This window comes from Cajanus cajan, chromosome 9 (genome assembly GCF_000230855.2).
Source record: "Cajanus cajan strain Asha chromosome 9, NIPB_CcT2T_4, whole genome shotgun sequence".
In the NCBI taxonomy this organism is placed as follows: domain Eukaryota; kingdom Viridiplantae; phylum Streptophyta; class Magnoliopsida; order Fabales; family Fabaceae; genus Cajanus; species Cajanus cajan.
The window spans coordinates 21,195,225-21,267,101 of record NC_138525.1 but is presented as its reverse complement, the minus strand read 5'-3'; the positions used below and the strand labels follow the sequence as shown (position 1 = coordinate 21,267,101).

The 71,877-nt window shown below is 33.8% G+C and overlaps 7 protein-coding genes across 9 annotated transcripts; 6 read left to right on the top strand and 1 right to left on the bottom strand.

The window, feature by feature from the left end:
• Positions 1–15,971: 15,971 nt before the first annotated feature.
• On the top strand, positions 15,972–17,573 carry LOC109790830 (protein LIGHT-DEPENDENT SHORT HYPOCOTYLS 5). The gene has a single exon (XM_020350072.3). The coding sequence runs from the start codon at positions 16,152–16,154 to the stop codon at positions 16,773–16,775; it is 624 nt and encodes a 207-aa protein (XP_020205661.1). The 5' UTR covers positions 15,972–16,151; the 3' UTR covers positions 16,776–17,573.
• A 6,526-nt stretch (positions 17,574–24,099) lies between these two features.
• On the top strand, positions 24,100–40,401 carry LOC109790832 (uncharacterized). Of its 2 annotated transcripts, XM_083063441.1 has the most exons (3): positions 24,100–27,308; positions 27,390–27,468; positions 29,555–40,401. In XM_083063441.1, exon 3 carries the CDS (start codon positions 30,159–30,161, stop codon positions 35,424–35,426), a length of 5,268 nt encoding a protein of 1,755 aa, XP_082919567.1. In that variant the 5' UTR covers positions 24,100–27,308; positions 27,390–27,468; positions 29,555–30,158; the 3' UTR covers positions 35,427–40,401. The 2 variants fall into 2 exon arrangements, with proteins under 2 accessions (XP_082919567.1, XP_020205662.2); XM_020350073.2 differs by having other exon boundaries at positions 24,100–27,468.
• Positions 40,402–44,667: 4,266 nt separating this feature from the next.
• On the bottom strand, positions 44,668–48,070 carry LOC109815669 (APO protein 3, mitochondrial). Its single transcript, XM_020380452.3, has 2 exons — positions 47,418–48,070; positions 44,668–46,380 (listed from the first exon to the last, which is right to left on the bottom strand). Exons 1-2 carry the CDS (start codon positions 48,053–48,055, stop codon positions 45,486–45,488), a joined length of 1,533 nt encoding a protein of 510 aa, XP_020236041.2. The 5' UTR covers positions 48,056–48,070; the 3' UTR covers positions 44,668–45,485.
• A 3,500-nt stretch (positions 48,071–51,570) lies between these two features.
• On the top strand, positions 51,571–53,886 carry LOC109815678 (ferritin-3, chloroplastic). The gene is made up of 8 exons (XM_020380465.3): positions 51,571–52,106; positions 52,415–52,498; positions 52,586–52,646; positions 52,736–52,823; positions 53,005–53,066; positions 53,250–53,315; positions 53,404–53,467; positions 53,539–53,886. The coding sequence occupies exons 1-8, from the start codon at positions 51,796–51,798 to the stop codon at positions 53,586–53,588; spliced, it is 786 nt and encodes a 261-aa protein (XP_020236054.1). The 5' UTR covers positions 51,571–51,795; the 3' UTR covers positions 53,589–53,886.
• A 4,245-nt stretch (positions 53,887–58,131) lies between these two features.
• On the top strand, positions 58,132–61,556 carry LOC109817226 (phenylacetaldehyde reductase). Its single transcript, XM_020382441.3, has 6 exons — positions 58,132–58,338; positions 58,416–58,588; positions 58,671–58,856; positions 58,952–59,114; positions 60,601–60,787; positions 61,226–61,556. The coding sequence occupies exons 1-6, from the start codon at positions 58,230–58,232 to the stop codon at positions 61,368–61,370; spliced, it is 963 nt and encodes a 320-aa protein (XP_020238030.2). The 5' UTR covers positions 58,132–58,229; the 3' UTR covers positions 61,371–61,556.
• Positions 61,557–62,085: 529 nt separating this feature from the next.
• On the top strand, positions 62,086–66,288 carry LOC109795086 (protein FLX-like 1). Its single transcript, XM_020354499.3, has 4 exons — positions 62,086–62,678; positions 64,883–65,049; positions 65,419–65,501; positions 66,027–66,288. Exons 1-4 carry the CDS (start codon positions 62,179–62,181, stop codon positions 66,099–66,101), a joined length of 825 nt encoding a protein of 274 aa, XP_020210088.1. The 5' UTR covers positions 62,086–62,178; the 3' UTR covers positions 66,102–66,288.
• A 2,699-nt stretch (positions 66,289–68,987) lies between these two features.
• LOC109804568 (CCT motif family protein) lies at positions 68,988–70,436 on the top strand. Of its 2 annotated transcripts, none has more exons than XR_014429895.1 (3): positions 68,988–69,607; positions 69,907–70,076; positions 70,173–70,436. XR_014429895.1 is itself a non-coding variant. In XM_020366425.3 (3 exons), the coding sequence occupies exons 1-3, from the start codon at positions 69,128–69,130 to the stop codon at positions 70,194–70,196; spliced, it is 654 nt and encodes a 217-aa protein (XP_020222014.1). In that variant the 5' UTR covers positions 68,997–69,127; the 3' UTR covers positions 70,197–70,436. The 2 variants fall into 2 exon arrangements, 1 of the variants encoding a protein (XP_020222014.1); XM_020366425.3 differs by having other exon boundaries at positions 68,997–69,607; positions 69,927–70,076.
• Positions 70,437–71,877: the final 1,441 nt, after the last annotated feature.

Genomic DNA, 71,877 nt, shown 5'->3' with positions numbered 1-71,877 from the left:
ATGTTCTAATTCAATACATTATTTTTATCTAATCGCTTTTTTACTTTATACTTAATACTTACTTTGGCCAATGCATTATTTTATAATTTTAATTGAGGTTGAAAAATTATTTTAGAATCACAATTTAGATAAAATATTGATAACACTTATTCCTAGGAATAGAGGTAAGCTTTATCAATCAATTTTTAGATCCTTGACCATAATATAGGTTGGTTAACGAAAATTACCAATAATTTTAAATTTTTCTTAAACAATTTAGAGTTTCTTATCTAAAAAATTAGAGTTTAAATATATTTGAGGACTATTGAATTAATTGTATAATTTCTAATATTGAATAAAAGTTGAGAAAGATTTACATTAAAAAAGAATCAAATAAATGTCTAACTATTCTTATTATTATGTAAAATTCAAATTCTTATTAATACCAAAATTACATTAAACAATTATAACTTAAATCTTTATCGATTCGATAATTTGAACTTTTGTCTAATTTATTATTCATGACAATTGATATAATTACCAAATATTTATCAACCTTAAATCACAACTTTTGCTAAACTGAGCATAAGTCAAACTCACCTAAAGTGTTCCTAAATTTGCAATAAGTTGCAAATCATCAGGTAGACCATTAGGGTATGTATATTTTAATGTTGAATAGAGAGAAGATAGAAAGTGAGTTTTGGATGTAAGCATATAATGATATAATGCTTGTAAACAAGCGATGGGGTGTGGGATTTCGTAAGGTGGAATTTGCTATATATTGAGTCCGTGAATATGGTGAAGACTAAATGACGACAAACTAAACACTGCAAATACAGCTAGAATTCACCACTACATGGTCATGTGACGCAGCTTCTTAAGAAAAACAAAAATGGAGTGTTAACGTTGTCAATCTACAAACCTATATATAATTATTTTAACAAACTTTTCGTTGTAGATACGATCGAGTATCCAACAAGATAAAGGGCAAACACTTTTTCAGGCTAGTGAGTAGTGAACCTCCTAGTCCTAGTATCAAAATGTTTGGTTATAGGCTTAGAGGTAAAATAACTTGGGCGTAATTTATTGGAAAAAACTCAATTTTCACATCAATTAGAAATTAGACAATTAAATAGTATATAAGTGAAAAACAATCTTTTCCTTATAAGCCAGTTTTCTAGGATTGAGTTAGGCTTAATTTACTATTCTAAGATGGTATCATAGCCATCTAGATTCATTATAAATGGGTCACCTACCATTGATATATGCACCAAAGGCGTGAGGGGGTATATTGAGAAAAAAAAACTCAAGTCCTGTCAATCCTAGATCATTAAAAAGGGTCACCTATCATTTATCCACGTACCAAGTCTCACATTGACGAAAGATTAGGCAATTAAATAGTATATAAGTGGAAAACAACTCTCACCTTATAAGCCGGTTGAGTTAGGCTTAATCTATTATTCTAAGATAATTACTTTTTTTTTGTTTTATTATGATTAATGTGTGATTTTGATTCTTTAATATATACGTATGTTTTTTTTTTTTCCTTTCAACTTTTGCATTGATGTCCCCCTGTTAGCATGAATTAAAAACCATCAATTTTTATATTTAAATAACCTGGGGTTTATTACAAATTTAGAATTTGAAATGATTTGAATGATTCATAATTTGAAATTTTGATACAAAAATGAGGTTATTTGATCAAAGAGGAAGAAAGGATAGGATTTTGTTATTTTTGATAAAATTTAATGTTTCGATTTCTAGGAACATGAAAAGATTTAAATTAAATCAATATAATTAATTTATTTTATGCAAATTTAAATTATAAATGAATCCATATAGATAAATAAAAGCTAATTAATAAAATGATTTAGTTGTAATAATAATTATTTTTTAAATAAATTTAACTGGGAACTTTTTTCGAGAGATAAAAATCTCTCATTAACCATATATATTAATTAAAGTGACCAAAATATAATTACTTAAATTAGATAGGTAATTTTTGTTGTTGTTGACGAATAGTTAGGTAAGTTTAAATTAGCAATAGAAATCTATTCCATAAAAAAAAAAAAAAAGAATTAGCAATAAAGTGTAGAAATCATTTTAGTGAGAAAGATGAACACCCATGTTTCACATTGATTAAAGAGTTGGTAAAGAACATATACACGTGAATTCGTTTCTGTCAGTGTAAAATTTTTGTTAATGATCAATGAATAATTTAAAAGTATCTTTATAAGTGATCTTAATATTGATGAACGCATACAGTTTCAAATAGATAACTATATCATGTAAAAAAAATAATTAATATGCATATATATATAAGCTTGTGTCATTTTTTAAAGTCCTACTCATAAGTGTCTTTAATTTAAAGACTTAAAAGGTAAAAAGTTTTCTGCTTAAAAATGTATGGTGAGAATGAGTTGGAAATATATATATTTTTTCATTTTTTATTTTTTACCCTAGACCTAAATTACTTGTTTGTATTTTTTATAGTTTAATGTCCTTAGTGCATCACAAAATGTGTTGAAGAGAAGCAACTTTCTTTATATGAAAAGCATGTATTTTTTTCAGTGAATTACTAATGGTTGGCCTTTCAGAATTATAAACTGAATAATAGAAAAAGTTACATTTCATAATACCATTTTCCATTTAGTATGAAATTCTACCTTTTGGTAGTATTCCACCAACTAATATTCACTACAATTGCCTGTGCTCATGAAGCTTCATCATAGTCAGCCATATTAGCACTGTTTTAACTTTCCATCAAATGTATATATTAATATATGTGAGAAAGTCAAGACTCAACATATTACCCATTGGTAAAGATTAAGGGTAGCGACAGAGTGTGATGATGTTTATTACTTCCTAAAAACAAATAGATAAATTAAAATACTTAAAAACTTTAACTTGATTTTTTTGAAAAACCTGCATCGATCAAATTAAATTTCCATGGAAAAACAAAGCATGCTCGAGTTGAGTAAAATATAAGTAAAAATACTCTCTCTTTCTCTAAATATTTAATAGCTAAAAATTTAAGATTTTAATTAATAAATTAAGTTAAAAGTAATCTTTTATTATTTTTTTTATCATATGGATCTATTGGTATGAGTTGTTCCAATTTAACTAGTAATATCGAGTTCAAATCCTAAATATATGTTTGAACTTTATTCAACTACATGTTTTGTAATTTTTAACAAATTTTTTATGTAAACATAAAGAGTTCTTACTAGAATTTGTAGGTGCACTGATTATGGAAATGATGTCCTATATGCTCCAATATCAACAATGGTGAGGGCACTTATAAAGACGCTCCAACATTCAAGTTAGAGTGAAGTCTTGGGTTAGTGCAAAATTAGGGTTAGAGGCATACATGGTACCTAATATATAGGTAATTGATATTATCTATAAACTTATAAATAATGTTACATGATTTTAGGAGATATTTTTCTTGATAAGCAAAGATATTATTTTTTATAAGTGAAATTATTGTTCTTAATAAGTGAAGATATTGTTCTTGATATTGTGATCCTAAATTCTAGGAGATATGTGGCACGGAGATACTCCCATAGCTGTTGTAGATGAACCACTTAGGATTTCACTTTATGGCACTGATGGACTAGGGGGCCCAATATAGGAGAGTTTGTGCCCAACTCTACTACATGAGTTGAGCATGAGGTCAACTTGGCTTGATCAAGCTAGACGGTATATAAGCTCCCAAGCTCCAAGCTCATTTGAACATAGGAGTTATGAATGAAGTCACCCATTTTTGCACTAGAGATGCAGAGGTTAGATCACGTTTTGACTATCTTTGTGGTTAGATACCAAATGATATGAACCTAGAGGGATGGATTCATTTTACGGATCTATCTAACCTGGATGCTCATAATTAAGAAATTAAAAGAAAAAAATATGGATTGAGGTAAGAAATGGAAGAACAACGCTACAATCCCTAAAGATTGATAAGTTGAGGAAGATTCGCCACTTTGAATTAGGAAATTCAAGGATAAGAATCAAAAGTAGTTCCTAAGAACCTAGAAAGAGAGAATCCTCTCAATTGAAAAAAATATCCAAATTCTGAATAATTCATTCTCTGTCAATTTTTTTTTACAAAAGATTCCTATTTATAAGCTTAGATGAACAAGATGACATAAATTCTCACTAACACTTAATATGCACTAGAATTGACTCCTTACTAGTCCACTAACTAATTAAATTCTACAAAGAAGCCTAAAATACTAAATGCTAGCCTAGGTAATTGGAAAAACATCTGACTTATTTAATAAAATTAATAAAACAAAAATTACATTAAAAAAAAATAATGGACTTATTTAATTATTCAGCCCCAAATTACTTAAATTTCAGTCCATCAATCCTTCTTCTTTATCATATGACTTTGGGCTTGTTAGTTTTCAATTTTACCCGGTTAGATTCACATCACCTTGTGTCATGATGGAATGCGGGGCCCAATATAAATGAGCTCGTGTCCAACTCGACTCATTCGAGTTGAGCATAAGGTGAGCTCAACTTGATTAAATTGAACGATATATAAAGAGATTTTTAATTTTCAAATATATAAATATAAAAACTAAAAAATTAAAATATATGGTAAATAAACTCATTTAATGATATTAAATATACAATGATGAATATTACGGTGCATGTGAAATATTTAACATCTTATTGAGAAAAAAAAAAGTTATTTGACATAGACTAAACAAGTATTCTCTATCCGATCGAATTAGTGTTATTTGAGCTAAGAAATATTATTATAGACATCAAAACTAGTACAATCTCATGTCAAAGTTACTTGAGAATTTAACATAACAATATGATTATATTGAATAATCTATCAAGTCATTAAAGGAATTACTTTACAACATAAGATACATAACATAATTCTTTAATAAAACAAATCCATCTACCTTTTGTGCAAATCCAAATACTAATTTGTTATCATTCCATTACAAGAAAATTATTATATAGTAATATACACCTTATAGTGACATAATATGTGTTACTAAAAATTACTTTTACATACACAATAAATATAATATATGTTGGTATATTTTTAAAAGATGTAAGTATAAGCTATAGTGACACACAAAATATATTGTTAAATCTCATTCAAAATCTAATACTAAAATTGTGTGTAGCTATATGTCAAATATATATATACCTACATATATTATATTTATAGTGACACTTTTTGTATGTCAGTATATGTAATATTTATTGTAGTGTTCTACGTTAATATTTAAAACAAAGGAAAAGAAAAAAAGCTTGTGTTTAGAATTTTGATTTCTGCAGCTATTGTTGAGATTCTATAGCTGCGAAGTAGGGCGCTTTCTATTATTTCCTTTTTCGTGTGTGTTGCAATGTATCTTGAAAAACTGCAGATACATGCATGAGCTTCTATGAATAATTAATTTCTGTGATAAAGTTTGACTTTGTGCTAGAGGATCAAGTCACTTGTGAATTTGATCACAAATTTTCCTTTTCAAAAGTACCCTAACTAATTGGTTAAGCAAACACGAGGTAAAGATGGATATATTATCATGTTTGGTTGTGGAATCTTTTAGGGATTACGTACTTCCCTCACTAGTACTTTGATTCCAAATAAGATTTGATATAAAATGTTCCATTGATTTTATTCTAGACAATGCTTCACGGGATGGGGAATCAAAGGTAAACTTAGGGTAAATATTTTATAATAAAGTGTAATAAAACAACAGTGCGATTTAAGAAGTTATTGCCAATAATACAAGCTGCAAAATTATATTGCCTCTCGAGCAAATAGGCACCAACCAATTAATGAATAATAGACTAAACCTCAGGATCCAAATCGGATAAATTTCTTTATAAATATTTGTAGACAAAAAATAATAAATAAATAAAAAAATTTATTGATTAAAATTGACTTAACTTATAAACTAATTTGTAGAAATTGAGTGTGTTTAAAAAACTATGAAAATTAAATTATTTTAATAATTAATTATATATATAATTGATTATACTCGGAATAAATTTTTGTTTAGGTAAATTTAATGAAAAGAAATTCTGAGATATTTAATTTCATTGGGATACAATAAATAAATAATTTTTATGGAGTAAATCAGTTTAAAATGATAAAAAAAAACTTTAAAAAAAAATCATAAAATTCAAACTTTTTGGCTTCATAAAAACAACTTATTTTTCAAAAAAAAAAAACTGCTTGCAAATTTAACCTGTTGTCTCAAACATACAACTTAATTTATAAATAGTTTTTTTTTCTAAAAAAAAAAAACTGTTCCCAAATATGCTCGTATCTTATATTTGTTTCTAAAAAACCTTATTTTTGACTTATGTAAAATTTAAGTTTAGTTTATAGCTAAAAAATTAATTTTCTTTCATTTTTGTTTTTCTTAATTATAAGTGTTTATTATTATTTTTTTATTCAAATTGACTCTATAACTTGGTTAATGTAAAAGCAAGGACAATAATTATAAGTGAGATCTAAATAAAGTAAATTTTGTAAAATTATGTTTTTCTATAAATAAAAAGTATACATGTTAAGTATGTTTTAACATGTGAAATCTTTTTGTCAAATATATGTTACTTTTTCATTTTTTAAAAACTAATAATAAATAATTTTTTATTGATACAACTAGAGCTGAAATGTTAATAGCTTTTACCCTTATACGGAAACTGTGTAGAAGATTAAAATATGATATGATCTAATGCTAGCTGGCATGAGTTAGATATTAAGAAATTAATCCTTTGATACATCATTAGATGGATGTTCACACGTTCAAATTTAGATCAAATGCTTTCTATATTGTATAGACTCAGATTTGCCAAATCTTGGAATGTATTCTGATTAGTTATTGTTAACCCATTTGGGATATATCTTGTGTTTCAGGTCGATGGAAGATGATAAGTAGAAATTATAGCATTTGAGATCCGTTTTGTGACTTTTCAATCTCTTTCAAGATCATATAATAATTTTTTTTCTTCTTTGTCGTGTGTCCACGGGACATTACCAACTAAATTATCAATTATTAAAATTGTCTTTTTATCCTAATTAATTAATTCCATCTAATAAGTAATAAAATATAAAATATAATATATTGAATCGATTGAAAAAGAAGAACACAATACACAATATTTTATAAGTGTCCGTTTACTAGAATAAAAATTTGGTTGTTTAGTTTAAGAAAAATATTAAAGAAATGAAAAAGAAGTAATGTTATATATTTATAGTAAAATAGAACTAAATAAATAAGAAATAAAGTATATAAACATGAAGAAGAGATAAATAAGTAAATAAATAAATTAGAAAAAGTAAATAAGAATTAATTTTAATTTTAATCGATATAAGTTTGAAAAGACAAAATATATATTATAACAAGATACAAGAGCAAAAGCACAAGAGTTGCGAGTTTCTCCATGGAAAGCATAATGATTAATGAAGAATGAAGAACCCAACCCTTCCAAATACCACTACTCCCAAACAACCTCCACACTTATAAAGCACCAAACTTGTTTTCACCATTTGATTATTCACTTCTTTACTTTCATTTCTTTTCCTATTTCTATCATACCAAATAAAATATGATTCTTTTTACAAAGAAGAATATACCTAAACCTTTAATCAAAATAGTCTCAGTTTTAAAAACCAAACCAATTAATCGGTCTGATTTGACCATAAACCAATACTAAATTTATTTGGTTGATCCAGAAAATTATTCTACATCAATATGATTAGAATTGGCCCGGTTAAAAAAATATTTTTTAAATTTAATTTAAAATATTTTAACAAAAATTATAAATTAAAAAAAATATTTTTAATACTTGTTTCATGAATATAATTTAATCATTTATTTTAATTTACAATTTTTATTATTTTTAATTTTTTATAGTTTATATTATATTAATTTGATATTTTTTATTCTAGATGTAAAATTATTATTATTAATAAGTATTATTATATTTTATTAAAATTTAAATATAAATATAATATTATATATAATTTAAAATTTTATATATATGTTAAGAATGTATGTTAAAAATGTGTAAATAATATTTTATTTTAATTTTTAGTATTATAAAATTATAATATTATATTTATTTAATATTAATTTTGTATTGATTATAATAATAATAATTATTTTATTAATTATCAATTTTATCATAATTGAATCATTAAATCTTAAATTAATATCTATTATAGATTGAATGTTAAAAACAGTGCTCTCAATCCATTGCAGACAAACATTTAACTTTTCCTTTGTAAATATATAGAAACAAATGTCACACGTAGCATACCTTTGTTACATTTTTGTTAATTATTGAATACTGAATAGAATGTTGTGTGGATAGGAAACGTTTAATAGTTAAGAAAGTGTGGGGCTAGGATTAAGAACAAAGTGACAGTTTAGTTAAATTATATGTTGCAGAACTTTATGGTTCAGTAGGAAGGTTCCACGTTTAAGTAAAGTCAGGAGTTCGAATTTTATCTTGTATATGCAGTTGCGTTAAATTTTGGAGCTAGCTATCTCACCTTTTGAAGTGCTTTAACATAGTGAGAAGATTAGTTACTGTTATCAGTGGTGAATATAAAAAAAAAAAAAAAAAATATATATATATATATATATATATATATATATATATATATATATGTTGCAAAAAAGGACAAGTAAAGGAAGAAAATTGATACCTGTGACGTCTATGGAAGCAAGGGCCACCTCTACCTGATTAAGTACCTGCAAAGGACAGTTAGCTGCAGTATAAAGCGTTCTTCTATGTCTACCTTTCACACCCATTCTTTTAAAGAATTTTATTTAAATACATTTACAACATATAATGAATCGTTACCCAAAAATTATATTTTTACTTAGAAGATTTTATTTTACAAAAAATGATGATTATAAGTAAAATATAAAGGATTTTTATTTATAAATATTTAGTGTAAATAAAACTTAAATACTTATATGTAATTACAATAGTTTGTTATAAATAAAATTTACAAAGTCAATATTATATAAATTATATAGTAGAAAGATAAATTATTCGTAATTGAATATAAAATAGATATTTTACTTACAAATTTTTAATTTTTAATGAGAATTTACATTCATCACAACATTTTTTATAATAAATTCAGGGCTGCAGTGATAGATCTATGCTCTACAGTTACAACCATGAACCAAGACTGCAGTCCTAAATATATAAATTTTATTTTTATGGCTTCCACTTTCATTTCTCACCTATTCTCATCAACTTCTCTTTCTAAATATTATTTACAACTTATTTTCACTATTAGATTCATACATATAGCTTAAAAATTTCATAAAATATCACATGCATCGATCAAAACATTAAGATCATCCATTTTTATCCAATTCAATCAAGAACATCTACAACTCCAAATGACACGCAACCTATTTAACTCAACCAACTTAGTCACGAATCACATTTTTGATGATGATCCAATCACATGTAACTTAAAATACAATAATGATTCACATTCTAGCTTCCCTTACCTCTTCAAAGAACCAAAATTTCCCGGTAAGGGAAGAGAAGAGGAAGAAATTTCCCTCGATCCATACAATTCCAAAGACAAGCCATAACTCAACAATTCAGACTCCTCTACTGCTCTAGCTAACTTTATTCTGAGTTGATCCTAAGAGAAAAAGAAGGAACTGCTTCAAGCTTTCTAGTTCCGTACTAAACTCTAAATAAAAAAGGGGGGAAATTCTCTCATTCTCCAAAACACCTCTTCGATGGACAAAGTATTACAATTTTCACAAAAATCATAGCATAATTAATGTCTGAGTGAAATGAATTCTTCAACCAATAAAGCAGCCTAGTACTACGGTGTTTTTACATAGACCATACAAATGATCTACTGTAAAAAGTTAATTTAACTTTACATTAACCAAGCGAGAATGAACTTGGCACTTTTGCTAAAGTTGCGGCTTTACACACATTTTAGGAGGTTAATGTTTGGCATAAACTCGACCATCAAAATTTTACAACAGTAAAAAATTTAATGTCAAAAAATAATTAATATTATTTTTAATAAAAATAATTAATATTAATTTTAATGAAAATAATAACATCTTATTCTAAACATAATGTAAATTCTTCTATAGTGTCTATCATAAGAGATACAGTCTATAAATAGAATCTATTATAAAAAAAAGTTTAAATAACACTACTAAAAAAGTGTCATTTTTTTGCAAATTTTCCTGCAAAAAAATATTCGTAGAATTTTTTTGCGAATTTTCTTGCAAAAAAATATTCGTAAATTTTTTTTGCGAATTTTCTTGCAAAAAAACTTTTGCGAATTTATTTGCGAAAAATAATTTATAGATATTTCTTATAAATTTTGCTACAATTTTAATAATCATAGAAATTTTTTTCCATGGTAAAAATTTGCATAAAATATTGTAAGAATTTTATTTTTTTTCTTGTAGATTTTATTGCAAAAATAAATTCGCAAGTAATGTTTACTAAATGGTAGAAAAATTTTGCAGGTAACTTTTCCTGCAAATTTTCCAGCAAATTTTAATCCGTAGGAAAAATAAAAAAAATATTTAAATTTATAAGTTTAATATTTTAAAAAAATTTCAAGTCCCACATCGATTGAAAATAAAGTAATTAAAGAGTATATAAGTTGGGGCAACACTTACCTTACAAGTTGATTTATATGGTTGAGTGTTAGGTTTATAATCTACCATTTTAGAATTTAAAAGATTATGTATCACATGTATGTTGGAGGCATGGAAACAAATGCTTCGGATGAATTCATTGTGAGCATTTGAAAGTTAAAAAATTATTGATAGAATTTATAGTAATTTCTTTATTTTTTTCGTAAAAAATATTCCTGAAAATTTCTTGCGAAAAAATTCGCAGGAAACTTTCCTGCGAATTTTTTTTTGCAGGAAACTTTCCTATAATTTTTTTTGCAGGAAACTTTCCTGCAAATTTTTTTTGCAAGAAATTTCGCAGGAAAATTTCTTGCGAATTTTAAAATTCGCAAAAAAATATTATCCACGAAAGTATTACCTGCTGTTAGAGCTACTCGAAACCCAGAATTCGAAAGCTACTCGAAAGCTATATCTATGAAACTACTCGAAAGGAAGATAAAGGTCGAACACTTACCAGGATCATATCAGAAGCCTTATTTGTTCACGTGCGAGATGGGTCGAAAAACATTAATCGAATCGAACAGAGAAGTGCTCGAAAAATAGATGAAGGAGGTTACTGGAGGTTTCTTAAAGTAGTTTGAGTAGTTATCTCAAAGCAGTTAATAAAACATGGATCGAAGAGGTAAAAAACATGTGGGGCAAACGGTTACGAGAGGTTTTATTTTAACCCACGTCATGGGCTTAGTGGACAACAGTTATGTGTCCATAATACATGTACACAGAAATAACTGCTCTTGAGGATTTCTATAAATAGGAAAGGCATACTCCTTTACGAAGGTCGGAAAACTCATACTAAGACTATACTCTGAAGCACTCTCTGCCTACGCATATGGCTTTCGTGCATGGAATTGTTTTTGGGTATGATTTCTTCTCGGCCACATTTCTTTTCTCTTTTTAGGAGTAGTTTTAGCATAGTTCTCTTAGTTATTTATGTTAATCACGTAGTTATATCATTTTGATATTGTAACTCTGGAACATTATGCAAGTTGAACCATGATTTGTATTGCAAGTATCTCAATTATTCATTCTGTTCATCTTAGCATTTATGTGTATGAAAATTATTGCTTGTTAATTATTGAAGAATCTTTAGAAACAAGTAATTACTAAATCTTCCTACTACTCCTCTTCTCGTTTTATAAGAATATCAAACTCAGAAACATCACATATCTAAATTGAAACGTTTTTCGTGCTAGTCCAAGTAAAAAGAATCCATAAAACAAATTCCACCGTAAACACCTGCAGATAAAATTTCGCAAGAAAATTTGCCGGAATAATATTTCCTGCGAATTTTTATAAAAAATTCATAGGAAAAATCGCATATAGTAAGAGAAATTCTAGTAGTGTAAGTTTTAATCCCTATGAAGTATGTGTACCTTTGGAAAAGATGATTATTCCAACTTTTACCTATTTTTATGAAGAAAATTATTTATAAATAAATTAGTTATTTGACATCACTATAATTAGTCTGATGAATAATGGAAAGGAGTTGATATAATTAAAAGTATAAGAATTTAAATTTAATTTTCAATACGTATATCTTAATAAAAAAAAATATTTGAAAAAGTATCTGAAATTCATCATTTTTTTTTCTTGATACAACATTTTGACTTCTGTTTTGGAGATAAACATGTATAAGTTACCGGTGTTAGTGTAGATGAGTTGGTGATTGGTTGGTTATCTCTTGTTTATAATATATGGAAATATAAATAGAAAGTAACCAATTTATGTATGAATCAGCTGGTGCACCTTACATGAATTTGTTTGTATATAGGAGATTTTGGTACTTGTTCTACCAATAATTCAATATATCTCTTTTATTTGTTGGTAATTTTTTTTTTATAATTAAGTTTATTTTTTCATGAACATGAACATTTGAGACTTATAATTAATTTTTAATATTTTATATTCTAAAGCTGATGATTTTCTGAATAAAAGTTGGTTTTTTATATCCAAATAAAATTAAATATCTATAAATTGTTTTTTTTAACAAATTTACTCAAAAACAAAAATTTAATTCGATTATAATCGATTGTTGAAATTGTACACTCTTCCAAATTTAATGTTGACTTACACAAGTTTTATTTGATCGGTCACATACATGAACCTCTTCCCACGTATGTGTTTGAGGCTTGAAATTTAGTACCAAGACTGATTAAAATAAATTATTTTGATTGACATATTGTTAGGATCACTCGAAGATCAGGTAACTCGAAAAGCACATTCAGGAGTTTCAGGAAGTATCAAAAGCTCAAGCTGTCCGTATTCAAAATACAGTCGAAAAAATGAGTCGAATCAAACCGAGAAGTGCTCGAAAGATGGAAATTACTGAAGGTTTCCAAGTAGTGAGTAGTTATCTCAGAACGGTTAACGGAAAATGGATCGAAGTGAAAAGAAAAAGAGTGGAACGAGCGGTTACGAGAGGTTACATTCTAAAACCACCTATTGGGCATAGTGGATGGCGGTTACCTTTCCATGACGCACATGCACTAAAATTAACCACCTTCATTTGACTCTATAAACACGAAGAAATATGTACTTTCAAGGGGTCGGAAATTTCATACTCACATTTCTGTAAGCACTCTCTGCCTGCGCATATGGCTTTCGTGCACGCATCTGCTGGGTATCAATTTCTTGACCACTTTTCTTTGCTTTTTAGGAGTAGAATTAGCGTAGTTTTCTTAGTTTATCTCGTTTAAACCCACGTAGTTGTATTACTTCAGCATTGTAATTCTGGAACGTTATGTAAGTTGAATCATGATTTGTATTGCAAATATCTCAATTATTCATCCTGTTCATCTTTACATTTATATGTCTGGAAATTATTGCTTGTTAATTATTGAAGAATCTTTAGAAACAAGTAATCACTAAATCTTCCTACTACTCCTCTTCTCGTTTTATAAGACTAAAACTCAGAAACATCACATATCTAAATTGAAACGTTTTTCGTGCTAGTCTAAATAAAAAGAGCCCATAAAACTTAATTCCACTGTAAACACATATACAAACCATTGTTAGTTATTTATCGATTTTGTCAAGATTAGGGATGACAAAAATACCCATACTCGTGGGTATATGTGAGTAAAATCTGTTACGGATAATAAATAGATAGGTTAATTGGGTACCTGCGAATAATGGGAACGAATAATTTTTTATCCGTTTAAACGGGATAGGGGCAGGTATGATAATATCTATACCTGCGGGTACTCGTTTAATAATATTTCTTAAATATCATAATTATCCTTGTACAACATAACCTTAAAACTATACTCTCTCATCTTTTTTTCTTACAAAAGAGAGGTTGATGAAGTTACCAACATGCATTAAACATGTTATAGAATTATGTTGGATGTAATTTGATTAATTTCTAGTTTTGATTGGACCAATAAAATTTATGTATTTTAAGTTATTTACTTGCGTTTGAAATTATGAGAGATTGAATTATTGTAGCTTTGTGATGAGACTTTAACTTACTTGTGAGATTGATATATTTTAAGTTATTGATTATCTTGCATTTTTATTATTATTTCAACAAAATTAACGTTAAATACAAATTCAAAATTAATATTGAATTTTTATTTTTAATATTTAAATGACATTAAATATAAACTTAAAATTATTTGTAATATAATTTTTTAAATTTCTTAAAAAATTTATAAATATCCATGGATATCAATGAATATTCGTAGGTATTCAAAAAATTCATGAATACTCGCTTAATGGATATTCACATAAATATGAGGTAAGTATGAGGCCAATTTTTATCTAACAGGTCGAGAGCGAGCTTACTATTACCCGTCCATGAGGCTCATTGCCATTCCTAATCAAGACTGAGGCCGGATGCTTAATAGTTTAGGGTTTAGCATCATAATTATATATATGGTAACTTGGGTCGAAGGTATTAATATTGGGTTCTTTTGTTTTTGAAAAATATCTCGAAAGAATTTGAGATATTAACACTCCCAAATGTAACTACATAACCCTCCTCTTATATATGCTTAAAATAAATTAAGCAGATTACATTCTGTAGAATGTTCTAAGTTTTGAATTACAGTTAGAGTTTTAATGGAGACAATCTTTTATACTAAAATAGAAATAGTTTAATTTTTATAACTTTTTTAAACACATCATAAGATATATATATATATAATTTCATATCTTAAATATATAAAATCATTTTTTATTCCTTAGACACTGATTGTATATTAATGTTGAATGAGTTAGTGATTCTTATCATTTTATTTCATCCAATAACTGCCCTTATATATTTCTTGTAGCTTGTTGCTTTGTCTCACTATCAATGTTTATATACAACAATGGGAACAAACGACTGTATCGATCTAATGATATACTCTTAAGTTAACTTTGTAAAACAATGGGAAAAAAAATATAACCACTATTTTCAGGATAGGGTTGAACAATTGGAAAAGAAATCCTCTCTCTCTTGATTTGTGGTTTAGTTTACTTCTGTTTGCTGCTTTAAATTATTTAAATAGAAGAATGAATGAATGTTAAATGAAAAAATAATGGGAAAAGAAATAAACTATGACGAAAGGGCATGATGGAAGAGAAAGACGAAGCGCAGACAACAACTGAATATTCCACACGGCATTTAAAAAACCATTTAACTCTCCCTGTGTGGCGTTACGACTACAGTACGAGACTACGCTGATAATTTAATTTTGAAACAAAAGGAGTGAGAGAGAGAGCGCCTTTGTTTTTATTTATTTATTTTCCACGAGGGAGAAGTCACGGGCCTAAACAACAACTAATAATATATACATTATAATTATATAGTACACTTTATTAATTATAAATTATAAATGAAAAATGAAGACGCACTTACCATACCATACCATACTGAATTGATAAAACTAGGGGGTTACCATTTACCATTTACCATTTACCATTTACCATTTAGCATCACACCCACGAAATATTTGACTATCTCAAGACTCCATTTATTGCTCGTCGCATCTTCTATCCACAAAACCCACGCGCACTTCACCCCACCCCAACGACACGTTCCACATTTCTCTTATTACGCAATAGTTATCATTAAGCATCAAGCATTATTCCTTTCTCATTCAAAACTCATATAATATTATATTATTATTTATACATCATCATATCATATTTATTAATTTAAACATAAGATATGATTATTTATTTGATTTACAAGGTAAATTTAGATGAATAGTAAAGTTGTCACGTCAAGAGGGGCCACCATGTGAAATAGTGAACAGTGTGCAAAACGCTCACTCGCCCCCACCAGGCACTAGGCACTAGGCACTAGGCACCAGCATCACTCTTCTCTCTCATTTATTCAATTCATTCAACTAGGCTTTTTTACGTCCCATCATCCCCTTCTCTTTCTTAACCCCAAACAAATAAACAAAACCCTCTCTTCTCTTCCTCACCAGAAGATCATCCACACCATTTCACCAATCCAACACCTCTCCTCGTTACTTGCTACTCATCCTCATGGACGCTGCATCGGCGCCGCCTCCTCAGCCGGAGGGATCATCACCGCCGCCGCCCAGCCGCTACGAGTCGCAGAAGCGCCGCGACTGGAACACCTTCTTGCAGTACCTGCGCAACCACAAGCCGCCATTGACGTTGGCACGCTGCAGTGGCGCGCACGTCATCGAGTTCTTGAAGTACCTCGACCAGTTCGGGAAAACCAAGGTGCATGTGGTAGGGTGTCCGTATTTCGGACATCCTAACCCTCCTTCCCCATGTGCCTGTCCTCTCAGACAGGCGTGGGGCAGCCTTGATGCCTTGATTGGACGACTCAGGGCGGCCTTCGAAGAAAATGGAGGCCGCCCTGAGTCTAATCCTTTTGCGACTCGGGCTGTCCGAATTTACCTCAGAGAGGTTCGGGAAGCCCAAGCCAAGGCTCGAGGAATACCCTACGAGAAGAAGAAGCGCAAGAGAACTACTGCTATTACTACCACCACCACCGTTGTCTCCGCCGTAAGCAGTAGTAGTCCTAATAATAATACTATTACAAGCGGTGCTGGCAGCAGCGCTGGTAACGCTAACGGGGCTGGCGTTAGTTTAACTTCTGCAGCTACACCGAATGTTACTACCACTACTACCGTATAGTATAATAATTTTTATCATTTTTTTTCCTTCTTTATACTTTATTTTTATGGAAATTAATTGTCCTTTCGGCTTATATATATACATATGGTTATATATTTATGCCGATTTTTCTGAGATTAATATAAAATTGAACCCCCTATCAACAAATATGTAGATTAATTCTAGTGTAACTAGTGTTAATTCAGTTAACGTGTGGTCACTCTCTCATGCTTGAAGTGGTGCTGTTGTTTCCTTACTAGGTTTCTCTTTTGTTTTATTTTCGGGTGTTTCATGAAAAGAGCTCCCTGGAACCCCTTATTATTTTGCTTATTAACTCATTAACTTATTGGCAGAAAACAAGTTTCCAAGGCCTTTCATTTTCATGTTAATTCGTTGCTCGTTTGTATATCTATGTTCTCTATGGGGTTTACTGTGGGAGGGTGATCCAGGGAGAGAATCCCTCTTTATTTTTAACATTATATTCTCACATTTCTATGATGCCATTAAGGAACTGTGCTAGCGAGAGAACACATGGTTCATTGCTTTCATTATGACAATTCGCTTTTGTCTTGACCTGGCGAAGCTCCAATGAGTGAGGTGTGGTTGGAAAACAATTTGGTGAAAGTTGGAAACATGGGAAAGGAAGAATCATGATTCATCGCAACTATATCATTATATCCTCTCTTTTTGCCGTTTGTCATCCTGCAAAACAGTGCAATCTGTGGAAGCAAAACAAGGATTTGAATTGACCCTTCCATTATATTTACAATCATTTTAGTGTTTGGTAGATGAATTAAATAAATTAAAATTTTCGTTGCTTTTTAATCTTTCAACCTTGTCTCATGTTTTGGATGGGGTGCTTGTAACAAGGGCAACAAGAACACATATGGAGTCAAATAAGGTCTAATCCTTCTTTATATATAAAAGACTAGTTCCCAGCAACACTGTTCACCTGGTCCCCGGGATTGTATCTCATCTGTTGGCCTCAATCTATCTCCAATGATGCACACGTGCGCCTATCATTTACAGCTTTTCTTGCACTTCTGTTTCAGGTGCAACTCCTTTGCAACTTCATCTAAGATTTTGTTCCCAAGTCTTACGACTTTGGCTTATTTTCTATCCTTTTTGCTGAGCTAGTTTATTCGACTTTCTACTCTATTCATAAGCTCTCTCTCTCTCTCTCCGAATATATTGAGATTTCTTTTTGTGATAACAACACAAAAAATTATAATGTTCCTTTTGCTTTTATATTTTTTACAATATTTAGAGTAATTCTTTTACACTATCATTAATGACTAATCATAAATTATTAATTTAGAAGAATTATTGTGAAAATTATACTTTAGTTGACCGTATAAAAAAATTCTACACTGATTTCTCTTGCGTAGAAATTATCCTGAGAAAATGAAGTCAAGATATAGGCTGCAGTGCAACCTTGAATGAAAGGAAAACCGATCCTTGTGACTGCTGCTCATATTTTATTAGGGTAACCCCCACCTAAGCGTGAAAACGACTACAAGCCAACCGTTCCTTACATTCTATAATATTCATTTGTATTATCATAACCCAAATATAATTTAATGTTATATTTGTTATTATAACATAGACCCACTAGTCACTTCCAAACAAAATCACATTTCTGAGTTTTAATTTGGAACTTTGGACCCATATCCACTAAAATCATGATTCATCTACTCATGATAATGTACTGAAAACATTTCTTTGCATTACTTTTTTGTCTGTTTCTTTTGCTGCATTAATTTTTTTCCCTTCTCCCCACGAAGAAATTATATTCACACTTTTGCGTTCAAGGGGAACTTTCGCTTTCTGGCCTTTTGTAGAACCACGTAATTTCGTATAGGGCACTTTATTTCTCATCTCACTTTCTTTTGTTTCTTTCTTTATCACGTACGATGGCCACTTTAACCATTTCGATTTCTAAAAAGTCAAAAGGAAAAAAAAAATAAAAAAAATAAAGACCCCTTTTATTTCTTTTTCATAATTTCTGGCCTCTACTATATTCATCTGGCGTAAACGTATACATATTTGCACATAGACACACATAGGCATTGTTTGTTATGTTCAATTGAAGAAGATATGGATCAGGAAGGTCTGAACACAGTGAAGTGCGAAAGGAGTAAAATCACGAGGTTGATGAGGAGAAAGAGTATCCCACTAAGCTTCTGAAATTCATCTCTGTTTTGTCGCCACATAGAACAGCATCGACGTCTCAATTAATGTTGTTTGTCTACTATATAGTTCATTGATATTTGAACAGGAACAAGAACGGGGTTTTGGGGGGTGGGGCTAGGTAGCTTTTATGATTTTCTCATGTCACCTGCACCTACATTACTCTTGTTCTTGTCAGGACCAAGAACATTTAACATCGTATGTTCGTTTATGAGAGAGGGTGGGAGTAGCTAGGGAGTTTTTTGGTGGGTGGGACTGGATCCTTTACGAGTAAATAGTAACAAGTACATGCACTCAATGTGTCAACAATCCTTTTTTACAATATCATTCATTCCATTACTACTACTACTATGATAAAAATGAATGTTAATTTTTTATGCTGAATAAATAATTTAAATTTATTAAGTGTATTCAAAAGAATGTTTTATTGATATTTCTCTGAATATTTTAATATCGACAAAAGAAATAGTTAAACTTTTTGAGCAATTTTTTAATTTCATGAGTTAAAAGTTGATAGGAGATGGAGTGATAGCATAAAAAATATTAAATAAACTGTAGTATAAAGTAAGTACAAAAATTAAAATTAATTAATATATATTATCCTTGTTTTTTTTATCCAAGACAATGACCACTTTTCTTTTTATCCCTAATAATGACCATTTGAAATGTGCCATTATTATTGACGCATGGTTTTGAAAAGGGAATATATACCTAAAATTTATTAAGCTCAGCCCTCTGAATATGGATCCCAATGAGGTCACCCACATGACCTTGCTTGTGGGCACAGAAATAAACGGACGATGCAGCAACACGTGGAAAAATGTCCCCTGCAGCATGCATCATTCTTCTTCATATCATATCATATTCTTCTTAAAGAAAATTTTAAGATAGAAGGATTATTATTATTTTTTAAAACATATAATTTAGTTCATTTACATGTAGAATATTATCGATTTAATTTTTATAAAATATTATTAAATTAATTCCTATACATATAAATATTATTGATTTGATTTTTAAAATTGTTAACTCTTTTACATATCCTTAATTTGATTCTTACATATCTAATGCGTTTTTAATTTGATCTTTACACGATCAATACATCTTAATTCAATTTTATATGTAGGACTCAAATAAAAAAAATACTAATATGTAGAAATCACGTTAAAAATATATTTTATATATGTATAAAAATTAAATTAATAATGTATAATAAAATTAACAGAGATCATGTCAATAATATTTAACAAGTATAAAGATTGATTTTATAAATTTTTATTTGTGATCAAATTGAAAATCTTTAAGTGTGAGAATTAAATTATATGTTTAACTTATTTTTTTATAACTATATATCAGTACAAAAATAATATATATTAATTTTATTAATGACTAATCTCTATTAAAAAAATTAACTTTTATTTTTAATAAAATTATAATTTTTCATTCACAAAACTTAAATTTGCCTCATTTAAAAGGATTGAATCCCGTGTCAATCAATTAACCGAGTCAAGAGATTGTATTCTAATGTAAGGCCCGAAAAAAATTATACACTTCATTTGACAATTAAAATGGTGAGAAACAAAATCAAAATAAATAAAAGAAAATGCAATAAAAACGGAACGATTTACACTTTTTTGGTTCAAGAAAAAGTAAAAAGAAAGAAAGGATATTATAATAACTGGATAAAAATTTATATAGCAATTTTTTTATATTGTTATTCCATATTTTCTTTTATATTGATAAGAGCATTAAATTCAATATGCTCTTAAAAAAAAAGCTTAAATTTATCCTATTCTAAATTCATAAGCAAAACTTGAACACGTGATTTGTGGAAATTTTATTTATTCTTGGTGCTTGAATAATCTTTGATCACTAATTTTTTTTATAATGATATATATACATATTTTATAGTGACATAATATTTATCATTAAAAATTATTTTTACTTTAATTATATTCTTATAATTATTATAAAAAAAATGTGTAAGTATAAATTATAATGACATATAAATTATATTGTTGAATTTCATTCAAAATCAACACTATAATTATATAAATATTTGTCAAATAGATTTATATTTACATATATTATATCTATAATACTTTTTATATATTACTATATTTAACATTTTTATAATGAAAGTTATAATAGTGTGCATTATTCTAAGTCATATATGCTAAATTTTATTTTAAAAATTTCAATAAGCATTTATAAGAGAGAGAGAGAAAAAAGGCTCATAAACTAAAGTTTATATAAATTAATATGTGAAAGCTCCTTAATTTAGTTTCTCGTATGAACTAATTTTGACTTATAAAATAAATTTAATTTATTATACTTTATATTTTCCTATTATATATATATATATATATATGATTATTTAAGTCATGTTTAATCTTTAATTATAAATTTTAAGATACTGTATAAACTATGTTTATGAAATATAAATGTGTGTGTGTTTTGGAGGATATATATTTTGTTGATATATGTTGGTTTACTTATTGACAATTAATTAATTTAATTCACCAAAATTAAAGGGTATCAGTTTTCAAAGATTTAATGTTTTATTAGGTTAATTGATGATTTAAATTATTTTTATTATACATATAAAAATATTTTAAATAACAAGTATAATTTTATAAAAAAAATTATATCCTTGCTAATAAATTATAAAATTATTTCAGTCAATATATTTATAGAGATTGAAATATTACATATAAAATCTTATATATATATATATATATATATATATATATATATATATATATATAAATATAAAGTGACTAATATAACGTGTTGTTACTGATTACTTAACTTGATTTGTAAGTAGGGGTGATAATGAATTGAATCAATTCGAAAATAGTTTGAAACTTAATTTAATAATTAATTCATTGAGTTTGATTTGTATAATAAGTTAAACTTGAATTAAAGATTAAGCTCAATAAATAAATAAGTTAAACTTGAGTTGTGTATAATTTGATTCGTTTAATCTATGAATCAACACATCATATGACTTATAATTTATATAATTAATTTTTTATTTAACTTTAACTTATTGAAATTTGAAAGAGCCTTTAAAATTTAATTGTAAGTTAATAATAATATAAAAAAATAAACACTTAAAAATTTCATGGTTATAGATTGAATTTTTTTATTATTTTATACAAGGTGGAGTAGTTTTTATTATAAACTTTGGTTGTAATTATGTTTTTATGGAGTCACATATTTTGTAATCGTGCAAAACTAATAGAATAAGTTATATTTTATCTTTTAAATAAAATTAAACAATCATTTTATCTAAAATATATTATTAAATTAAAATTTTGAAATGTATATGATTAAAAAAAATTGACTCTTGATTCATTTGATTCGAGCTAACGAACTAAACTGAGTTGCTAGTGAGCTTTAATCAATTCAAGTTTAAGTTAAGAAAATGTTTATATCAAACTCGAGTCAAAGTACAAATTAAGACAAGTATTATTGAGTTGAACTAAGCTCAATCGAGTTCAACTCAGCTCTCGACTCATTTCCAACCCTATTCGTAAAAGATTCACCTTATTAATTATTTTTAACTATTTTAAGAAATTAACCTATATCAATTATTGTATATTTTTTGAGGAGAAATAAGAGTAGGGAATAATAAGATTGATGGAAATAAAAGAGGAAAATGTGAACAATGTGTTAATATTGATGTAATGGAAAAGAAGAAAGAAATTAATTTTTTTTAACATTTTGTTCGAAGTAGTAGGTTTTTTGTGTGTAAATTTTTTATTATTTGTTCGATAGTCATAAGTGTCATTTAGTGATGAATCCAAAAAAACACTTAGGTTGTTGAGACAATATTTATACAAATTTATAATACTAAAAATTTAATATACTTCTTAAAAGTTTAAATATATATCATAATTATCCTTTACAAACTTTTACATTTCAAAAATAATCAATAATTTTTTTCATTTTCAATAATATTGAAAAATCTCTTTATAAAAATAATTAAAATTTTATTCAACTATTCGTCTCTCATTTTATTTCTTATATCAATTCTTGTTGATATTTAAGAAGATAACACGTATAGGGAAAAGAAAAAGAAAAAAAATAGAAAAGAAATGTGCCTATCATAATAAAGAAAAATACAAATACTCTACATTGAAAATTTAGTATAATAACTTTCAAATATACGGGTATCCTGTATCAACATTAGATAACAAGAAAAACTATGATCGAAAAACATTACAAATAAATAAATTGTTTAGAGATAAAGAATTGAATACATAAAGAAAGTTTTAAAATTATTGTTCTTTTTTAAAAATATTAAATAAAATAGAGTCGTTTACATTATGTAAATTATAATAAATAATTAAGCATCATATAGTAATAAATAAATAAATACTAATATTAGAAGTGGAAGTAAAAATAAGAGAAAATAAATAGTACACAATTTTAATTAATTATTATAGGAACAAAATAATATATTATTTAATAAAATAAGGTGAATCTGTTTGCGATGTCATTCTTGATCTACGATTTTACTATAAAAAAAAATTAGATATCAATGTTTATAAAATTAGATTGATTATTGACTCAATCACTAATTTAAAGTTAATAATTCAATATAATTAAATAATCAAATCAATATTAATAAAAAAAATAAAATAATATATAAAAAACCTAAAGCTATATATTTATAATACTAAAATTTAAAAATAAAATATAATTTTAATACATTCTTAACATTTAAAATATATACAAGTGTTCTACTTAAATATTATATAATAATTTAATCTAAGTTTTAATCATATACATCTATGTTTATCAATATTAATAACACGTTGATATTTAGAATAATAAAGAAAAATGACAATTAATTTAATATGATTTTATTTTTAAGAAAAAATTAAAATAATAATATACAAAAAGGTGTTGACCCGCTAAAAATCAATTTTTGATCAATTTTTGGTTCAATTAAATCACTCAAATGATTTATTTCACACAAATAAAATAAATTAGTCAAATACATTTAATTTTTACATTTTATATAAAATATGCACTATATTTTCTAAAATATCTTTAATTATATTTATTATAAATAATATTTTTGTTTATATTGCTTTGAAGTATTTTTGGATTGAAATTATTAAATAAAGTTGATTTGTTTAAAATTTATTTATACTTTAATTTAAAAAAAAAGTTAAACATTTTTTTTATATATAAATCGAGTAAGTAATAGATGGTAGTACTTGTGCTGTTATCTATGAGCTGTTAGATTTTCCGTGAGGTCAAATTTGAGTGCTTGTGTTTGGAATAATTTGCACGGTTGAATATGGTTTGACGGGAGTGATAGAAGTAAACATTAGAGTTGAATTAGGTTAGGTTAGGGTATAACTAGACCCGTGGTTGTGCGGCAGGGATTTTTAGACTTTAGACTAAAACAATGGGCGACCAATGAGTGGAAGGCTCATAAATCCTAATGACTCGTGAAAGGAATACATCCAATAATTGAATGCTTGGAAAAAGTGCCACCTTCTTTTGGGGGATATCGATAATCTTACCACTTCAACCATACCTTCCTACTTCCTATTCATTTATAAAATTCATAAACATATCTTTTTAAATTAGAATAGTATTACTCTTGTAAAAATATTTGACAATCAACCGTTTTAACATGATGCATCGAAAGAAATGTCTCATCTATCAACTATTAAAATGACCTGTAATAGCAGGTTTTGCAACTTGTTATTAATTATAATATAGTCCTTATATTATATGCGGAGGCACGGTGGCAGCATAAGTATCATCTCTTTTCATGGTAGTGGTAACACGGTGGTAGCAGTGAAGGCGTGACCTCCTTTATACAGTGGCAGCATAGAGGCACGAGCTCCTTCAAGCGATGGTAGCAACGGAGGTGCAACCTCCTTCGCGTAGTGGCAGCGTGGAAGCGTGGGCTCCTTCGCGCAGTGGTAGCAGAAGCACAACTTCGTTCGCGCGGTGGCCGCAACGGAGGCACAGCCTCCTTCGCACGGTGGTAGCACGGAAGCGTGGGTTCCTTCAAGCGATGGCAGCGAAAGCGCGACTTCGTTCGCGCGACTTTGTTCGCGCGACTTTGTTCGCGTGACTTCGTTCACACGACTTCGTTCGCGTGACTTCGTTCGCACGGTGGCAGGCTGGCAACAAAGGCCTGACCTCCTCCTCCTCGGTGCCACCAGTCTCATGTGCCTCCTCTGTCGCTACCTCCCTCTCTCTGTCGTTCGCAGTGTTCAACTCTCTCAAGGCCTCTCTTAAACTCTAAACCTCGCCACTTCCAAATCTGGCCCTTGCCGTCCCTGGCTCGCTCTCAACAATCTCATCGTCGAACTTGCCGTTGTCGTCTTCCTCGTTTTCACCACCCGCCGACAGCCAAAATAGTAACCCTAAATAGAGACTAATTTACAAAATACAAAAATTATTTATAAATAAATTACAAATAACAAATCTGAATCGTTAATTATTTTATTATTAAATCTAACAGTTAAAAATAATATTTTATTGATGTACCAGTTTTCATTCTGATTTATGTTAGAATTTCTATTTGACAATTCACTTTCGCAAACATGAAGAATGACTCTCTTGAAGTGATGGTCATGAGTCATGACACACCTATATATTATGCTTTTCACAATGGAATATTTTGGAATTCGGATTGACAACTTTGTTACACGTGTAAGGAGTACGTTGCTACTACTCATCCACGACATGTTTGATATGATATTTAGTATCACGAAAGAACATTCCTGCATAACATTTTTATTAAAGCAAATGACAATGTACATAAATGAAAAACATTCATGCAAAACAAAAAAAAAATTGCAAACACGAATGCATTAATGCAAAAAATAAACAATTAAATGTCTTGGACTTTATAATTATATATCTCCTTCCAATATTTCAAATCCTAAATTATGTCATTTAGTTAGAAAGTTAAGAAATCATATTCTCTCCACGCAATCGATTGCAACGGGATCGCGACGCATATGAAACATTAAAACTAAACAGATCTTGCAACTGATACAAATATTGTTAGGGAAATTTAGAAATTTCAACCACTCTACATGATGATGAAAACATCAATAGAAGGAAAAGTGTAAATATAATGATCTATTTTAACAACTTAATAGCACCTGTTGTTAACAGTGACTAAATTTGGCACCGGTGAGTTTTGGTTAATGCTAATGACTTAGCTAGCGACTAATACATTTTATCCTAGAATTATCGGTCTCTAAATGACAAGTTTTGTTAATCAAATTTATTAGCCATAAATAATTACTATTTTTACAATTTAATACCGAGTTATTTAGCGATTGAATCATTAACGGACTTTATTTATATACTATTTTGTAACTTAGCAATTGAATCATTATAATGCTAAAATGCATTATTATGTGGAAAGTGTGCGGTAAAAGTGTAACAAACCGATGATTTTAATTAATAAGTAAATAGAAACAAAATATATTGTAGATTTTTAGGAATTAGTTTATGTTTTTTAAGTGTGATTATTATTATTATTATTTTTAGCACGAGCTTTTAGAGTTGTTTGTTTCTGCTCTATTTGCCATATTCTAATTTTATTTTTGTTAATCTCAATCGCAGTTGTTGGTGGTGTACTTGGCAGAGAGTCACGATGTTGTTCATTTCAGTTTGACAAACAATGTAGTTTAATTCAACTTTTATACGTTGTTATAGTACATTTGATTTTGACATACAATGTTTAACTTTTATGTACGTAGTTGAGTCATACGTACTTGAGTTTGATATATCAAGATTTTTAGTTTAATTTTGTTTATTTAATATCTCTCTCTCTCTCTCTTTTTTATTTTTTTTTATACTTTCACATGAAATGTTTATTTTAAAAATAAATTAATACTTTAACAATATTATTTAAATGTATGTTAATCAAATGATAATAAGATGAAAACCAACATGGAATTCATAATATTGAAATACAACAAATAATTTTGAACTATTTATTTGATAGCTTTAAACCAATATGGGACTTTGATTAAATAATCCCATATTATTCAAGAATAAAATTGTCGGTAGGAATTAAAATCATTATAATTTGCGGCGGTTAAAAGCTTTCGATAAATGTAAGTTATAAATTAATGAAGAATTCAATTTTTGGAAGCTCAAATCCGACCAATTAAATATAAATAAAACTTTTATTTCTAATCGATCAAGATCCGAACCTAGCACTTCTCCCTTGTCTCATGCATTAGGGGTGTTTTCCCTTCTAACATTTCTTTCGAGTCAAAATCCCCCAACTTTTGCCCCACCATCAGTTTCATTCTCAAGCATTATGGACACTCAAAGTTTGAATCTTTGATAAGCTACTAGGTTCTTCTTCTTCCCCTCAATGGGTCTTATGATGTCATTTCTCTCATAAATGGGATTTCCAACTACATTCTGGTGATGCAGACTTAAATGAAGGGCATTTGATGAAAGTGGTTAGGTCGCAAAAGTTGCTGAAGCTTGGATTTTAAAGATAGGTAACCAAGTAAGTGTCAATTAATCTTAAGCACACTCTTCTTCTTGAACATTTTGCAAAGAGAAAACACTATTCCAAAAGGCAAGATAATAGAAGCAAAGAAGTGATTGAGATTTTTTCTTTTGAAATAGCAAAGGTGATGTCCAAATACGTGCCTGAGATTGTGAAGCTCACAATCCAAACCCTTTAAAATCCAATAAATTTGAGAATTATCAACTGACGTAATTGATGATAAAAATGGTCGAAAGCGGGCCAAAAGTAAAACGGATCGATTTTCATCGGTTTCAGTAATTTGGGTTTGAAATCGGTTGAATCCGATCAATGATCAGGCCTACTTGATGTGATAGGAAAATGATGCATCCTCTGAAAACGTTGGCTGAAAAATTGTCCGAATAATTAAAAAATTATTATTTTTAATAAATTTATTATAAAATAATTATTTTATGATAAATTTATTAAAAAATAATAATTTTTTAATATTCAGAACGTTTTTCGGCCTCCGTTTTCGAGGCTGAAGCGTTACTCGATGTGATATGATATGTATCTAACTCTGTATTGTTCATGTTTTATTGAGAAAAATTTAAATTCTACGTCGACTAGAGATTAGATAATTAAATAATATAAGTGGAAAACAACCCTTACCTTACAAGTTGGTATTGTAGGATTGAGTTAAGCTTAAATCTACTATTCTAAGATGGTATCAGAGCTATCCTAGATTCTTAAAAATGAGTCACTCACCATTCATTGATACATACATCATGGGCATTAAGCCTATTGTCATTTGCATGTGACTATGATATAGTTGAAAACATTATAAATGACAATAAAAAATAAAAATAACTTTTACTTATATTATATATATATTATATTTGTTGGTATATTTTTAAAAAAAATGTAAATATAGATTATAGTAACTCATAAAATATATTATTAAGTTTAAAGATAGCAAAATAGATCATAGTTTGTTAGTTTACTAAAAATTGACGGGTTAGATCAAGTATTCTAGCCTGCTAGCTCACCTAGCTTGTTAACCCTTTTCTTTTAGGTTCTTTTTATTTATTTATTATTTTTATTATAATTTTAATTAATTTATTTCAAATATATTTTGTATATAATCTATGATTTATTGTACAATAAGTCTACTATACATTTGATTTATTTTATTACATGCAATTTAGGATTTTTTTTATTATTTAGATACATTGAATAATGTAAGTCCTTTAGATATTGAGGAAAAAATATGTTGGAAAAGTAATTTAATTTGAATAAAGAAAAGTATTTCTTTTTTCTTTTTTGTGGGACAGTAGGTTGGCTTGCAAGTTTGCCCTTAGGTGGAACGGGCTAGCATTTGTAGCCCGTTTTCTTTTAGCGGGCCAATCTGACCAAACAGTAGGTTAATAGTGAGTCGTGTCTAAATAGATTGAACTGACTCATTTTATCTTTCTTATTAAATCTCATTAAAATTAATATCAAAATTGTGAATTAATATATGTCAAATAAAGTTATACATATATATTATTATATCTATAGTGATACTTTTTATAACTAATTAACTACTAACCTACACTAACAAAGGTAATTTAAATCGATTGCGTGCCAAATATTACAAGATAAGGTAAACATTCCAACCCTCCAACTTGCTTGCCCTATCCCTCCAACCCACTTGTCCTGACAACCCATTTAATTTTAAAGTTTAAATTTAAATTTATCTTGTAATTTATTTCATGTCATTATAGTTTTATTCATCTTTACTTTGTGAACTTTGTGTGTGATACATAGTTTCATTATTGAAGGATTAACATTATTTGTGTTATAATTATTGAGAACTATTATAATTTTGTGTTGTTGAAAGACTAGTGATTTTGATTAAAAGAAAATGACTTTTAGTAATTTGTAATATTTTAATATTTTTGTGTTGTAGTCTTAAAATTGAGTGATAAATTAATGTTATATGTTGTTGTTAAATAGATTTGGTTTATCTATTATTGTCCTCTAGGTATTTGTAGAAATGCCTTATCTAAGTTTTGGTTTTTATTTAATATGGGCATCTCCTTAAGCAGGTAATTAACAATTTAAGTTACCTTTGTTTGTGTAGGCTAGTAGCTAATTAGTGTGGATGAAGGCTTCTAGGATCGATGTACACTTCTAATAGGGATGCTTACATGTTATAACACCACTTGTGTAAAACAATATATACCGTATGGTGCCGAACAGGACGAGCGATCCGAACGCTTTGCATACCCGAACCCGCCGAGTACCCGACACCGCCGACTCCACACGAACGTACGGAACTTGTCGGTGCGGTCGGCCAAGGTCAACGTCATTACCAGGCTTAATTACAAGTAAATTAATTAGCACAAACTTCGGATCAGTCCCCTAATTTCCCGGGCCCAACCCATAATCACGGCCCAACACGAACACCTATAAATAGAACTCCTGAGAGGTACGCAACTACTTTTGACCTACCGCATTTATTACGCCGAGTACTTACTTGAGCGTTGGAGTGTCTTTGCAGGCACCCCCCCCCCCCTCTCGCTTCGGACCGCCCGGATTGAACGAGAAGACCGAGACCCAAGACCCGACCTACCACAACAAGGATAATTGGAGTGTGTATCCTAACACAGGAACATTTGGCGCCCACCGTGGGGCCGAAGAGACGTTTTCAGCCCCTTTCTTAACTCTACGACTGAGACCGAGATATGGTAGTGACCCGCAAAGGACAATCAACAACGACCCAACCGACTCACAACGTTAATACCGAAGCCAATCCCGCCATGACTAACCAAGAGCGTTACCCATACGGAATGCCCCAAACTCAACCAGAACCCGTGATACAGCAGGTCCAGCCGAATACTGATCAAATCCAACCAAATTTACATGACGACCTCCGCGCGTTGCGGGAAGAAATGGCCACCATACGCAGGCAAAGAGAAGTCGACGCCCGGGAGCTAGCCGAGTTACGGCGGCAGAATGCCGAACTCCGGAACCTGAACCAAACTTGTGTGCCGTCCACCCCCACAACCGTGGAAGAATCTGCCTATCACGCCCCGACTGAGCCGGTAACTCGAATGCCAAGCACCTCATTGATAGCCAACAGGGCCGAAACCACCGTCCATTCCCTAAGACATCCCTTTTCACGGAGAATAATGGAAACAACCCTCATGGATCATTGGAAAAACCTCCCAATTGAAAAATATGACGGAACTTCCGACCCCGACGAACACCTAAATGTTTTCCTGACGCAGGCAACTCTCTCCACCCAAGACGACTCGGCCCTGTGCCGAATATTTCCCACCTCACTGAAAGGAAGAGCTCTAAACTGGTTCACCAGGTTGCCGAACTCCTCCATCGACTCGTTTGCCGAGTTGTCATCCCAGTTCACTTTGCAGTTTGCGACGAGCAAGCCGTACAGGACGACCTTGTTGGCTTTAGCGGGAGTGCGTCAAGAGAAGAAAGAAAGTCTGAGATGTTTCATGGACCGGTTCAACAGGATTGCCATGGAGATCGGTGATCTCAACCCAGCCGTGGCGCTGGACCGGTTGAGCACTGCCCTCAGGCTAGGACCATTCGTCAATAGCTTATGCAAAAAGCCACCTGTGGACATGAATGATCTCCGACGCCGAGCTGAAAAATACATGCAAATGGAAGAGTTGGCCGAAACAAGAAATCAAGCTAGGGCCGAGGAGAATTACAACCGGAAGGAACCTAGCCGGGAACCAACAAAAAAGATCAATGCCGACCCCTCAAATTCCCGCCCCCCGAGAGGACCTCGTTACACAACGTACACTCCCCTCAACGCTAGCAGGGCTAAGGTATTGGAGCAAGCCCTCTCGTCGGAAATCTTGATAATTCCGAAAAGAGCGAACACGCCCCCAAGGGCGGACAAGGCGAAAGCATGCCGATTCCACCGAAACCGGGGGCACTCGACGGAAGAATGCTCGGCGTTAAAGGACAAGCTTGAGGACCTTATCAAGCAAGGTCACCTGAGGAACTTTGTCTCACCGCAAGACCACCGACCAAGAGGGAGAGACGAAGAATACAGTCGGCGAACGTCACCACCAAGGGATCGCCGTCACAGGTCCCGTTCGGCCGAAAGGAAGGACCATTCACGAAATTCAAGAGAAGACAACACTCGGCCGAGAAAGATAATAAACACGATCGCCGGGGGTTTCGCCGGAGGGGGCTCCACCTCTTCGGCTAGAAAGCGGCACCTCCGGGCAGTCCGAGATGTAAATACCGTGAACCAACAGAAAGCACCGAGGATGCCGACCATAACATTCTCGGACCGAGACTTTCGTGGTGTCGACCCCATCCAAGACGACCCTATGGTGATTTCAGTCGAGATGCACAACTGCATCGTGAAGAAAACCCTGGTCGACCAAGGGAGCTCCGCCGACATCTTGTACTGGAATACTTTTGTGCAGCTAGGAATTCCCGAGGAGAGCTTAGAGCCATATCACGAACCCCTGGTCGGTTTTTCTGGCGAAAGAGTGATGACGAGAGGGTGCATCGACCTGTATACCCGTTTCGGGTTCGACCAAAAGACTTCCCGAGAGATCAAGATCCGATACATTGTGGTACACGCCAACACGTCGTACAATGTTCTACTGGGCCGACCCTCGATAAACACGTTGGGGGCCATTGTTTCGACCCCCCACCTGTGCATGAAATTTCCATCGAGGAATAAGCAGGAGGTGATCACCGTGCATGCCGACCAAAAAACTGCAAGAGAATGTTACCTCTCTAGCCTGAAGGTGCAGCCTCTGGCCGAGCCAACCGCGACAGCAGGAAGGGTAAACGTGGTTAGACAGGAGACAGCCGAGAGCATCGACCTCGATCCTCGTTTAGGGGAAGTGGAACGAATTGAGGCCGCCGAAGACCTCGTCCCTTTCCAGCTCGGCCGATCACCCGAACAAATCACCCAAATAGGATCCCAGTTGAGCGAAGCTGATGCAAACCGAGTCAGGCAAACTGTCCGAGACAACAAAGACTTGTTTGCTTGGACGGCGTCAGACATGCCTGGGATAGACCCTGGTTTCTTGTGTCACCGATTAGCAGTGTGCCGAGACGCCCGACCGATAGCCCAAAAGAAAAGGAAAATGGGAGACGAGAAACGAAGGGCTGCAAATGTTGAGGTGCAAAAACTATTGCAAGCAAAGTTCATCCGAGAAGTTACCTACACCACGTGGCTGGCAAATGTAGTCCTAGTCAAGAAGTCAAATGGCAAATGGAGAATGTGTACCGACTACACCGACCTCAATAAAGCCTGTCCGAAGGATGCATACCCGCTCCCTTGTATTGATCGGCTTGTAGACGGTGCGTCAGGGCACGCAATCTTCAGCTTCTTGGATGCATATTCAGGCTATAACCAAATAAAAATGCACCCGGCCGACGAGGAAAAAACGGCGTTCATCACCGAAAGCGCCAATTTTTGTTACAAGGTAATGCCGTTCGGGTTGAAGAACGCTGGGGCAACCTATCAGAGGTTGATGGACAAGGTATTCCGAGATCAAATCGGCCGCAACATCGAGATTTATGTGGACGATATGGTGGTGAAATCTAACTCTATGGAAGATCACGCGGCCGACCTCGCCGAAGCATTCGGAGCATTGCGTAAACATAACATGCGACTCAACCCCGAGAAGTGCACTTTCGGGGTTAAGGGAGGTAAATTTCTCGGCTTTATGCTATCATCGAGAGGCATAGAAGCTAACCGAGACAAATGCCAAGCTGTAATAGATATGCGGAGCCCGAGCAGCCTGAAGGAATTGCAACGCCTCTCTGGAAGACTGGTTGCCCTGTCCCGATTCCTCCCTCGGCTAGGCGACAAAATCAGTCCGATGACGAAGCTCTTGAAAAAGGCGTCGACTTTCGCCTGGAACGAATCATGCGAAGAGGCCTTCGCGGCATTGAAAACAGCTTTGACAACCCCTCCGACCCTGACGAGACCGGACAGTTTGGATCCGCTGTTGGTATACTTAGCCGTATCAGACGAAGCAATCAGCTCGGTTCTGGTACAAGAAAAGGGAGGCTCTCAGGTTCCCGTCTATTTCGTTAGCCGACTTCTTCAGGATTCCGAGACCCGATACCAACTTATTGAAAAAGTCGCTCTCGGATTGGTACATACCTCCCGACGTTTGAGACACTACTTTCAGAGCCACCGAATGGTCGTGCACACCGATTGCCCGGTTTCCAAAGTCCTAGGAAAACCCGAACTCGCTGGGAGGATGATGGCATGGGCTGTCGAACTCTCGCAATTTGACATTGCATACAAGCCGAGAGGGCCGATCAAAGCGCAATGCCTGGCCGACTTCGTGAACGAGTTACACCCCCACGGCCACTTCGAAGAACAATGGTGGACCCTCCACGTGGACGGCTCCTCAAACAGCCAGGGGAGCGGAGCAGGTGTAATCTTAGAGGGGCCGAAGGGCATTACTTTGGAGCAATCCCTGCGCTTTCGATTCAAAGCCTCCAACAATCAGGCCGAGTACGAAGCCCTGATAGCTGGGCTCAGATTAGCCGAAGACATGGGCGCGACGAGAATCAAATGTCTGACCGATTCTAAGGTTGTGGCCGAACAAGTAGGTGGTAATTTCCAGGTCAAGGACCACGTGATGATGAAATACTACCACACTTATCAAGGGCTGAAGTCAAACTTCCAGGAGGTGTCGGTCGAGCACATCCCACGAGAGAACAACACTCGAGCCGACCGGTTGGCTAGGCTAGCCACAACCAAAAAACCAGGTCACTTGAGAACCATCATCCAACAGGAGATCGACCACCCCAGTGTTGACACGGAGTTGATAGAAAATGTCGATGCCGACCACACCGCACCTAATGATCCCCCAGATTGGCGAGCCGAAATCAAAGCTTTCATCATTGACGGGGTCACGCCAGATGACCCAGCCGAGGCCAAACGTTTGCGAACCCAAGCCAGTAGATATACTATCATTGCCGGGCAACTGTACAAACGTGGTTTCTCTACCCCGCTGCTAAAATGTCTCGACCTCCATGAAGCCGATTATGTGACGAGAGAGGTGCACGAGGGAATCTGCGGCCTGCACTCAGGAGCAAGGACAACTGTCTCCAAGCTCTTACGGGCCGGATACTACTGGCCGACCATGAGCACCGACTGTGCAGCGTTTGTGAAGAAGTGTCTACCGTGTCAGAAGCATGGGAACCTAATCCACCAGCCGGCCGAGCAACTACATTGCATTCCCCCCGCATGGCCATTCGCTACCTGGGGAGCCGACATACTAGGACCATTTCCGATCGCCAAGGGACAATGCAAGTTCCTCATCGTAGCCGTGGATTTGTTTACCAAGTGGATTGAGGCCGAACCCCTGGCATGCATCTCCGCCCTCCAGGTTCAAAAATTCCTATGGAAAAACGTCATCACCCGCTTCGGCGCCCCTCACACGCTAGTGACCGACAACGGCCTTCAATTCACCGATCGAAAACTCAACGAGTTCCTGGCTGGCCTAGGAGTACAACACAAGTTTACCTCGGTGGAACACCCACAAACAAATGGGCAGGCCGAGTCGGCCAACAAGGTCATTCTAGCAGAATTGAAGAAACGGCTAGGGGAAGCAAAGGGAGCATGGGCCGAGCAACTACCCGAGGTGCTCTGGGCATACCGATGTACCCCCCAATCGACTACGCAGGAGACCCCTTTTCGCATGGCTTATGGGTCCGATGCGATGATCCCAGTGGAAATCGGAGAACCGTCATTCCGTCGAACCCACTTTGACGAGGCAAGCAACGAAGCCGAACTCCGAACAAATCTAGAAGCGATAGAGGAGGTTCGAGACCGAGCACTGGTTGTGGCCGAGGCCACCAAACAACGATACAAGAGAAGGTTCGACAGCAAGGTGAAGCCTCGAGCATTCCGAGAAGGAGATCTCGTTTGGAGAGCCACGGGCGAAGCGAGGAAAGATCCGAAGCAAGGGAAGCTCGCCCCAAACTAGGATGGACCCTTCCGAGTCCGACACAACCTGAATAACGGAGCATTCAAGCTGGAGCACCTGTCCGGAAAGCTTATCCCTAGAACTTGGAACTCAACTCACCTAAAGATGTATTACAGTTGATGTACTAGTGCACTCTTTTCCTTGACCGACTCTTTTGTCCCTAAGGAGGGTTTTGGGTCGGCAAGGTTTTTAACGAGGCACTTAATTAATAAAACTTATTTCATTATCTTTCCTCATCCAACATTATGCATGTGTAGACCGCAATGATGCAGAATTCGATCGGCCGACCACTTCGGCGTTCTACCGAGCCCGACAGGTTTCCCTGCCGAGTACCCTCCTCGGTTAAGGTTGCACCTGGGCCAAACGTTACGCACCAACGCCGAGCATCCCTCGGTCGACCACTTCGACGTTCTACCGAGCCCGACAGGTTTCCCTGCCGAGTACCCTCCTCGGCTAAGGATGCACCTGGGCCAAACGTTACTCACGCACCAACGCCGAGCATCCCTCGGCCGACCACTTCGGCGTTCTACCGAGCCCGACAGGTTTCCCTGCCGAGTACCCTCCTCGGCTAAGGATGCACCTGGCCAAAAGTTACGCACCAACGCCGAGCATCCCCCGGCCAACCACTTCGACGTTCTACCGAGCCCGACAGGTTTCCCTGCCGAGTACCCCCCTCGGCTAAGGATGCATATAGGCCGAGTAGCATACCACCAGTATTCAAACCCAACATAACACCCCGACTCCCAAGGGGTCGGGCCCATCACGATTTGGCCGAGCTAACTCCTACTCGCGTAAGTAGAACAAGAACCCGCTACGCACCATACACGGCGGTGGCATCACTTATGGCCGACCTAACCGACCTCTCACAAAGAAAACCCTCGGTTAACCCGAGGCCGATTCATTTTAACCATCCAAATGAAGCTCCATTCTTAATTATGGCCGATTAAGCCGACCTCTCGAAAAAGGGAAAAGGGAAAAAGGAAAAACCCTCGGTTAAGCCGAGGCCGATTTAATTTAACTTAGTATTCAAATGCACTCTCATTATTAATAATGGCAGATTGAGCCGGTCGCTCGCACAGGTTTCGTTTCCATCGCGTTGTGAAAAAACCCTCGGTTGAAGCGCATTCAGTTCATCAACTTGAAATAAATTTCTATTAATCAGTGCCGATCAAAATGGCTACTTACAAAAAATTAAATCAGCCTACACCCCCGACACCTAAGGCCGAGCTAACAAAAGGCGCTACCGGCCAAATTACAAGTAATCCCTAAACCTAGCAGGCTATACAAGCCGATCCTATTCAACCGCCGGCTCCACCGGGGTCCCGTCTCCGACGACATCAATTATTTGGTCATCTTCCCCAGTTGATTGCACCGGGGCCCGACTAGACACATTTTGGCGCGGGGCCTCGGCATCTGGCTCAGCTCCTTGGGGGAACTCGGCGTAGCTCATAAACTTGCCACCCAAGAAGTCCCGACTAACATCAAACTGAAAGTCAGCCGGGACGTCGCAATAGTGATAAGCCTGCCGAACAGCATGATAGAAGCCGGCGTCACGTTGAGAGAGAATTTGCTCGGTAGCCTCGGCCTTGAACTACGCAGCTGACTCCTTGAGCCGGGCGATCTCATTTGCAGCAGCGGCGGCGTCGACCTTCATCTTTTGCACGGTCAGCTTCAAGTCATCGGCCTCCCTGCGATACGCATCGGCGACTTTCTTCAATTCCTCAGCCGATTCAGTGGCCTTGGCATTGGCACTCAAGGCATCTTTCACCGTCGCCTCAACATCTTTCAAACGGCTTTGGAGCCTCTCGGCCGAGACAGCCGACCTCATCATCACATGCTTGGCCACAAGGGAAGTCCGAGCATCAAGCTCACAGAATAGCTTGTACTCGGCCTCCGTTGACATCCCCTCCAAGTATTGAAGTCCTCCCCCGGTAGTAACGTCAAGACTGACCAAGTTCTCGACCTGCACGTCCGAAGCGAGGAAGTTGGACCCCGCAACAACAGCAGGAATGGCGAAGGCCCCACACCCTGTTTGATCCAGTGATAGTTGCTTCGGCCGCTTGGAGGAAGTGCTCGGTCGTTCTGACTCAAGGTTATGCTCGGCCGCCCGAACCCTAGACGACCCCCCTTTCTTTTTGGGATCGGACGCTGGAATCAGGACGTGAGGAGGCTTGTCTCGTTGTGCCTTGAGGGCCGACCTTGCCGGCGGCACCTTTCCGCTCTCCTTGGCTTCCTTCGCCCTCTTGGCGAGCATCGCGACCACGTCAAGTTTGCCTCCGGCCATCAATCCTACAACAAAGCAAATTTTAACATCAATTAAAAACGGTGCTACATTACCGAAGCCTAAGGTACATACCTAGCAAGACCATCTCAAAATGAGACGTCTCGAAAATATCCAGGAGGCTTCGGACGGGTAGTTCCTTCGGCAGTTGGTCGAGGAGTTCTACAATCTCTATGTCCTCGGCAGGGAGTTTTGATTTTGATATAGCCTCGTAACGAGTCGGACGCCTCGTCCAGTAGAAGGGGAATAGGGGAGTGTTTTCGCGATCGTAGAAACAATCTCTCATGTCCGACCCCCAACGAACCTTAAAAAACCCACTCTTAACCCCTTTGTAAGACGAGGTGAAGGCTTGAAGAAACCCACGCTTCGGCACCCGAGACAACGACACCCACTTCACCGGCTTACTCGGCCGACACGTATAAAAATATAGAAACGCCAACGGCCGAGGCGTGAGTCCTAAGCACAGACAGAGGTTTCGGAATGCCTGCATTGCCGCCCAGGCATTCGGATGTAATTGGGTCGGCGCAACATTAAGCACTCGGAGCACACCCATCTGAAAATCATCAAACGGCAATTGGACCCCGAGATCTTCGAACCAGCACATGTAGGCGTAGAAGTAGTCGGCCTCGTCGGCACCTGGTTCCAGAAAGATGAAATCGGTGTTCGGCCCATCGTCCTCGCACGCCTCGGCAAGCAAAGGAAATTCTCCGTCTCCACTGCCAAAACACTTCTCTAAAGAAACAAAGGTGTCTAGCATGGCTTGGTCAGACCACTTGGAGAAATATATGCCGACCTCTCCGTCTACCCATTCATACCCCGACATCTCAAGAGAGCCATAATCAATCCTCGCTCTCGGCTTAGGTCTCGAGATGACCTTACGTTTACCTCGATCACCACCGACCACTTCCCTTACACCCTCCGGAATCTCCACGTCGGCAGGCCCTACCCCGACAAAGCTCACCCCCCTCTTGTCAACTTCGACAGCTCGCGCCAGGGCTATACCTAGATTCGGCGGTGCCGAGACCTCAACTACCTCATCCCCACTATCTTCTGGCTCGGGGATGTCGGAAGGAAACACTACCTCGCACTGCAGAGGCGGCAGCCTAGATATCTCACTTGACCCCGACCCCCCTCTACTTGAATTAGTGTCCGAACTCTCCGAGGACGTCCAACTCATTGCCGAGGAATATCCCCTATCCATTTATTGCTAAAAAATAACGAATACAAAAATTTACCTTACTCGGTTAGCTCGGTCGAATCTGATTGCGAGAGAGCTCGGAGAATTTACAGCAAGTAAATTCTCACACCCCCTCCCCCTATTTATAGGTGAGGTAAACGGGGAAGGTGAAAAGCCTCAGCAAGACCGGGACCGTTCGATCTAGAACATCCAACGGTCCAGATTAAATAACCGTTGGGCCCATAACCGCCAAGGCCCACGTGGCAAGTCCCTCTCATTTCGGCGGTCTCGGTATCGGCCCCCAACATCTAGAACGACCTCGGCACAACAATTAATTCCAACATCTGAGGCCCACTCATCTCGGCGGTCTCGGTATCGGCCCCCAACATCTAAAACGACCTCGGCACAACAATTAATTCCAACATCTGAGGCCCACTCCTCTCGGCGGTCTCGGTATCGGCCCCCAACATCTAAAAAGGCCACGACACAACCTCAAATTTGAGCATTTTCAGGTCGCTTCTATCAGAAATCTCGGCATGATTTCCAGGCCACCTTGTCAACTCTAGGGGCCCTCCACCGGAGTCCACGCGTCGATTTCACAACACGTAATCCAAGGAGGGTTCGGCTCATCGACACAGCTCGGTGCGGCTTTACTTCAGGAGATTAAACCCCCCCCCCGAATTCAAGACTCGCGAGAAATAAGGCCGAGCTACCCGAAAGCCAGGCGTTCAATGGCTAAGTTTTCTTTACCGTCTTCGTCTCTTCTATCCTCGACGCTGAGGGGGTTGTATACCGTATGGTGCCGAACAGGACGAGCGATCCGAACGCTTTGCATACCCGAACCCGCCGAGTACCCGACACCGCCGACTCTACACGAACGTACGGAACTTGTCGGTGCGGTCGGCCAAGGTCAACGTCATTACCAGGCTTAATTACAAGTAAATTAATTAGCACAAACTTCGGATCAGTCCCCTAATTTCCCGGGGCCCAACCCATAATCACGGCTCAACACGAACACCTATAAATAGAACTCCTGAGAGGTACGCAACTACTTTTGACCTACCGCATTTATTACACCGAGTACTTACTTGAGCGTTGGAGTGTCTTTGCAGGCCCCCCCCCCTCTCGCTTCGGACCGCCCGGATTGAACGAGAAGACCGAGACCCAAGACCCGACCTACCACAACAAGGATAATTGGAGTGTGTATCCTAACACAGGAACACAATATATGAAATGAAGACGACAAACGAACATGGATAGTAGTGTGCCTGTTTGATACGCAACATGCATGTTCTCATTAATTTCACGATGCGGATTTTTCTGGGAAACTCTGGTCCCATATATATGATGCAAATTAAGTTTGGAAGAAAAGAATCATGACCATAAAAGCTTGCTTGGTCTGAGGACAACCTTTTCTTTTGGTGGTGGATGAATTGTTGCATTTAATATAACAGTAGCAAGTTAGTTACCGATTCTATATTACATCTTTTTTCTATGTATGTATAAACATGTGAGAGCGACAAATATTAGTAAAACTTTCTAATTCTCTTTTTCGAAACATCCTCTTCTTAATCTTAGGAGTTTTTCCTGTCTAAAAATTAAAGATTTTTTTTAAATACTGCAATATATTTAAAAGATTAAAATATTTTTACTGAACTCCATATATATGGATTGTTTGAAAAAAAAAAACAAATATTTCTCTTTGATGCATAAAGATGAAAAAACACAAATAAGTCAAGACTATAAAAAGGTAGAAAATCATACAGAATTTATTTAACATGATTTGTCTTTTCATATCTACGTTTACAATGATATTCATAATCTTAAAATACATTATATATATATATATATATATATATATATATATATATATATAATTCTTCTTTCAAGTTTTATGGATGAAATTTGAAAACTCTTTCTTACTGGTTTTGTAAATGAAACTTAGAAATCACTTCTTACAAATTTTATAGACCCAACAATTGAAAATTATCGACATATTAAAACTTGATATGAAATATCCTAAATACAAATAATACATTTATATATCTAAACAATATCTTAGGAATATGATTGAAATTTTGAAATGTTTTTCTAGCGAGAGTGTGAGCGGATTATTCTTGTATATTAAGAGTTTACACATTTTCGTATTAGTGTAGTATTGATCACTTTGAACTTAAATTTTCAAAAATTTACTTTTGATTATGACTAAAAAAAAATTTTATTAATGAAAACTTTGTGTATATTTATAATCTCATATACATTCTCTAAATTTAAACCAATGATGTAAGATTTGGTTATATTCTAACCGATATTATGAAAATGTCATTTGGTGTATATATTTTGTAGACGTGAACATTGAGATATGAGTAGCATATTGCGAGTGAGGTAACTTTGTGTGGAGCATACAAGTCATAACCTAAGAGTGTGCATGAAAAGTTTTGGTGGAAATAGTGAAGTGCAAAGGGAAAAGAAAGAAAGGAAAGGTCCTGATAAGTTATTAGCAAACAAAAGGCAAACAGGGTGCAGAGTAGGCATTTTTGACTTACACAGCAAAAGTACAACAGGGTCGGCCCTATTTGCGGGCAGCGAGCAAATGTAATTGAACTTTGCCATTGGAAGACTCATCAAGTGGGAAAGGGAAACCACTGTGTTTGCTCCAAAGGAAGGAAATATAGATAAGTATAAGTAAATGGACAATTGGACATGATGCGTGTGTGTGTGAAATGGGTCCAAAACTCCTTTGACAAATTGCTGGTTGAGTCACCGACAGGGATATCTAGGACGTAGATTTATTTGCTGACAATCCTTGTCTCAGCTTCATGTTCACCATCCTCTCATTAAGGTACTTATTCAGTACAATTTTAAGTCCAATACATGAATACATGTCTTTTTCCTTCAAGAGGGAATCACCACCTACATCTTAATTTCACACTTGATGCCAACCGACTCAAGTTGGAATATTAATCCTTAAGAGAGTCTAGGTTTCTTTTATCCTTATATTGAAATACAATTAAAGTATTATATTGTTAGAATAAAAAGATAAATATAAATTTATATGCATATAATGTCTTCATTAATATAAGACTTTTTTTTTTAAGATGATTAAATTCAAAATTATGAAAGCTTGAGACTTATTCTAATGTGCTAAAAAATTTCACAGATTTAGGATAAATGGAGATGGCCCAACTTTATTGTGATATAGTTAGCTAGTGACTTATTCATGGAGCTGTAAGAAAACAAAAAGGGGCAACGAGTTAACTCCACGTACAGCTTTTTTTTTTCTTTTTTTTTACTTGTATACTTGTTCCAAGTTTCCTAGTGTGATCCAATATATAAACAATTTAAGTTTTAATTTTTGGACAACCATTAACATTGTTGCTTGCAACAATGTTGTGGATGTTAAGATGGCAATAATATTTTTTTGCGGCATATTGCAATATATATATATATATATATATATATATATATATATATATATATATATATATATATTTGCAGCTATATTGTAGTAGCCTAAATTAACAAAGTGGACGACTACCAAGGGTAAGGACCAAAACACATTATATTTGTATTTTTAGTGACTAAAACTAGCAACTTCTATGTATTGGGTCAGAGCAACATATGTATAACCATTAACGAAAGAAGATCACAGGACTGACATTAATTCAAAAAATAAAATAAATGAAGTAACAGAAAAATTGTGTTTTCCCCCCCTTTTTTTTATAAAGGCAGTAAGGAGAATAGAAATTGGAATTTCAATTCCTTCAAACCCTTTATTAGGTCGACCTATAGTTCACAAGCTAATAATGTTGGTCACTGTCCACGAGTTCAACTTATAATCAGCAGAAGAAAAGGAAGTTTTTATTCCTTTTGACAGTTTGCCCTGATATTGAAATTGGAGTTTTCTCATCCTATATATATTTCCCCCTTTTCCTTTCAGGGAAGAAAATGTGAAGGTAATCAAGGAAAAGTAATGAAAATTGAATTGGTTTATTGGTCTATATAAAATCATGAGTATCTCTGCTACAGCCACAATAAGGCTAGTTATTATCTTGTTAATATATGGTATATAAAACTCCAGTCAGAGACTCAGAAATTCCTTAAAAAAATTTCGGACAACATTTTTTAATATATCGCTCTTGTTTTGGATTAGCAACTAACAAAAAAGTGAAAATAAAAAACTAAAAAGAGTACGTTTATGTCATTAGAATCACTTCTCGAATTCTTGTCTATAAAGAAGGAACTTATACATTGGACCCCATCTGCAAATCTTTAAATAGTCTATTGAGCCTGAAGGACCAACTTATTTATTACATATATAATATAATATAATCCGGTCTTAATTATTATTACCAAATAAAATCTGGTCTTATTAATAAGTAAAGACAAATCATTAGATGAAAGAAAAGCGGTTCATATAATTATTTTTAATTAATTCTATCATAAATTCAAATTGTATTTCAAATATTATTTATTTTAAGTTAGTGTTATATTCAATGTTAGTTATAAATAAATGTATGAAAAATAGAATTAACAATAAATGAGAGACATGTATAAAAGAAATTTAATTATGAATAACTTTAAAAACTAACCCATGTTTACAGTTGAATATTTAGTAATTAATTTATCATCTCCCTTGGGCTGTCAATTTCTTCTCTTTTATTGCGAGACTGTGACACTTTGAAGAGTATACTCATGGGTTCAAATTTTCAACAGTACTATTGGAGGGTCCCTTATTCATGTGTAGTTCAATTTAGGTAGTAACATACACACAATATATGTACACCAACTCTCATAAATAGGCATATGGATTTGCATTGCATATATCACAGTTTTCTTGTTAGGGTGTCTCCTCAGGTGATTTTTCATAATTCACAGCTACTCTTTAAACTGTGTCTGCCAGCTGCAGCTATAAATCTAGGGGCACATTTCTGTGATTCTCCTGAATGACGAATTTACAATTGAGCTTTGAAAGAGACCACAGAAATCACGTGAAATAGGTGTTGTGTCTCCATAATGTGCAAACGAGTCCATTATCTCCTTGGGCCTCGCTCTAGCCGCTGATTTTAACTCATTGATAGTTTCATACAGATCGAAGTCGTATAATGTTTACATGCAAAAATATAATACTGATTACTTTTACAAAATTTGCGGCATAATTTATTTTGCACTGGCAAACAACTAGTAGTTTCTATGTACTGTTAGTATGACTTTGCAAAGAAAAAAAAAATTACACTATCTACCAATTAAAAAAATCATAATTAGTATGACTTTTAAGATAATAATTATAAAAATAAACAAACTTATTATATTTGACAATATTTGTGATTAAATAATAGTATAAATCTATTTATACTATCTGTACACAGTCTTTATACTCGATTAGAAGTTTCTTTCCAATAATTTGTATATTGAAAGTCAACATGAATTTTCAAGATTACATTGATTTTAATTATAAAAAAAACAGTCACGCATGATATAAGCTTGTCATATAATAATCTCCAAGTTCGTACATTTAAAAATGGACATAAAATTTATGCCGATCAAATCGGAAGTTCGTTACCAAAATCTAATTAATGTCCTTTTTGGAAAATAAAGAAAATCGAGAGTGAAAAAGAAACATAAATAAGGATAATTTTATTTTATTTGGTGATAAAGAAAAACTGATTTTTTAAAACAATTTTTTTCTTTTATTCTTCAATTCTAATTTTAAGTATTTTTTCCTGTAGTTTCATTACTCTCAAACAAGTAACAACCAATGGGTAAAGGTAGCTACCAATACATGAAATCAATCTGTTCTTTTTCATTTCTGCTAATAAAATGGAAATGAGAGAGCAGAGAACGAATATTTGCTAATTGCAATGCAAAAGAAGAAATAATTAATTAAAATATACAATAAAAGAGATGAAAAATTGAAGAAGCTCCGCTGCTAGAAACCTAAGTGAAGTCCAAAAATATTGTGACAAGAGATGGCTTTGACAAATGGATGGATCCTGCAACAATTTTACCTTTAGCTGCAACAATTACCCACAAAACAAGTGCCTAGAAGTCTTGTTGAACCTCCTTTCGAATTCCATCGGTCATCTTTAAATTCAACAAATATGGTGATTGCGAGAAATTCTGAGATAAATCAGCTTTTACTTTCACACGGTCATACCAATGGTTGAAGTAAAAACTAAACTTCTAAAGACTATACCTATAGTATTCTTGCAATAATTTTGGACTGCAACAACTTGAAGATCAGGTTTATTTTGATGCCAGCAGCAAGAACCTTCATTTATAAGCATTGACGGGTTGGACTAGGTGCTGTGTGGCATTTCATAGTATCAACTCCAGTGTCAACAGTACACTATCTCACAAGAAACTGCACAATTTGTGCTTAATGCAACCGGGAACAAGGTAATGCAATACTTTTTTTTGGAATTCTTCAAGTGTGTATGTTTTCTGAAGGTAACATAATGTCAGAGCATATGGGCTTTACGGCCTATATAGTCACACAACAGAAAAACTAGCAAAGGACACGTAATTTGAATTGATTAAAACTCAAAAGTCCAAAAGTTGATAGAACATATACTGTCCATCTTCAAAAAGGGATGACAATTTAGGCGACAAGATCGACTTCATCTCGATCAGGGGAAACCACATCTAATCTCATCATGCTCCTATATTGATCAGGAATGGGAGCCCCAGCCTGCACACAGAGTTCCACCACAGCAGGAGCCTTCCCATAATATCTCTTTAGATTGTTATTCAGAGCAGGCCCATTCAGATCCTCCACATGCCATACATAATTTGGACCCACAAGGTCATCTATTGTTGCCTCTTGCCACGCATGTAAACCATTTCGAGACTGATGCTTTGAAGCCTTGCACATTCTCAACTTATGTCCTTTGGGACCAACCTGAATCTCTGGACAATAGCCACAGGTATTCACAGTATACTTCTCCATCATCTTCTTTGCACCTGATATCATCTCAATCCACGAGTCCAGTGTATGTTTACTTAAATCCCTTAATTTGCTCCTTTCTTCATCATTCAATTGATTCAGATGGTTTACGTTGCTCTCCAATACATTATGGACCTTCTCTACAGGTTGGGTCAACATAGAGGATGAATTCACAAAAGGTTTGTCATTTTCAAAGGAATATTTTATTTTAGTTTCATCCTCTTTCACAACTGATTCAAAATCAACAATTCTTCCTTCAATACAATACACAGGTTTTGTTCTCCTTTTAGTAGGATATTTTTCAAGGTCTAGACCTGCTTGTACACAGAGTTCAACAATGGCAGGTAAACGGGGAACACTGAACCTTTCATCATGCCCAACTCTTGGCTTACCCACACGGTCATAAAGATGAAAGCATTTAGGATAAGAAACCACATCTCGAACCCCTCCCCTTGTCCAAACATGCATTGCATTCCGCGAAAAACTCTCAGGTCCAGTACATGTTCGAATTTCATGACCAACATAACCAATGTGGACCTCATTACAAAGCCTGATAATATGAAATCACCATTAAACGTGAAGCCAACAAGTACAAGCCAATGAAATTGTTGGATTTTCACTACAAAACAGTATAAAGCCCAAATATATAACCCCAAAAGTTCAGGAGTATATACTATGGCTGGTTCTAGTAGGCCCTTTCCCATACAGCCCATGGTTATTGTCATCATCAAATACACATCGGTACATGATCTCTTAGTCTTCCTACATAACCAATGTGGACCTCATGATGCTCCAAACGAAATTAACTTCTAAAGGAACACAGAAACACACTCAAATACCAAATCGAAACCCATAAGTTGTTCAATCCCCAAGTCTTAAAATTTTATATACGATTTTAGTCCTGTTAGGGTAAACTTTTTTGTTAGCACTTAAAAAGAAGAAAAAAAAAAGATGAATTGAGTTTCTCAAATAAGTTAAAATCAACTTGCATACTCGTCTAATTTCTCCAAAAGTTGAAAGACATGAGTTAATTTTAACTTATGAGAGAAGTTCGATTTATTTTACTTTCTTAATTTCTTCTCTTATAATTACTTTTGAAAAAAATTATCCAACCAAGATTAATGAATAAACTAACAAAGGAAAGAAAAACCAAATGGAACAAATTCAACCGGAAGTGTTGGCCTAGTTGTAAGAGTTGGAACAGTAGGCATATGATCCTAACTTCAAATTCTGTTATGCAATCAACAACATTCAATTTTGCTAAGCAATACTCACAATCTCTCTCTCTCTCTCTCTCTCTCTCTCTCTCTCTCTCTCTCTCTCTATATATATATATATATATATATATATATATATTAAATTTAAATCACACTTACAGAAGTCTATAACGCAATTTTAACATCAATTTTCCTAGCAACATTTCACTCATTTTGTGTGAAATGCAATTGTGCAAAACCAATCACCAGCAAGACAAAAGTAGAAAACATAATTTCTCAATTAGAAGCAATTTCTACGTCAGAATTGAGTAGCAATAAAAAAACTAAAAAGCAAAACAGAAACATGAAACAAATCAATCAACTTAAATACCGGCAGCGCAAAACGGGAATGACTCGGAGGAGTTGACTCAGACCGAAGAGGAGCGAGCCGCGAGCTTGGTAAACGCGACGAGCTACCTCCACCAGCTCCGGCACCAACAAGCCGTTGTCCGGTGGTTCTGCCAAAACCCTACATGGCTGCGCCTTTCGCGCTTCTCTCTCCGCCTTCGCTCTCTCAATCAGAACCTTCATCGGCGTCACGTACGCCTTCCTCTCCGAGTTTCTCCGCCGAGGCTTCGGCACGTCGGAGTATGGGAATCCATCGTCAACGGACGGCGGCGGCGCCGGCCAAGTCTCCGACGCGAAGGATAGGGTTATCTTTAAGCGGTGCGGTAGTTGCTTCGGGAGAGAAAGCTTCGGAAGGATGACGGTGGCGCGCATGTCCTCGCCGCCTTGCCGGGAAATGGTGTTCTGAAGGAGCGGAGATTGACGTGGCGGAGCCACGGCGTCGTTTTGGGGGAACTCTGAGTTTCGTGAAGCGACCGAGGTCCATAGAGAGGGGTAAAGCCGTGAAGTAATGAGCCCATACCCAAACTGGGTTTGGTTCTTCAGTCCATGAATGGGGTTTCTTGGGTTTGAGAAAATTGAATTTGGGCCTAGGTGATGTACTTGACCAAAAGAAAGTTGCATGACCACACAAAAAACCAACGTATCATGTTCATTCGGATTTTGATCTCTTATTAAAATTAGTATTTTAGCATATAAAATATATATAAAAACAATTTATTTAGACCTGATTTACCATTGTTCATTGGTCCAACTGATATTACGGTTTATCCTCAAGTTTCAATGTTTGATACAAAAGTCAAAACAACAAATATAAAAAAGTAAAATACAACTATACCATTAATATCATCATATCAACTTCTAAAGCATAACAACTCAACTTGTATCATTATTATATAACCTACTATCATTTAAACTTAACATATATTAAGCACATCAACATATTATAGAAACAACATAACAACTCCACATTTAGCACAACTTTCAACTTAACATCTTTCAACATGTTAATACAGTTTATAGACAATACAACTTGTCAAGAAAATAATTACATAACAACTAAACAACACATCAACTTATAACACAATGTGTCATCATTAATATCAAGTAAGAGATCTCTTACAATGTGGTGATTAATTTAAGTGATTTAACCTGACCAAACCAACTTAATAATGTAATTTTTTTAGATTTGCTAGATTAACAACAAATTTGGATATCAAATCCACAAAATAACATGATTTATTGAATTTCACCACTTAGATTAGGAAAGTTCAGTATTCCTATTGGGAATGGAACAACTTGGGTGTAAGCCTACATGATCTTAGTATGCATAACTAAGCCTAAATGGAATTAACATATCAACTACCCTCCAAATATTGCATCCTTTTTCAATACTCGGTTGTGGATTTTGACCCTTGATTTTGTACCTTACTTAGTTTGTCACTTTTACACTAGTATGGCTCAATCTTACCCCTATACAGTATCAACTAAGGGTGTGTTTGTTTTACAGTTACGTTTAACATAACTGAAAACCAACACACCACTTGCTTTGACTTTTTTACATCGGAAAGTGAAAAAAGTCCATTCAACAGGGTTTTGAACAATTTTCCAAACACATACTAAGGACTTATAGGAAACTCAATACTCCACTTCAAAAGACAACTATACTCAAGAAGAGATTTTCAACTAGGCTCTCAAGGCACTACAACACCATATTCTTTCAATGGAATATTTATCTTTTAAAACAATATCTCTCCTCTAATCCTAATTTAATCATCACAACTCAATTACATACATTAAGCATTCACAACACAACTTCTTTCAACACTACACATCTTATCATCATGCAACTCTATTATTGATCAACTTTCAACATATTTAACTCTAAACATCGTCATGTCACACAACTATTATATTGAATTCAACATTTAAAATCACTAAGTAAGGTTTTTCATTCATTAGGGCCCCGCTTGACGCTGGTGAGACAAAGAGCCTCTAGCTCGCCCACGCCTGACATCATACTACTTGCACTCGATGGGAATGAGATAGAGTTTTTTAGTACACCACGCCTAGGGTCGCAAAACTCATGTTCAACATCCTTCAGGTAGAGAGCCTTTTCCTCACCCACACTCGATGCCACAAAATCTATGCCCGACATCATCTAGGCAAAGAGTCGGTAACTTGATCACGCCTGACGTTACTCAACCTTGGCTCAACATCCCCAAGTTAGAGAGCTCCAAAGGTAATCACACTTGACGCCTCTCGATCCATGTTAGACATGACCAAATTAGAGAGCTCCCTTCTAACTTATGTTCGACACAAAAAGTTGCATTTGGTGCAATGAAGTTGCGCTTGGTGTGATGAAATTGTGCTTGGTGCAATGACGATTTTTACACTTGGTAGAATCACAATTTGGCTCAATTCACTTGAAAATCAGTCCAAAACAAGCATCTCGGGCATAACAACATAATTATATATCATCAACTACTCAATTGCAACCATAAAAGCAACATGCAACCACAATATAACACAATCCAACAATCTCCTCCTCCTCCTCCTACTCAACAATAACCAACCAAAAAACATCTCATGTTCACATTTCAATCGAACAACACAACTATAAAATGATAATTCCAAGCAACAATAATAATAATTATAAATCAACAAGTTTCCCTTACCTTTGATCACCAAGAAAGAGGTAGAAGATGAAAGAAAAATTGAAAACTTTAAGTTCTCATACAACAACTTCTCACTCAAATTTTTAGCTTTAGAAACTTTAAATCTAGGCACAACTTCTCAACTAACCCCAGGGAAGGATTGTAGAATGCTCTTGTGGAATCAGAAGAAGAAGAAAATCTCTTTAACTCTAGAGTTCCTTTCTCTAAATTTCTTAAAAAATGAATTTATAAAGTTTAAACCTTAAGAAACTTTTATATATCTTCCTTTAAACTTTATTAACTTTGACCTTAATTTAAAATAACTCATAAACAACTAAACTCATAATAATTTTTTAATCCTTAAAATTTTGCAAAAATTAAACAACTAAACACACAATCAGTTTAATGAATAAATCAACAAGCATTAAAAAAATTTCACAGTGTTATATTAAACACTTATAATATAAACTCTAACATAATAAAAATTTATTGAAAATGATTTTAATTTATTTTTTTTTTTTCCAAATAGGCCTTGACATTTTGATACTAAAAATATAAGGATCTAGTTAATTACCAGAGATAATTTAGCATCCATTAGCAAGCTTATTTAACCAAAAAGTAAACCCTCAATTTCATCTATAAAGCATTTCCTTTATTACTTCCTTCAAGTAAGAAAATTATATAAATAATTATTCAAATATAATAAATCATAATAAGTAATCCTTCAAGTATTAAAAAAATTAAATTAATCCTTGGATGTTAGAGAATTGTACTAACTCATGAACTAAATTGATGACTATTCGGAATAATTCTTTATATAATTTTATTGCTTTAAGGATTAAATAAGATAGAGTGGGAAACTAAATTGATGGTTTAGAAAAGGGGGGCTTCAGCCCTTTTTAAGTAACTAGTAATTGCTTATTCTTCGGATAGAAAAAAGGAACCGTTATAGCAAAAAAAAAAAAAAATTAAAAAGAGGTAAAAAAAAAGAAGAAAAAAAGATAGAAACGAACACAATTTTGTTTTTAAATTGTACACATTGGGTTCAACAGTAGAATTTTAGTCATTACTCACTACAGAATTTCTCTTGTCTAGGAGAAAAATAAAAGTAGACAATTAGCGATTATAAAAAAAAAAAAAAAAAAAAAGCAACTTCTTCGCATTGTTAAAAAGGAAAAATAAAAATAACTCCTTTTCTAATTTTCTTCTATTCCTTTTTACAAAATTTAAGCTTTGTATAAAAAATGATATAGCAATTACTCTTTGCACAACAAAAGTGTGACCATGTCGGTTAACCATGATGAATGCGGATGGAGTTCCTCTACACATTTTGAGGGGAAAAAACTAGATAAGCTCATCTGATTTTAATACTTCAAATCATAATAAAAATAAACATTAAATGAAAATCTATTAAAATATGAATGCAGAACTTGTGATCCATCCAATATTCTCCCACTTCAGAGGAAGAGGGTTATAGAAGAGTGAGGAATCGGTGAATTCATAACTAGATAATCTTATTGTTGCGGAAAAGTTGGATGAATCAATTCTTAAAAAAAAGTCAAACTAATCTGAACAGTTAATTATTCTCTAATTAATCTTATTATAAGGAAAAATATTGAAAACTACTAGCACACTTCACGTTCAGTTGCACAATTTGCTCCAAACCATTCTTGTGTTTCTCTCTATCTTCTTCTGAATCTTCTGACCATGCTCTTGGGAAGTTCTTCATCCATCTATGCTTCTCTCTCTGATAGAGCAAAGCTTGTTCCTTCTCTGTCTTCCTCTGCACCTTTTTTCAACTCTGTGAAGGGTGTGAGATTTTCCAGGAGAAATGTGGGTTATGGGGTTGTGGCTATGGCCTCAAAGGAGGCTAAGAACCAACAGGTTTTGGATATAGCGTTTGAACCTTTTGAGGAAGTGAAAAAAGAGCTTCTTGTCATCCCCACACTGCCCCATGCATCACTGGCAAGACAAAAATACTCTGATCAGTGCGAGGCTGCACTCAATGCACAGATCAAGTGAGTTTCATCATGTTTTATTGTTTTCTATGATATTAGTTAGTCCTTTTCTCATTTCTCTCACACATTTGACATGGATGCATGCTTAGTTAGCACAGTTATTAGGATGACATTGTTAATAAATATAATGGGGTTCTTGAGAAATTATAGCAAGATTTTTGGAAATGAATGATTGTAGTAAGATTTATTTTTTTCTTTTTTCTGTTGTGTGAGGGACTGAGGGTTAATTTGAGGAACATAAGTGTTAATTAATTTGTATTATGTTCATGGAAACATCTTATGCTATTTTTCTTCTTCTCTTGATTCAGTGTGGAATACAATGTCTCCTACGTGTATCATGCCATGTATGCCTACTTCGACAGAGACAATGTTGCTCTGAAGGGATTGGCCAAGTATTAACCTCCAAAATCTTAGCTTATTTTGTAATTTGAATTTTAGCATGACCTGAATTTGATTGTAAATTACATACAATTTTGCAGATTTTTCAAGGAATCAAGTGTGGAGGAAAGACAACATGCTGAGATGATGATGGAATATCAGGCATTTTGTTACATCATTGACTTACATTTCATAGCAGTAATTTTTCTAGCATTAGTTTTGTAATTTTTTTTTCTTGATGATATTACCAGAATAAGAGAGGAGGCAGGGTTCAGCTGCAGACAATGCTGATGCCATTTTCTGAGTTTGATGACGAAGAAAAGGGTGATGCATTACATGGTAATTTTTTATTTTTTTTTTTGTATATTGTATTTAATAAATATTGAAGTTTTAAATCTGTTTTCTTTTTAGCTTTTACCTTGTTGGCTATTGTGTAATGAGTGTTGTTTTGTTCTATTATTTATGAATTTGGGTGGTTTCTCTAATTTTTCTTACTATTTTTCCTCGCTCGTTCTCTCAGCAATGGAACTTGCATTGTCTTTGGAAAGGCTGAATAATGAGAAGCTTCTAAATTTGCACAGCGTATGTCACTTTTATAGTTCTATTTTCTCATTAGTTTTGTCAATTCAACCTGAATCTTCTAATTTCACTGCCCCCCTTGTGGAAAATTTCAAATTTCAAGTACATGTCTTTTTGTTTTGCTTTATTTATACAGTGTGACAATGTTGTTTAATAACAATAACTAGTATTTTATCACCACTGCAGTTAGCAAATGAAAACAATGATGTGCAATTGGTTGACTTTCTTGAAAGCACGTTTTTGGTTGGTCAGGTAGTGTGATTCTATCTATTGCTGTTAGGAGTAGCTGAGTATAATGGGAAAAAATGTTCAAATTAATTTTTTTTTTTTTTTTGTTAAGGTGGAAGACATTAAGAAGATCTCAGAATATGTGGCTCAGTTAAGAAGGGTTGGCAAAGGACATGGTAATTTGTTACTTGCACCTTATACTTAGTGGTGAATTAAAGTACTATATTAATTACTGTTGGATTTGCAGGTGTTTGGCACTTTGATCAGATGCTCCTTAATGGAGATGTAGCTGCATGATTTATCTACAATATTTCCCATTAGCATTTAAGCAGAAAACTTTATTCCCATGAACTCAGATGCATATTTTCAACAATCTCGTTACTGTTTTTGATTTGTCCTAGTTTTCTTTTATTGCTTTTATTTGAAATGTTAGTCTAGTCAAATTAGTTAGGTTTGAATCTCAGTAAATGTGAGGCTTCTCCTTTTGCATAAATGTGTTTAGTCATTTGAACAAAGATGGTATATGTTACTCCAATATTAGATGATTATTGCCAATGCCAAATGCAAACTAATGAAGCTATTCATTGAGCTTGAACACAGTCTTTTAGTAACTTATAAGTAGAAATCCAAGTAGAAGTTGCTATTATTACTATCCCTCGTGTCAAATTTAAGGCCTCACGTCTCATCTCTCAACCTCGCCCCCTTCAATGATGTTAAACGACGATCGTTGCCAAAATTCTAAACGCTAGTCACTTCTGATTCGGAATGGTTGACTTATAATTTATAAAATTCCGATTCTAATTTTAGTTCTTGTATAATTGTATTTAAGTTTTTTTTATCTTTGATAAAAAAAAAATCAATCTCAGGTCTCATTTATTTTTGTTTTCATGTCCTATTTTTTTATTAGTAAATTGTCATCTTATTTTTAATCTGTGTTTTTGCTTTCAAAGATTTGTATAAGAACAAAAAAAATGTTTTTGGCCTTTTTTTTTCTCACAAAAGTATATTGTTCAAAAAGATCAATTAATTAAAGGTACTAAATCATAGGAACTAAAAAAATGCTAACTAAAGAAATATTTCATGTTTGTTAGATGTATTAAACAGTATTAAAATATAAATTCTTTTTTAAATGCATGTAATATTTATAGGATATTATTAAGTGTATATGTAATTATTGTGATTGTTAAAAGAAGTAAAAAATAATTATAATCAACCATGTTGCAAATTGACTAAGTGAATTCTTATAGAATATTGGCGGATAACCAATTTTTAGAAGTATTGAACTAAGTTGATATTTTTTGACAAATATTTTTTTATAGTATTCAAACTTTGACCATATGTTTAAGTAACAAATATGTACTTGTCATCTTTACGATATTCAATAAACAAAAACTTAATTTTTTTTTAAAAAATAATTCATATATTAAACACAAATTATGGGGTTTTAATTGTGATTTTTGCTTACAATTTATAAGATATTTACTATTTAATATGAAAACAAATAAAAATTAAATTAAATTTGTATACAATTTCAATATCCTAATAATTCATAAAAAAATATTTTTAATATGAATTTCAAAATAATTATTATGAAGTTACTAAACTTACCACCTATATTAATTTAAAATTTGACGAGAATATTTTTACACTGAGTAGACAGAATTACAGTACTCAAAAAACGAAAAGTGATGTATGAAATACATTATTTTTTAAAGTTTTTATTCTTAGGTTAAAAGATAAACCACGTGTGAAAAATACGAACCACAAGCTATTAGTTATAGTAAATTGCATATTTGAAAATCTTCTGCATGGATATTTATAAATAAAAAATTAATACATTAATAAGTCCTATATTTTTTTTTCGAGAATTTTTAATGAAATCTATAAACTAAAAAGTTTTGTAATTACATCTTTGATTTTTTATAATTTATTTTTAATTAAGTATTTAGAGATATTAAAATAACTTCAAATGTTATTTTTATGGTATTTTCAAATTGCTACAAAAAAATTTTTTGACATAGATTAAAAAACCGTAAAAAAAATTAAGGACTGAATTAAACTTTTAAAATTGAAGACTTAATTTAAAATTTTCAAAAGGTAATGCTATGTACTAAACCAAAAAACAATTAATTTGTAAGGCCTTAAGTCTTAAAATTATTTTACAGAAGTGTAGATTCTTAATCGTTCGCAATATCTTCAAAGTTAAGGTGAATAAAGTTGATAGTATTGTAGGTTTTTTATTATACCACTAACTTTAGCAAATACTAAAGATTTCCTCTTCTAGGTGGTAGAATGAAAAGTGGGATTTTGATTATATTTTGGATCACATAAAAGCTCACCTTGTTAGTTGGAAGACCAATATGCTTAGTCATGCAAGAAATGTGACTTTAGCTAAGTTAGTGCTTAATTTCATACCTATTTATCTTAAGCGAAACTTTTGATTGCTTAGTAGTGTTTGTGATGAAATTGATAAGCTCACAAGGTAATTTATATAGGGCTCTTCTTCCAACCATTAGGTCAAGTGAGACATTATTGTTAAACTCAAATCTCATTGTGCTCGGGGTATTTGAATTGTTAGAAAGGTGAATGTTGCACTTCTTGGAAAACATGTTTGGGCTTCAGTTAATGAGCCCAACAAGTTTTGCGTTTCATTGCTAGCTAACAAGTATCTCAAAGGAGAGTCTATTTTCTACATCTGTGTCAATCTTGGTGATTTCTATTTGTGCTCCTTTATTATTAAGGCGACACCAATTCTTTAATATGGCTTTCGATATAGAGTAGGGCAAGGCCATTTCACTATTTAGTTTGATTGGTGGAGCACAGATGACGCTTTTTTATCAATTTGTTGACTATACCCATGCGAATGATTTAAATTTGTAGCTTTACCATGTTAATAATAATCGTTCATGAAATTTGAATTTTATATCTGTCTAAAGGACACACTAGTAATCTTCTCGTATCATGAAGGTCGAACGAGAGCTCCTAGCGAATATTCCAGTGAGGGGGCATGGTACTTGCAAAAAGGTACTCCGACGCTCAAGTAAGGACAAACACGAATATCGATAATAATTAATAAACAGTGACATTACCTCAAGATGTGAACTATTTATAGTGACATTAATGGACTCTACCCTCTATGGGCCCTATACTAAGATTACCAGATTAGGTAATACACCCTTAATTGACTTACACGCATGATAAACCTTTAGTCACTACTTAGGGATGATTATTGGTTCCATAAATTACTTCACTCATGTCCTTTCGGCCATCGGGGTTGCCGATCAGGTGTCGGCAAGAAACGTCGAGTTTAGCTGATCTGGCACAACTCTTTTTGGCCCTTGACTGGGCCGATTTGGTGTTGGTGGCTAATATGCCTTCATGAAGACAATCCGAGTGTAGTCTATTCGGCCACATGTTGTGCCGAACGATGTGCCGAAGCCTACCTGTACAAATTTATTATCAACACAATGTACAAATAAGGTTAAAGCTTTCATTAGCCGTAACTTTTTGGTTAAAGACATGTAGGATATGATCATTTGGGATTCTCCTTTTGATGGATAGTACACTACCAAGTTTGCTTACCAATGGATTACACAAGCTCGATTTATTCATAGTACTTTGCTTAATGTTGAATCTTGTGGTCTACTCCTTTTCCAAGAAAGTATTAAACACTTTTTATGGCTTGCTAGTCATAACTCTCTTCCAACTAACACTTTTAATTGTTATAAGTATTTATTAATCTTCTTGTAATAGGTATGGAGATCCTGAAGAACCAATTTTGCATATGTTGAGGGATTGTAATAAGGCCAATATCATATGGAGCATTCTCCAATTTTCATTATATGCAAATGATCATCAAATAACTGTTGCTACCTAGTTGCAAAGTCATTCTATTGGTTTGAGAGGGGTTCATTTTGTTGTGATAACATGATACATTTGGAGGTTTAGGAACATTGAAGTATTCTAGGATATAGTGTGGTAACATTGATTTATTATAAATCAAATTCAATGCTTGATTAGTGACATTAATCAAATGGTTGTGGTTTCATCTTCTCAGTATCAAGACTTCATGATAGGTTAGAATCCACCTCCAAAGCACTTTATTAAGATGTATAAAAATGGTAGCTCCAAAGAAAACCCAAGTTTTCCCCCCAATTTTTTAGGAGTTTTTAGAGATCAACTTGGGAATTAGATAAAGAGATATACATGCTCATGTGATTTTACTTCAAATACAAATGCGAATTTATTAACAATTTTTCATGGTTTATTTATAACTCAACAACATGATTTTCTAAATATAGTGCCTGAATCATATTCACAAAGTGACAATTTCTCTTATCAAGCAAGGAGAGAGTTCCACTAACTCACTTTTAATTTCTAAATTTAGAGTTTTACCCAATTCTATCACGAAACCTTTATTTCTATCATATTTATCGTAAAAAATATAAAATAATAAATTCTCTTGTTAAAATTGAGATTATCTGGTTTAACACTTTAATTGTGTGATCTTCTTATTCTACCCGTACATCTTTGTTGTTGCTAGAGGATACGATGAAGACTTTATGTTTAAGAAGTATTTAATTTATGTTTATCTTTTCTTTTGTTGTTTCTTTTTCCCACTAATTAAAAATATATATAAAAATAAAAGTTATATTAATTTTTTACAAATTAAAATTAATTTATACATTTATTTTAAAATTAAATAAAAAGATGTATATAAATTACTTTTAGCTTCTATATTAAAAAAATAATCATTTTAATTCTAAATTTTTTCTTTAAATTATTAAAAAAATAGACAGCAAATTATTTAAACCATTACCAAACAAACACTACCAGAACAAGAAAATAACTTGAGGTTCTTACTAAATAGAACACATACTGATGATACAAGAGTAGCTTATCTGCAACAGCCACACTGTGACACTGTTACAGTCGCAGATGGAGAAGGTGGTATCCGTTACCGGCGGCAGCGGCTGCATTGGTTCATGCCTCGTCCATCTCCTTTTAGATCGCGGCTACACCGTTCACGCCACCGTCCAAAATCTCAGTTACCATCCCCACACACTTTCATTTCATTCATTCATTTTCATTGTGACCTTTCTAACTTCACTTTTTTTACAACAGACGATGAAGCCGAGACCAAGCATCTTCAATCCCTTGACGGAGCCTCCACCCGCCTCCGCCTCTTCCAGATGGATCTCCTCCGCCCCGACTCCGCCCTCGCCGCCTTCCGCGGCTGCACCGGCGTCTTCCACCTCGCCTCTCCCTGCATTGTCGACCAAGTCCACGACCCCGAGGTCCCAACCCCACAAACTAACTTCTCTTAAATTTTCAATCTTTTTCGCTTTTTACTAAACCCCATTTTGGTTCCGTACGCAGAAGGAGCTTCTGGACCCGGCGATCAAGGGAACCCTGAACGTGCTTGCGGCGGCGAAGGAAGCAGGGGTGCGGCGCGTGGTGCTCACGTCCTCCATCTCCGCGATTACGCCGAGTCCCAATTGGCCCAGCGATGTTGCCAAGACGGAGGAGTGCTGGACCGATGTTGAATATTGCAAGCAAAAGGGGGTTAGCGAGGATTTCTAATCTTTCATTTTCATTTTTTTTTTTTTGTGTTTTCTGGATGTGCTTTAAGTGTTTGTGTTTTTGTGTGTGTGGAACAGTTGTGGTATCCTTTGTCGAAGACTTTGGCTGAGAAAGCGGCTTGGGATTTTTCCAAGGAGCATGGGTTGGATGTTGTGGTGGTGAATCCTGGGACTGTGATGGGTCCTGTTATTCCTCCGAGGCTTAATGCGAGCATGATCATGCTCGTGCGCCTTCTTCAAGGTAAACTAATATAGGTGGCTAATCAATTGGTTTTAGCAATTTTTTCTTTCTAATTTTGCTGTAGAACTGTCTTTGGTCTTGGTGGGTGGGCTTGATTTGTTTTCTTTTTCTCTTAATATTGACTATGTGAATTAGGGAACTCCTCAAATTTAATGGTGGTCTTACCGAAGTACTCCATCTAAGAGCCATCGTGGCATTGATTGTGAGGAGAGTAGATTATATGATTTGTACTTGTTTAAAGGGCACACTAGTAATCTTATTGTATCCTGAAGGCTGAACGAAAACTCCTAGCGAATATTCTGGTGAGGGGGAGAGTACCTGCAAAAGGCACTCTGACGCTCAAGTCAGGACAAACACGAATATCGATAGTAATTAATGAGCAGTGACATTATCTCAAGATGTGAACTATTTATAATGACATTAATGGACCTTGCCTTCCATGGATCCTGTACTAGGGTTATTTGATTAGGCAATACGTCCTTAATCAGTGTGCACGTATGATTAACCCCTAACCATTGATTAAGGGTAGTTACCTGCATAACTTGTTTTCCTCAGGCCTTTTCGGCCATCGGGAGTGCCGATAGGGTGTCGGTCACCAGAAACGACAGGTTATGCCAAACTTGTGCGGACTTTCTCGACAATCGGGCATGCTGATATGGTGTGTATCTCTCAGTCATCGGCCGGGCCGACCTGGTGAGTATCTTTCGGTTACCGGCCATGCCAATGTAGATGTTTGGGTATGTATTTGGACATAAGCCTTTCAGCTGTGTGCCGTGCCGAATGATGCATCCGAATGACGCGGCCAAATGGTGTGGTCGGACGGTCATCTTGTACATGATTTTTAGTCATGTGATAAGGGTAGATTATACGATGTTTAGTCATGTGAAAAGGGTAGATTATATGATGTTTAGTCATGTGAAAATGGTAGAGGGAGGCTAAGAAAGACATTAGAAGTTATTAAAAAAGATCTTGCGGAGTACCTAAGAATTTGATAGGGTGTTATGCGGCTCATGTAACTGAGTAACCGAGCTCACCTAGTGGAATAAAACTTTTAGAGGAATGCTAGCTACACTTTTTGATATTTTCTTTCTAACACTTCTTATTATTGGCTGAAATTTATTAGAAATCACATATTTTAGTAGGTCTTGCATCTCAAATTCTCAGGTAATGATAATTTTGTTCGGTGTTATGCAACTCATGTAACCGAGTAAACAACCTCACGCAGTAGGATAAAGCTTCTATTGTTGTTACCAAAGTATTCAAGAAAGTTGGCCTTGGTGGAGATTCATTTTATAAGATCTGCTGTGTAGAGGGTAGGATAGCTTGGTAGTACATTTGTTGGATAATGTTGTGGCCTTTTCATAAGTTTTTTGCGCTCTACCTTTGTTGACAAATACTAATGTTGAACTAGTATGTAACATATTCCCAATTTATAATTATTAGGGGGCCACTGAGACTTTGTGAAATTTTCTTTGTTGTGTTGCAGGCTGTACTGAAATGTATGAGGACTTTTTTATGGGATCGGTCCACTTTAAGGATGTAGCATTGGCCCATATTTTGGTGTATGAGAACCAATCAGCGGCTGGTAGGCATTTGTGTGTTGAAGCTATCTCTCACTATGGTGACTTTGTGGCGAAAGTTGCTGAACTTTATCCCGAGTATAATGTGCCTAGGTAAGTAAGCCACACACTTGATAGATTTATTGGCAATGGTAATACAATGCAATAATCTTTTGGTAGGTAATTAAGGAATTAGCCATGTTGCTTGCTTCTTGGATGGGTTTGTTGAAGAAACTGGTTATTCTTATTTGAACACCAAACAATTTGGAGCTATGGTTTTCAGTCACGCCCTAACTAATCTAACTTGTGTGCCATCAATCTTTAGGCTGTGGTTTCTTATATAAGTTATGAACTATTCTTTACCCTACATGGCTTTTGCTGCAATGGATAGTGCATGCTGTATAGTGTACACCTACAGCATTTGAGGCTGAATAATTATTTGACTCATCTGAGTCATCTGGATATTGTCGTCTTTATCAAAATATATGTTTTGTACAATGCTACTAGTGATCATTCAATACTAAACTTATACTGTGTCATTTTCCTTTAAAGGATTCAACGAGATACCCAGCCGGGATTATTGAGAGTCAAGGATGGGTCAAAGAAACTTATTGATTTGGGTTTGCAATTCATTCCAATGGAGAAGATTATTAAGGATGCTGTAGAGGATTTGAAGAGCAAAGGGTTCCTTTCTTAAATGCTGATGCTGCTGTTACTTGTAACCAGAGTACTGATGGGTGATGTTTGCATTATGAATACTTATGGCACATGAGTTGAGCCTGTATAATCTTTTTTCCTCGATGCCTATTGCAAAATGATTCTCACACGATATGTATTGTCAATATGATACTTTCTAGGTTTTTATAATAAACTTTTTCATTAACTCTTCTAGTAAAAAGATAAAAAAAAAAAGAAGAAAAAACTGAAACAATTCATAAACCAAAATTAGTTTCTCCAAAATTAGAAATTAATTTTTAGAGAATGTAGATTTTTTACAAATTAAGAGAGGTTAACCACCGCGCTTGGACTCCCACACTATAAAGTCTTAACAATAAGAGCAACTACAATATTAATTGCTTATAAGCAACAATCTAAACTTTTTATCCAATTTTAAATGGTCTCTGCAATGCTGCATCACTCCTATGTAATGTAACAAGTTAAAAAAAAATTTACATGTTTTTTTTCCAATTGAAGGGTCTTATAAGTTATATATGCTTTTATATTTTTTTTTTATTTACATTCCATTTTATGACAACTTAAAATATTAATTTAATGTAGATGCGAATATTCTTTTTGTATCAACATATAAAATGAAAATTTCCCTTAAAAAATAAAATGAAAATTTAACATCTTTAAAAAAATTAATAATAAAATCTACATTTAATTATTTTAAGAACTTACACTCTGCTCATTCACACTCACACTGCTCTAATAGTATTCCGCATAAAGTTAAAACGAAACACTCTCGCTCGCGCTCGTAGTTGGTTACGCAACCACGCCGCCAAATGGCGGGGCGCAAGCACCCACACTCCTCCCTCACGCGCCATGACGAGACGCGCCTCGCGTATTCCTCCGCCGCCGCCGTCCGCACCCTCGAGGAAGGCGTCGAGGCCCGCCACCGCGAGATCCAGACCCTCATCGCCGACAACCAGCGTCTCGCCGGCATCCACGTCGCCCTCAAGCAGGACCTCGCCGCCACTCAGGAGGAGCTCCGCCGCCTCTCCGCCGCCTCTGCCGAGGTGAAGGCCGAGCGCGACGCGGAGGTGCGCGAGATCTACGAGAAGTCGCTGAAGGTTGACGCCGAGGTCCGCGCCGTCGCTGCCATGGGCGCCGAGCTGGACCGGGTGCGGGCGGACGTGCAGGAGCTCGCGGCGGCGCGGAAGGAGCTCGCGACGCAGCTTCAGGCCGTCGAGAGTGACCTCGCGAGGGCGCGCGCGGAGGCGCAGTTTGTGCCCGCGATCAAGGCCGATATAGAGGCCATGCGCCATGAGGTTCAACGAGGAAGGTAAATTGTTTATTTATTTATTTAATTTGATTATTTATTTTTGTGAATTTGTGTCTCTGTCTGAACATCGTTTGTTTGTGTTAATGGCTTCATGAGAACATTAACTTATTTAGTGTTGGTGCATTGTTAGCATGTTGAAAGAATGAGTTTCAAGTGAGATGGCTTGGACCTTTTTGTTCTCGTTTTGCATTTTTGGTGGAATGGTGCTTTTATGGATTTTTTTTTGGCTTGGGAGTGAAAAGATTGGAGTAAGAAAGGTGCACCTCGAAGCATTTTAGATATCGATTGCTCAATGTAATGTCATGAATGCAAGGTTTAAATAAACTGTTTAGGACTGTAATTTCAACTACAATTGTGGCCGCATTTGTCTACGATTCCTAGGATCGCGATGAAACCAAGACTGCCACTGTGACCCCAATTTAAAACCTTGCTTGAATGGATACATTTTGGGCAATTTGTACTTGAGTTTAGTTTTCTTGAGTCCTAACTAAATACATATTGGTCGTTTTTATAGGATTTTCTTGTTAGGGTAGTTTGTACAGGACCTTGCATTAATTGGTTTTGCTGAATGGTGGTGAGCACTGCCCCAAGGACCATGTTTTGTTCATCCTCATTGGTTGTTAGGTTTCCCTCCCTTTAGGATGTGGTGGAAGACTTTCAGAAACAGAATGAATGTAGCATACAAACACGTTTGGATCAGTGAGATCATGGGAGTAAAGTGCTTTTATTTGTTCTTCGTGTTTGTTCTCACGTTTGTCTCCCCTCAAATGGAGTCACATGTCAATATGGCAGCCCACACACACCGTGTGCCCCTGGTGTTCTTTTCAGCTTTTGGCACTGCCTATCATTTGACTCATGCCATTGACAATACTGATATTCTTTCTATTAGCATCTGGATTTATTTTGTATTATCAATCCATTTGCTTGGCTTTGTTTACAAGTTAAACTATTTGATTCTGAGGCCCTTGATTATGGTGATTTTAAGACTCAGATTGTCTGACAACCAAACTTAGTTGCTCACTGCAAATGGTCCTCTGTCTTCTACCTTGTTTCAAGTTCAATGCTCTAGTAACTCTGCATAACCATCATAAACCAATGCATCTCCTGCTGCAAATACAATTCCAGAAAGCATGAGGGTTATTGTTCAAGGTAGAGAAAGGCTGAAGAAAACTATAGGTGAAAACATTAAAAAAGGATTTGGCGGTCAATTCTTTGTTTATAGAGATGATTAACATTAAAACATTATGGCATTGTTTGATCCATTAGCCAACTCCATCTGGTGGGGGAAAGGCTTGGCTGTTGTTGTATCCTTCTGTTTTTATTATCAAAATATCAAATTATAAATCTTTTAAATATTATATATCACAATTATTTTCCTTGTTTGTTTTTTTTCCAGTTTGAGCATTTAACCCAAGGCTTGACCTCTAACTTGGTGACATGGCCTTTTGATTAGGTCAACTTCCAATTTGGGTATAGAACTTTGGTCTGTTCAGTTGGAGTCTAGTATCATATAGTGGAGAGAATTTTATTGGATTATTATGAATATATACAATTCTACTCTATAAAAAATTTTGTTTAAACCCACTCAGAATGGAGGCATTATGTTAAGAACATATGTCTAAGTCACATTTTTTTTTTTCTTCATCATATCTGACACTAATATTTTCTTTCATTCCTTACCCTGCATTAATCTGGTTTGAACTGTGTAGATGTCTGAATTCCTTGGAACGTCAGAACTTAAAGATGCCCCAATAAAGCTCCTAGAAGAGGTGTTTGAAAACTAATGTTGATGGGTACTGTTCAGTCTGTATAGAAGCATGTTTGATTTATATCTCATTCTTTGTTTGCTTTGATTTCTAATATTGAACCCTGTGATCAGTTCAGTTGCTAGTTATCATCAGCCTATACCAAAATGAGATTTAGGGGGGTGTATTAGTTTAGGATTTCATAGGATTTTAAAATATTTTTTTTAAGTAAAAAAGTCCGTTGGTATTCGATTAGGATTTTATGTCACTTAAAAATTTCAGTCTAGATTATGTAATCGGCTGGTCTCTACTGATTCCAGCTTCCAAATTCAACACTATCTTTTCCGTTGAAAGAGTGATCTTTCCTGCACCTAGTCAGATGCTAAGGAAAAAAATTCACTCAGTCTGGAATATTGTGCAATATGCATGCTTTAAATTTTCATTTACTGATGCATATAGGAATGCTATTGAGTTTGAGAAGAAGACACATGCTAGTAACCTTGAGCACAAACGGGCTATGGACAACAATATGATCATTATGACCCGTGAGGTTGAAAAGTTACGTGCTGAGTTGGCTAATGCAGAAAAGAGGGCAAGGGCCGTGATGGCTGCATCTGCAAATCCAAGTAATTAGGCTTTCTTGCTCATTCATCTTGAAGTGCTTAATAAATAAGACGAGAATAACTTGAAAATTTGGTCAAATTTTGTTCATCAGTGTCCTGTTTGACATTTTTAAAAAGAAAAAGAAAATCTTTTTTTAATTAAAATACATTTTAATATATTTTTTTTATAACTTTTTACTCTTCTCACTATTTGAATCCATCTGTATAAGCTTTGAAAAAGGTGTTTTTATGATATAGCCTTTTTTTTATAGATTTTTTGGAGATTATTATTATTATTATTTTATTGTTTTAAGAAAAACAATTGAATACACGTTTAGTTTAATTATTCTTGAACGCATTCTATAAATCTACGGAGTTGTTTCTTCTAAGCAGGTCCTGGATACCCTGCAAACTATGACAATCCTGAGGGATATGGAGGAATCGCATACCCTCCTGATTCTTATAGCATGCATCAGGTATGCATGCCACTCTCTTACAAGTTTTATATACTTTTTGCTTGCTAGTCTCAAAGTCTCAAAGTAATTATGTTATCAAGTTACATCAAGAGAACTCTTAAGGTGTCTCAACTCTACATCTGAAATATAACCCGTCACTATTCACTTAATCGATAGAGGAATAGGCAGCAATACTAATGATTCTTGAATGTAACATTTTTTATTTAATTGAAAAATAAAAAGATTGTAATGTTTTATTAACATAATTATCTGAAATCTAAACTTCTAAAAAACCTACTTCTGAGACCGGACACTCAGCCAGTTTGCTCATTGACGTACTTTCTTAATGGCTTACTCCCATCTTTCTTCGTTTTCATTTTTTTAAGTCATCTGAATCCACTGCTGAATGTATGCACCCGATCCAGGTGGATATTTTGTTTTCTTATTTGATAGTTTTCCCAATAAGTTACCACCACACACACTCTCATGTATAGAACGATGTTAGGACTAAGAGGATAAATAATTCGAATTTCCTAAACTTTACAGATCCAAGCTGGGGTTGACACACATTCTCCATATGGAGCTGGAGCGCCAGTACACCATACACAAGTGCGTAGATAGGCTTTATTTTTTGAAGGAAGAGAAAGGAAAAGAATGTAATGTTTTCCTAAGTCTCCTTCTCCCTCAAAGAAACTTGTACAATAGCAGCTCATATAATTTTGCTGATATCTGAAAGTGGGTGACACACCCATGAAGCACCTGTTTTAACCGTCAGATAAAGAAATTTAATGACTGTGATTTGTTATCAGTTACCTGCTTCTGAAAGGAAACCGAGTTTATATATTAGTCACCGTTGATTACAAATTAACCGGAACTATTAATTTATATGTTTGCAAAGTATTTTGAAGATGTACATGGTTAATCCTGAAGCATGGAGTTGAGGGCTTTGGGTGAAGATGTCCACCCACAATTGTGTTTAATCTTTCATCGTTGCACATTTAGGTATAATCTTTTATTGGTGGTGGTGTATTAGATATTGGGCCTGTGAAGATTTGGAAAAGTTTTTCACTGAAAGCTCTCGTCCGAAAGGTGGGAAAATGTGGAGGCTTTGTGGTGAACCAAATTTGTGTTGAGGATGAACTCTGTCGCGCATCATGGCTCCCCGCTAATCATTTTGACGTATAGGTCTCAAAACCTATAATGAAAGCTTATTAAGAATTACGTAGACATAACTCGTTAAAATTTTTACATGGAAATGCATCTATCATTTGAATGTATGCGGTGTGTATTTCTATAATCTTTATCAGAAAATCTGACCAGTTATCTTTATTAGAATCTTTTCTTTTAATAATGTTTTTTTTTTCTAGATATAAGACTTGAGGCTTAAACTTTTCTTAAATTGTGTAGTAACCACTTCTGAAACAACAATAATCATTATTAGTTACTATAGAGATTAAATATTATTTTATTGCTGTAAATATTTTTTAATGTAAAGAAAAAAATTGCAACAATGAGCTCACATTAGTTATAAAAAGAATCACATAAAACTAACACAATAAATAATAAATTAGTACCTTCTAACAAATACCATTAATTGATTTAAATAATTCACTTACATATCCATATCTAGTCGTAATTATTAATAACCATTGTATGTGCTGAGGTCATTGGGACGATTTGGGACAATTATTTTTATTATTACTAGTGAAAAAAAAATACTATGTCTTGTTAATGTTGTAAGATGTGAAAGTTATGAAGTGGTTATGATGTAGTTTATTTTTAGAGAATAGTATTTTTTATTTAAATTAATTAGGTAGAATTACTAAATTATCTTTCACTAAAAAAAATAATTGAGCAGTTACCATAATAAATAAAGACTAAAAATGTCTTAAAAATTGTGTATGCATAAACGATGAATTGTCCTTACATATTATTATAAATTTTAATAATCTTGTATGATTATTAACTACTTTATGAATTAAAATTAATCTTATTAAACATTTCAATAAGCTTGTGTAACCATTGATCACATAGAAAATTACATATAATAATATTATTTAATCTTAATCTTAATCTTTGAACTATAATTAACTATACTGTGACATATAGTTAATTACATTGTTTGTTAATAATTTGATGATATAATCAACTACTTGTAAGGAAAAGTTATTTATTATTATACATTTAATAATCTTGCGATATTTTTTAACGGTATGTCAACAATTATATGTATAATATATAGTTATATTTATTAACTCTTAACTACTTATAAAATATAATTAACAATATTTATACAGATGATTAATCGCATATTGGCGTGTTAGTTGGACACTAGATGGAAAATCTGGCGTGTACAATAGTCGGAACATTTTTAACAATTGTACTCTATTTGAGTACGATTCTCTCCTATAAGATAAGATACTAGTAGACTAGTAGTCTGGATCATGTTTCTCTATAGTTGTATAAACTATAAACAACTGCACCATAAAAAAAATAATATTATTTTCATATAATTTTAATTTTAAAAATACATTTTAAAAGTCCATGCATCCGTTTGATGCAACTGCACCACCGTGCAGTTTTTTCCCCCCTAAACTGCAGGTGATCCTAATACCTAGTAGTCTACCAAAAATGTCCAAAAGTTCTGTAGTTTTGATATCTACTTCCCTCACATCTTTTAATGTTTCACTTCCCTCGTGCACTGTCATTTATATTAATATAATTAAATATCTATATTAGAAAATAAATTTGATTTAATAAACTTAAATATTGTTTTACACTCTTCATATACCGTTTTGAAGCATGTATAATATGAGTGATTGAAAACCTAAAGAATAAAAGAAACTTTTTTTCAAGAAAATACATGTACAAAAATAAAGTAATGTACAATAATCAGGGTAGTATTCCAAATTTATGCTTTGTTTGGATATTAAAATATTTTGAGAAGAAAGAAGTGGTGGAATAGAGAGAAGTTAGAAAGAAAAGGAAATAAATAGATTTTTTTTAACTTGTTTGGATAAATGGAAAAACGAAAGAAGTAGAAGAGAAAGAAAAAATAAAATGTGTTGTAAAGACATATTTTTCTTTAACAAATTATAATGTATTTAGATAGTTTTAAAAAAATGATAAATAAATTATTTCAATTTTTTAATGAGTATCAATAATTTAATTAAATTAATTTAAATAAATATGTATATATAAACATCTGTCACTAAATCATTATTTATAATTATTATTATTTTATTTTAATTGACATTGTATTAAATTATATGAAATCATAGTTGATTTTTATTATAATTATTTTAAAAGTTATATATTTCCACTTATATACAATATGTGGTGGACGTGGGATTTAATTTTTTTTTCAATATATATATATATATAAAATTCTCAAAAATAAATGAAAATCACCTTATATTATTATACTACATTTTTTATTTTAAATTGGAAATTTTGTGTATAAAATAATGGAAGAAATGAAGGGAGGGAAGAGATGAATAATTTGAGTCCTTTGTATAACCGGCGTATTATAATTGATAGTTACATAACGTGGGATGGTAGGAGCACATGCATTATTATGCGATTACAAAGTCGTGAGGTGAGAGAAAGTCATAGAGACTAGAGAGAGAGAAGTTTGTATAGATAAGATGGGATGCACTTCACTGCTTAGAAGCCCCAAGAAAGAAGAACAGGAAGTACCCGATTCTAACCAATCTTACACCTATGAAGATTTCAATATTTTGGACGAACTCGTTGAAGGGGTCTTGAACACTAAGGAAGAACAAGAGTTACCCCATCAAAACTCTTCTAGTGCCGAGCTTCATTGGGATTTCATGGAATGGGAGGAGTTCATTCCACCCTTTGGAGAGGAAGGAGAAGATGAAAATGAAGGGAAACAAGAGGTAAGAGAGAACACGAACATGATGGATAATAGAAGCCTTTTCGAGGAGGAGGAGGAGATAAAGAGAGAAAACATTAATGTTGGGTTTTGGGAAGTGGATGATGAGAAGATGGTGGCTTTGAACTTGAACTTGAACTATCAAGAGGTTTTGGATGCATGGTCTGACCGTGGCTCTCTTTGGGCTGATGATTGTTCTCTTTCATTCGCTACCAATAATGCCTACTACGTTAGTATTCACCATTCATTCATCTTCTTCCTCTATTATCTTCAGATGCATGTTTGCAATTGTGAATTGATGCTTTATAATAACTATTACTCTTGATTATAGTGTTTGATATTTTTAATGATTTTTCCTATAGAATCTTTGATATAGTAGTGTTTGGATTAGGATTTTTATGAGTGAGATAAAAACCTTAGCTAGATGATATATTTATTTTGGAAGTTGGATACAAGTCTTTGAAGGCTGAATTATTTGGTAGCTAGAATAGATTTGAATTAGAGTTTGTGATTACTAATATAGAGTAGACATGGATGATTGTGTTTAGATGGGGGAAGTGCCAGTATTGGAAGAAGAGAGAGCAAGAAGAGAAGCAAGTGTTCTAAGGTACAAAGAGAAGAGGCAGAACCGATTGTTCTCAAAGAAGATAAGATACCAAGTTCGGAAATTAAACGCTGATAAAAGACCCAGAATCAAGGTGGTCACTCTTTTTGAATTTGGTGTTTCTTTTGGGTTTTGTATGGTGATTTTGTTTTGTAATGAAAGCAGCTTTTTCCGATATTTTTGTTTGTAGGGTCGCTTTGTGAAGAGACACTGACTGAGGCTGCGATCCTGAAAGATCCCAAACCCAAAATATCTCCCAAAATATCTGAGTCCACTCCCTGTACATTTACTTTCAACTCCTTCCATTCTTGTATTTATCCATTCAAATTATCCTTCCCATGCATCCTATATACTATTGGAAAACACAAGAAACAAAATGTCTCTCTAATTTCAGGATCAAATTCATTCCCTTTTTTTTAATTAAATTCAAATTTGGATTTTTATTTGCCTTCAACTTCACTCTTCTTATTAACCTCTCTTGCCTCTTGTTTTTTCACTCTTTCCCGTTTGCTTATTTCTAAGGTATGGTCTATGATTGTCGCCTAGTGATGTGCTTAATCCAAAGCTTCAATGGGTTATGGGTGGATATATTTTTTTCAAGTGTAACAATATGTAATCTCCTAAATATTACTTAATTTATCAGGCTGGTTCTTTTTTTAAAAAAATACTTTATATTAATGTTTATATAATTTTTCAAACTTCTATAACTTAAAAGACATCTTTTATATTTTTAAAAATTTATTTTAAAAGGTTTGTTTCTAAAAAATATAGAAATATAATTATATTTTTAAGATTCATTTCTAAAATATATTTTTTTTATTAAAAACATTATTAATTTTGAAAAGTCTCAGTATAATGGGTGTCATATTTAATGAGTGTTAATAGGTGGATATGTCAATTGTCAACACACATAAAAGAAGAAAAAAGTGGATATACCCTATGAGTCTATTTGAAAAAAGAAAAATGGTTGAGATACAAAAGAGCATTCTGATTTGGTATGCACAGGAGGATTGTTCCCAAAGAAAGAAGTCAGCCAAAGATTCGATTCCCGAATCTACAACCAAAAAGAATTTATACTACAAATATTAATTTCTTTTTTATCTTTTTTTATTTTTTTACTTACAAATATTTTACTTTTACTATGGCAGCAACTTTCTTATGCATGTACATTTCACATGTTAGCAAGAAATATCTTGCATATGAACTATAGACAAAATAAATAAAAAAACACTTATCCTTTTCTTTTTCTGAGTTATTCTAGTTAGGCGTTAGTTGGAGATATATTTATGTTACTTTCTAAAATTGACCTGTTGGAAAAACTACAAACAAATTACGTGTCACAAAGAAATTGTTGGGATTTTTATTATGTAATATATATATATATATATATATATATATAATAAGGAATTCGTTTATTTTAAGAGTAAGTTTACCTATGTTCAATAGGTTATGTTGTACATCAAATTTTAACGATCTAACGGTTGAATTTTAAGTTTTTAATTTAAATTTGTAAATTTTTAAAAAATTTGAAAATCATTTGATACTTTCTTTCATTAATTCAAATCAATGTATAAAATAATTTTATGATTATCCGTCAATTTGAATTAATAAAATGAAGTATCAAATGATTTTCAAATTTTTTAAAATTTTGCAGACTTGATTTGTGCATTAAAAATTTTAAATTCAACGGTTGGATAGTTGAAATTTAATGTATAACATGAATTATTGAACAGAGTAAGTTTATGTAGACTTACTCTTAGAATAAACAGATCTCTCATATATGTGTGTATGTGTGAATAAATAAATAAAGGAGGGATCCCTTACTCTAAAAGTAAGTTTATTTAGACTTATATTACTCAATAACTTATGTTTTACAACAAATTTTAATGATTGAA

What these genes read in the sequence shown, in the direction of transcription:
- LOC109790830 (XM_020350072.3), top strand. Translation starts at nt 16,152, where the DNA reads ATGGACGCTGCATCGGCGCCGCCTCCTCAGCCGGAGGGATCATCACCG.
- LOC109790832 (XM_083063441.1), top strand. Translation starts at nt 30,159, where the DNA reads ATGGTAGTGACCCGCAAAGGACAATCAACAACGACCCAACCGACTCAC.
- LOC109815669 (XM_020380452.3), bottom strand. Translation starts at nt 48,055, where the DNA reads ATGCAACTTTCTTTTGGTCAAGTACATCACCTAGGCCCAAATTCAATT. An exon ending in ATTCCCGTTTTGCGCTGCCG is followed by an intron (nt 46,381 to 47,417) that starts GTATTTAAGTTG and finishes TCATATTATCAG; the next exon opens with GCTTTGTAATGAGGTCCACA.
- LOC109815678 (XM_020380465.3), top strand. Translation starts at nt 51,796, where the DNA reads ATGCTCTTGGGAAGTTCTTCATCCATCTATGCTTCTCTCTCTGATAGA. An exon ending in AAAGGGTGATGCATTACATG is followed by an intron (nt 52,824 to 53,004) that starts GTAATTTTTTAT and finishes TCGTTCTCTCAG; the next exon opens with CAATGGAACTTGCATTGTCT. An exon ending in AAGGGTTGGCAAAGGACATG is followed by an intron (nt 53,468 to 53,538) that starts GTAATTTGTTAC and finishes TTGGATTTGCAG; the next exon opens with GTGTTTGGCACTTTGATCAG.
- LOC109817226 (XM_020382441.3), top strand. Translation starts at nt 58,230, where the DNA reads ATGGAGAAGGTGGTATCCGTTACCGGCGGCAGCGGCTGCATTGGTTCA. An exon ending in ACCAAGTCCACGACCCCGAG is followed by an intron (nt 58,589 to 58,670) that starts GTCCCAACCCCA and finishes TTCCGTACGCAG; the next exon opens with AAGGAGCTTCTGGACCCGGC. An exon ending in CCCGAGTATAATGTGCCTAG is followed by an intron (nt 60,788 to 61,225) that starts GTAAGTAAGCCA and finishes TTTCCTTTAAAG; the next exon opens with GATTCAACGAGATACCCAGC.
- LOC109795086 (XM_020354499.3), top strand. Translation starts at nt 62,179, where the DNA reads ATGGCGGGGCGCAAGCACCCACACTCCTCCCTCACGCGCCATGACGAG. An exon ending in CATGAGGTTCAACGAGGAAG is followed by an intron (nt 62,679 to 64,882) that starts GTAAATTGTTTA and finishes TGATGCATATAG; the next exon opens with GAATGCTATTGAGTTTGAGA. An exon ending in GGCTGCATCTGCAAATCCAA is followed by an intron (nt 65,050 to 65,418) that starts GTAATTAGGCTT and finishes TCTTCTAAGCAG; the next exon opens with GTCCTGGATACCCTGCAAAC.
- LOC109804568 (XM_020366425.3), top strand. Translation starts at nt 69,128, where the DNA reads ATGGGATGCACTTCACTGCTTAGAAGCCCCAAGAAAGAAGAACAGGAA. An exon ending in CTACCAATAATGCCTACTAC is followed by an intron (nt 69,608 to 69,926) that starts GTTAGTATTCAC and finishes GATTGTGTTTAG; the next exon opens with ATGGGGGAAGTGCCAGTATT. An exon ending in ATAAAAGACCCAGAATCAAG is followed by an intron (nt 70,077 to 70,172) that starts GTGGTCACTCTT and finishes TTTTGTTTGTAG; the next exon opens with GGTCGCTTTGTGAAGAGACA.